General features: G+C 33.3%; 3 protein-coding genes across 5 annotated transcripts; 2 read left to right on the top strand and 1 right to left on the bottom strand.

Moving 5' to 3' along the window:
* Nucleotides 1–8,485: 8,485 nt before the first annotated feature.
* Nucleotides 8,486–19,454, top strand: LOC137824667 (uncharacterized; the record flags this gene model as incomplete). Its single annotated transcript, XM_068630337.1, has 3 exons — nucleotides 8,486–8,630; nucleotides 11,439–11,500; nucleotides 18,417–19,454. Coding segments are annotated over exons 1-3 (1,245 nt in total), but the record flags the coding sequence as incomplete, so codon positions are not given.
* Nucleotides 19,455–32,461: 13,007 nt separating this feature from the next.
* Nucleotides 32,462–50,732, top strand: LOC137824262 (uncharacterized). 3 transcript variants are annotated; one of them, XM_068629820.1, is made up of 9 exons: nucleotides 32,462–32,833; nucleotides 33,438–36,700; nucleotides 36,775–36,852; nucleotides 44,015–44,167; nucleotides 44,621–44,784; nucleotides 44,865–45,012; nucleotides 49,001–49,123; nucleotides 49,214–49,301; nucleotides 50,150–50,732. In XM_068629820.1, the coding sequence occupies exons 2-9, from the start codon at nucleotides 33,872–33,874 to the stop codon at nucleotides 50,347–50,349; spliced, it is 3,783 nt and encodes a 1,260-aa protein (XP_068485921.1). In that variant the 5' UTR covers nucleotides 32,462–32,833; nucleotides 33,438–33,871; the 3' UTR covers nucleotides 50,350–50,732. The 3 variants fall into 3 exon arrangements, 2 of the variants coding, with proteins under 2 accessions (XP_068485921.1, XP_068485922.1); XR_011083229.1 differs by having other exon boundaries at nucleotides 32,486–32,833; nucleotides 44,571–44,784; XM_068629821.1 differs by having other exon boundaries at nucleotides 32,486–32,833; nucleotides 33,433–36,700.
* A 725-nt stretch (nucleotides 50,733–51,457) lies between these two features.
* LOC137824666 (uncharacterized) lies at nucleotides 51,458–58,694 on the bottom strand. Its single transcript, XM_068630336.1, has 3 exons — nucleotides 58,339–58,694; nucleotides 55,264–55,661; nucleotides 51,458–52,032 (listed from the first exon to the last, which is right to left on the bottom strand). The coding sequence occupies exons 1-3, from the start codon at nucleotides 58,692–58,694 to the stop codon at nucleotides 51,458–51,460; spliced, it is 1,329 nt and encodes a 442-aa protein (XP_068486437.1).
* Between the last annotated feature and the right edge of the window lie 13,395 nt (nucleotides 58,695–72,089).

Raw genomic sequence — 72,089 nt, 5'->3', positions numbered from 1 at the left:
TATAGGCAAATTCTTCCTACACCCAATATTTTTGAACCTGCACCCAACATAATTATAAAATTATGAAAATACCATTTATTCTGAAAATGAAAATCTGGAATTGAAAATAATACATTCTAGAAAAGTAGATCCGAAAGAAATTATTGTGTTTTGAAAATAAAAATCTGAAAACAAAAACCAAAATCCCATTCTGGATAAAAAAATCCAGAATTGAAAATAATACATTCTGAAAAAGTAGATCTGAAATAGCTTTTTGTGTCCCAGAAATAAAAATCTGGAATAAAAAATCAAAAGTCATTCAGGATAAGAATATCCACAATACAAAAAATTCGTTATGGAAAATATATCTGGAAACATATTCCAGAAAAGGGAGTCCAATATGTACCCCATTTATTTTAAGGGTATTTTCGTCTTTTCCACTGGAATTTGGTGTAATTGGGTGCAGTAATATGGTGCAGAAAGCAATTGCCTTCTTTATAAAGAAAAATACTCATAAAAGCCCATTCAAAATGGAAAATATTTTAGCCCAGGAAGAAGATTTGACTCATTAACTTTACAAAAATACTTCGTTTTGCATTCCCATAAGGTTTTTATGCACCCATAAATTTCAAGATATCCACTTTATTCTTCTATTCAATGATAATGGTGATTCTTGTAGATACAACCATTTTTGGTTTGTGTTTTGAGAGTTCACGGAGGAGGTGGAGGTGTTAAGTGCTAGATTTTGGCACACCATTTGAGTTAAAGTGAAGATCATTAAGCTTGAAGGTGGCTAGTTATTTGAGTTTAACATTTCTGGTTATTATTTTCTAGTCGTCATAAGATTTTGGTTTGGAGTTATTTCTTGATTGTGCGGTTTGAAAGCTCTTTAATCTTAAAGTGAAAATTGATTACTTATGAATTATGTTACAAATAATGCAATCCAAAATAAAATATTGACTTTTAAATTGTACAATATTAAAACAAAATTAATTTTCGGATAATGAAATTCATAACTCAATTTTGAGCGATATTTTTTTGTTTTTTCACTACACAATTTTTTATTTTAGACAATACTGAACTAGACCACATGTATATAATTTTTGCCTAAACATAAAAAATGCAAAAATTTTACAAATACAATTTAAGGACTACCAAAGACCACATTCATAAACCTATTGATTACTTATACTACATTTTTAAGTGTTTTTAGAATGTGTGGGCTAAACAATAAAATTATGGCCTAAAAGTGGCCACAAGCATATAAATATGACCTAAAAATGAAAAAAATCAACACTTTTACAAATGTGGCTTATGTATCACTATAAATCACGCTTTTCAGGTCATGGGTGTTTAAACCACAATTTTGTTTTCGAAATTGTTGACTTAAGAGTGTGTGTCTATATATATATTCATATGTATACAAAGTAATAATTATCTCCTCCCTTTACTTGAATATTTTTGAAGATTGGTGTGTTGATCTAGTGGTGTTTTCTATCTTTTGAAAATGTTTTGCTTCCAAAAGTGTGTGTACCCATATCATGGTGCTAGAATTGTAGGCCTTAAACAAGAGGGGGGGGGGGGGGGGGGGGAGGGGGGGTGAATTGTTTATAAAAAAATTCGCAAATTTTTAAGGTACAATAAAGGCCAAAAGGAATTAATTAATCAGAAATCTGTTCAGCTAAATTTAAATTCAGTTTTCACAAAAACAACAGAAAATCAACCAATTGTTTTTGCGAAACAATCGGTTATGTATAGTAGCAGTTATAAACTTAAAGTAAAAAACATATTTAAAGAGATGAGGGATAGAGAGATTCAAACAATAAATTTATATTGGTTCACTCTTAGCCAAGAGCTACATCCAATCTCTAGAAAACCTCTAAGTATTCCACTATTCCATCAAAACACCTTGATTACAACACATACACACCAAAGTGGTGATCTTGAACCCTTCAAGAAAACACACCACCTTTGGCAATCACAACACAGAATTCAGAACAACCTCTGAATCTGACACCAACAATTATTACAGAAATACAATTGTTAAGAGAAAAAGAATGATCACACCTGATACAATCACATATTGAAAAGAAGAAAATACAGTGCAATCCTATTCCATCTCTTAGAAAGAATCCAAAGCCTTAAGCAATCTTGGAAAAACTTGATTTGAAAGCAATATTGTGAACCAATAACAACCAGGAGCGTAAAACAGATTATATATACTCCAATCAGTTGTTAAAAATATTTAATGTAGAGCCAAATCAGTTTTAAATCAATTAAAACAGATTGAACTAACTTAACATAATTCTTTTAAGAAAATTCAAAAAACAATCAATTGATTTTTCGAAACATCCGATTGAATTGGTTTGACAACAAAGTCAACCAAAGTCAAACAATTTCAAATCCTTTTAAAAAACCTCTAAATGTAAAACAACCGGTTGAAATGACAATTCTACAGGTTGATTTTTCACTTCTCTTTGAAAACAATTTTTTTTTTTCAAAAGGATTAAAAATCAATAACCTTGGATCAATTCTATGATTGGATTACAAATTCAAACTACCCAAAACCCACACACACAAGCAACAACAAAGCCTTCAACCAATCTTCATGGATTTTGAGACATCAAAGCCTATCTTCAACACATGGTAGTGGTCATATTAATAGTGTGACTTGTAATTATTACACATCTCTCAATTTGAATTGTAGTTTTTGATTTTTTTTTTCAATTGAACTACAATTTCAATGGTTAGTTTGTAAGAAAGAAATCCTTTAGGTAATTGGTAAAATGTAATTCAATAATTTACACATGTAAACCTTTTAACTAAGTAGAATAAAAGAATCTTAATAATCGTATCCCTTGCATTAAATTGGTCATATAATGAAAAATAATTAAAAATCTTTTGTTCTTATCCTTGTAAGAAAGATCCTAAGTTATAGTCTTGTCATCCCATCTAATTATTCTTTAATTTGTCTTATTTATTTTTGTCAAAAGATTATGTTAAGGAAAAATTCAATACCCAATGATTTTGATTAAGTGCTAAAAACAACAAAGCATAAAACATGAATGTGCTTCGTTTGTAAGACACAAAATTTATTTCAAAACAACAGATCATGAAAGGCATAAGCGTTTTATCTATCAAACGATACAACATTATGTAGTTTCATTGTACGTCTCATATGCATAATTGATGCTTAGATGATACACACATAATATACATTAATAGCATACTTCACACACATATCTATATGCTTATTCTATGTTGTAGGGAATGTTTTTCTCTTGTGTTTGACTAAGAAGATTTGTTGTAACACATGTCAAATCAATGATCTCTCGGAAGAAGAGCCAAAACCTGCTATGCTTCACCAACTCCTTAGCGCTGACATTCAAAACTCTAGAAAAGGCAATCTACTTCGTATGAGTTTTCTCTTTACACTATTACAAGGAAAAACACACTACCCAATAAAAGATAAGCATATCCAACTATTAGGATATTGTTAAAAGAAGAAAAGAGCATTTAATGTCAGAACAAATGTTGCATTGAATGCAATTAATTAATCTCCTACGTCAAAGCTCATTAGATGCAAAGAAGATAATCATAGGAGTTTAAAGTTACCCAATGAAAAAAAAAGGTATTGCAATGACTATGTTCTTCAATGCCTATATAAAGCTACCCTTCATGAAGAAGAAGAAGAATGATAACACATTGCAAAGTATTGAAATGTTGCTAACATATCTTGTACCACAAAAAACTTTGTAAGAACACAATTTGTGTTCATTTAGAAAACTAGTATAGAAAACCTCTATCATTGCAATCGTTGGAAGACATAATCCCTTCCTATTGAGCAAAACATGTGATCTATTGACCGTAAAGACAATTTTATTTGTCTAAAGTCAGGAATTACTTTTTGAATGAATACTTGGGTTGAGCTAGTAATGACTTGTTGAAAGAATGACCGACTTAAGTTATGAGTGTCTTGTAGAAAAAAAAATACTTGTTTATATTTTACAGTAGTAGTATGTCTAGTTGAACTTGACCAGTTGGTCAAGAACTGGATATAGTATGCGTTAATAGACGAACTAGTATAAAAATATTGAGTAGTCTTTCTTCCTTTAACCTTTTACATTGCATGTTATTTAGTACATGCTAACTAAAGAAGGCGAATATTTTCAAAGTAAGTGTTCAAAAGTTTATGTTAGATCATCTAACCATTCTGACTAATAAGTATTAGATAATACTTGTGAAAAGCAATGAGAATTTTTAAAACACATTTCATGTATCCTTTCTGGTGTTTCTCCTCTTTCTCATATATTAGTTAAGAGTTTGGACAGTCTTAGTACATCCCAATACTTAGATGAAACAACTTACATGGTTCAGACGATTATTCTTTATGTACTTTGCTTGCAAGTTTACAAATCTTTTGTCCTCTTCATGAATTTTTCACATATGAATTATATTCTTATGTATAATTTGTTTCTTCTAATGTCTCTCCATATTGTGTTAGACAAAGCATTTCACTATAGAATTTATTGGACCAAGAATGTGAGACGTGGTCATAAGGTTTGTTGGCTTTAATGGTACATCGTGGAATAAGAAGAAAAAACTTCATGTTCATTTGATTTTTATCTTCATCAAATGAAGATTCTAATCTCTAGTTTTATTATAGGGAAGACATTAAACGAACCTTTAATTACTAATGGTATATATATGTTGTTAGGCAAATCATTCTTTCATTTGTTGTAATATTGGTTCAACTTACACTTGAAACATATTAAATTTTACCCAAATCATTCGATCAAAATATTATATTATATCCTTACAATGTTAAAAAGTACACAATAAGAGAAAACTGAATTATGTATTAAAAAAATGGTATAATTATCTTATTAGTCCCTACATTTGGGGTCAATATTCAATTTAGTACAATAATTTTAAAAAAAATCAAGGTAGTTCCTTTGTTTTTTAAAAAGTATCCAATTTGGTCATTTTTGTTAACTCCCCACAACAACGTCAAGTGTTGCTAATGTGTCACAAAGAATTGCTGATGTGAACTATGAATTAAGAAACACGTGAGATTAGGTGTTGTGTGAGGTGGCAAGTGGAGGGGTTAGCAGATTAATAAAGTTCAACTTTTGGGGGTGAGGATTTTTTAATTGCAATAAGTGAGTTTAGGCAATTGGGGTTAAAGTTGAACATTGGGGTTAGTGTTTTTTTAATTGCATTTAGTGAGTTTGGGTGATTAGGGTTAAAGTGTAACATTGGTGAAGTGCGATTTGGTGCAATTATGGTGTTTGGTGGTTTGACGTGCAACGATTGTTGATTGTGGTGCAGTTTTGTGTTTGCACCCTAAACCTTTAATGATATATTTTTCCTACCCGTTAGTATGTTTAAGGAAGGAGAACATAGATGCAATATACATAGAAAAGGGAATGGTTGGTTCTAATTGTTGAAAGCTCAAAAAGTTGAAGATAGGAAGAATCTATTCCTATTGATGAAAAAAAAAATCAAAGAGAGAAAAAAAGAAAAATTCATGTTGAAAATCATGAAAAAAGTAGAAAAAAAATGAGGAAAGGTGTGAACTCAAAAGAAAATGGTTATTAGATAACTCATATGTGTCATAATTGGATTGTAGGTATGTTCTTCTTATTTAAGATGTGCATTTTGTTATCTGAAAGACCAATACTTTTTGGAAGCTTAACCTCATTATAACCCTAATAATAACCTTAAGATTCATGATTCTGATATGTTTGTGATATGAAGATAAAATGAAAAATAACTATGATTTCTTATGATTCAGTGAAAATAGAGAGAAACACTTACCTGTGAGCATATGAGAGGAAAATCCTTAATGAATTATCATTTTATTGTTTTGATTTGATCCTGGAAGTTGATTGTATCTATATTTTTCTATATTTGAATTTGGAAGCATCATAAGTTTATAATTTAATCTGTTGTTTAGTGAATTAAGTTGTTTGATATTTAAATTCAAATATATTTATTTACTTTGCTTGATGACAAGCAAGATTCTAAGTTGGGGAGGGTTGATAAGTGCCAAATTTCAGTAATATTTCATATTAAAATATAGACACTTATGAGTATTAATTGGTAAAATAAGTATAAAATAACTCCAATTTATGAATTTATACATTTACATATTTTGTGATTTTTATTTGAATATGAACGATTTATTCCCAACTTTTGTGTTAATTTCAATATTCTAGGAGATAATTGGGCAAAAAAAAAAAATATACAAAGCTGAAAAGAGAAAGTTGGAATGCATCAACACTTACCAAAGCTGCCCAAACGCGCAAAAGAGCCATCTCACCACCAGGGGAGCTCACTCAAGCGAGTTATATCTCGCTTGAGCAAGATAACACCAGTGAAGTTGGGTTGGGCGACGTTTTGATCGCTCAAACGATCTCACTCTCGCTTGAGCGAGAATCCACTTAAGCCTAAGCAATTTAGGTTAAATAGGGGGCTTGAGGTACAACCCTAGTCTGCACGAATGAGAGGAAAACACCATTGAGTGACTTGTAACCCAATTAGAAGAATAAAAGGTGTGAGAAACATTAAAGAAGGTAGTCTGTTAAGGAGAAACATCCTGGATCTTCTTTTCATACTTTCCATGAGTGTAATAGTCATCATGAATGACTAATTCTACTGATAAGTGTCTAATTTCAATAATATTCCATATTAAAATATAGGCACTTATGAGAATTTATTGTTAATTTACATATAAAATAATCCCTAATTTTTTAATTTATACCTTTGAATAAAAGCATTTTATTCCCAAATTTAGTGTTAATTGCAGATTTTTAGGGAGGATTGAAGATTTGGAGTAAAGGAGAATAATTTGAGCTAAATTGAGAAAGCTGGAAGGTCCTAGAATGGAAAAAGATGCAGAGAAAAATTGAGCCTTTTTTATGTGTTATCACTTAGCCCATTAGCGCGACACAAGAAGCGACCTAACCCTAGAAAACTAGGATAAATAGGGGGCTAGAGACTCAACCCTAGGGGTGTCAGATTTAGAGGAAAACACCATAAAGCGAATTGTAACCCAATTGGGAGAATGGAAGGTGCTAGAAGTATGTGTGGCTAATTCTACCTTTTGGGATTATGAGTAATCTGCTCGAACTCTTATGTATTGAGGTGATATCTTATATTAAAATATCCATTTCTTGATTGATTATTGGTATTGTTGTTTTATTTTTAATTTTCCGTGACAAATTGAGAATCTTAAATCTGACTGGAAAGTATTTTTTGAGTTCTGACCTAAACAACAATACTTAACATATTTGAGTGCTAGGAATAAACTTGAAATGTTAATTGCTATTAACGTCTGAGCTTCGTTCTAAGTTGTTCTTATAATTATGCGAGGGATCGATAGTTAGGGGACATTCTTAAGGATTTTATATGCGAGGAATCGATATAAATGATTTTTATATGGACATCGATTTCAATCATAGAACTTAATATTGACATGCTAATCAAAATACACGAGAGTGAGAGAGATGAAACCTAATCCCTATTTTTCCAATTGAAGCAATTAATTCTTTGTTTGTTTTCTTATTGATCAGTGCCAACATAACCAACTCAAAACTCTTTTTATTGTTCTGTTGTTATATTTAGCGAATATTGTACTCGATAATTCACTGTTCCTTGTGGGATCAATATCCATCCTTAGGGACAATTATTACTTTTAACAAACACGGTGCACTTGCCGTAAAAAGTCATCATCTACCCTTTGGGATTGGGAGTAATTTGTTCAAACTCTTATGTATGGAGGTGATATCTTAACATAATATTTTGTTCTTGATTGATGATTGGTATTGCCATTTTGTTAGTAATGTTTATCTGGAAATTAGATTTGACTGGAAAGTACTTATATGCTTCTAACCCAAATGATAATGCTTAACATATTTGAATGCTAAGAATAGATTTGAAATGTTAATTGATATCAATGTCTATTGTAATGATAAGTTATTTTTATAAATATGCGAGGAATCAATATTTAGGAAACACCTTAATAAATTTATATCCGAGGATTCGATATAAATAATTTTTATACGGGCATCAATATCAATCAAAGGACATAATATTATCATGTTAATCAAAATACAAAAGAGTGAGAAAGATGAAATCCAATCCCTATTTTTCAAATTGAAGCAACAAATTATTTTACTTGTTTTTTGATTAATCATTGCCATCACAACAACTTTCAGCACACTTTTATTATTTTGTCTTATATTTAGTGAATATTTTACTTGATTGTTCAACTGTTCCTTGTGGGTTCGATATCCGTCCTTAGGGACACATTATTACTTTTGACAATGCGGTGCACTTGCCGTAAAAAGTCATAAGGTATTCATGTGGAGGTTGTTTAGTGTTGGAAGATAGATTGCAAATTCTGGTTGATGATGGTGGTGTAATAGATATGTTGAAAGTTGCAAATAGATATTTTAAATTTCACTTATTTTTAGTGCATGTTGTATCAGAGACAGAAGTTATGGAGGGTTCAGGTGAGGATGGGGTTGAGGGTAGGGATGATTGTGGTAAGGAAGGTGATGTTGAGGATGATGGTGGTAAGGAAGGTGATGTTGAGGATGATGTTGGTGAGGCTGATGAGGAGGAAGGGGACGGTGAGGATATTGGTGAGCATGATTGTTAGAATATATGGTTTTTAACAATGGGGGGGGGGGGGGAGTGAATTGTTTAAAGGGGTTTTTGAAAACTTTTTCAGGTTTAATGAAATTCTTTGTATAAATCCAGAACAGGAATCAAGTTAGCCAATAACTCAAGCAGTTATGCAACAATACACAAAAAAACAATCAGTTGTTTCTTCGAAACAATCGGTTGTTTATATCAGATAAGCTAAAAACAGAATTAAAATGAGTTCAGGGTAAGAGAGAATCACACAAACAGCTTATACTGGTCCACTCTTAAGCCAAAAGCTACATCCAGTCCCCAGAATACCACTGGGTAATCCACTAAGTAATCAAACCAGATTACAAAACACAAACCACCAAAGTAGTGACCTTGAACCCTTCAAGAAACACACTACCTTTGGCAAACCACACCAAGAGTATTGATCTTGAACACCTCAAGAACACACAGTACTCCTTGGCAACACAACACCAGAAATACAATAGGTTTAGAAAGGATTACACCTAATCACAGTACAATCTGAATTGAATACAATTGCAATTCTATTCCACTCTCTCTTGAAAATCCAAAGCTTGATGTGAATCTTGAAATCTTAGAATCAAATCTGTCAAACTGAATTTCTCAAAGTTGTTTCTTACTTGTTTGAAAACATAAACAAACCATTTATATTTTCCAAAGATTGGTCAACGCATTTAATGAAGAAGCGTATTCAGTTAGAAAACATTTAAAATAGATTCACCATTCAAAACTGAATTTTGTTAGGATTTTCAAAGAAACAATCGATTGAAATCACGAAACAACCGATTGTTTTGGCTTGACAGTTAAGTCAACCAAACACCTTTCAACCTTTTTCAAAAACTCCTAAGAGTAAAACAACCGGTTGATTCGACAAAACAACAGGTTGTTTTTCACTTAGTTGGAAAAACACTTAATTTCAAAGAGGTTTTAATTCACATTAGTTTTAGATTCAACAAAGGAGTGGATCACACTTTATTCTACCTAGATCACACTTTATTCTACCCAGATCCCACCCAAACACAACAACAACACCAGTCTTTCATCAAACACCTTGGATTTGGATTCCTCAAAGCACTTGATCACACTTGATCAACAATGGTGTGGAACCTCGTGGTGAGGTTATTGGTGGTGAGGAAGGTGATGGTGGTAAGGGTATTGGTGAGGTTGTTGCCAAGGAGAAGGAGTGTGATGAGGATGGTGGGCATGTGTCAGAAGATTCTTTTTGGTTAAAAGAAGTTGAATTTATTGAAGGTGAAGTTGAATTTTAGAGTGAGGTTGATAATAATAGAGATAAAGGCGAGGGTGAGACATTTGTTGAGGTTGAAGAGTTGAGGGTTATTGAGAGTAGGCAAAGGTGCAAAATTAAAAGGTAGACAAATAATCCCACAGAAGGTTATGAACCAAATTTTGCAGATGATTTGCAGAATTTGGGTGATGATGATAATGAAAGTGAAGGTACAGTTGTGCATGATAGATGGTTGACAAATAATGATTGAGAATTAGAAGAGTTAGACAACATGGATGAAGTTGAAGATGATGATGAAGATTGTTGGGTTTAAAAGGTCAATTCACCCCCCCTCTTGAACTTTGACACTATTAAACCCAACAATTGGTATCAAGAGCTAGGACTTGTATTTTAATCAAGTTTGTTTGTAATAATGTCTGAGTTTAATGTGCTTTTTGCTGAAGGATCTGCTGTTAATAGACCACCTATGTTCAATGGAATGAATTATGCATTTTGGAAAGTTAGAATGAGAATTTTCATGGAATCTATTGATGCATTAATTTGGGAAGTTGTGGTCCATGGACCTTATGTGCCAATGCAGGTTGTCAAGGATGAAGAAGTGGTAAAGCCAAGATCTGAATGGAATGAGACCGAAAGGAGGAAGGCTCAACATGATCTTGTGGCCAAGAACATCATAACCTCTGCATTAATAATGGATGAGTTCTTCAGGATATCCCAATGTAAGTCAGCTAAGGAGATGTGAGAAGTCTTAGAAGTCACTCATGAGGGTACTGAAGATGTGAAGAGGTCAAGAAAACATTCTCTCATCCAAGAATATGAACTGTTTAGAATGCAACCCGAGGAGAGCATTGCTGATGTGCAGAAAAGGTTCACTCATATTGTGAATCACCTCACTGGTTTGGGAAAAGAATTTGACAGAGAGGAACTCAACATAAAGATATTGAAGTGCCTCGACAGAAGCTGGCAACCAAAGGTGACTGCCATATCGAAAGCCGTGATCTGTCAAAGCTGGGAACTGCTGCACTCTTTGGAAAGCTAATGGAGCATGAGCTAGAGCTCAAGAGACTCAAAGAGCAGGAAACAACAGAGAGAAAACCCAAAGGTCTTGCACTAAAAGCAACTGAACTGAATGAGATCAAGGAGGAAAAAAAAGATGCTGAAGATGATGAAACAATCAATCTTCTTACAAAAAGATTCAGCAAATTCCTGAGGAAGAAGAGCAGAGATAGGAACCAGCAGAAAAGAAGGTATCCTAAACCCAATGATTCAAATTCCTCTAATTATACTTGCTTTGGCTGTGGCAAAACAGGGCATATCAAAACAGATTGTCCAGACAATCAAGCAAAGGACAAATCTGCCAGCAAGAAATTTGAAAGGAACAAGGGAAGAAGAGTTTACATCTCATGGGAGGAAAATGAAGTATCTTCAACCAGCAGCTCTTCAACTGAGAATGAGGAAAACAATCTGTGCTTCAAGATGAAGGATGAGGAGTCAATCTCTGATTCAGTAAGTGATTTTTCTGTGGATTCAGATAACTATGATCAATTGCTTGCTGCTTTCAAGGAAACTCATGATGAAGCAAATAGGCTAGCTGTAATATGCAATAAGCAACAAAAGGTAAATAATGTGTTTGCACCTAAAGTAAAAACACTTGAGGAAGAATTGCATAAAGCCAAAACAGATTTGGTAAGCCTTGAACTAACATGCTTGCATGCCTCTATTAAAACCTGTGAAAACTGCAAAAAATTGGAAAAACAAGTGGAGTAGTTGCTGAAAACCCTTTCCAATTTCACCAAGGGAAGATAAAACCTTGAGTCTCTCCTTGGCTCACAGAATGCTGTTTTCAATAAGAATGGTCTTGGTTATACCCCTGGAAATGTAACATATGCCAAAAAGCTTTCAAGTTTTTTTGTTCCAGCAAAATCAAGTTTTTCAGCTTTTAACAGTGGCAAAAAGGCATCTCATGTAACTTGTTTTTACTGCATGAAATCTAGTCATACATCTAGGTCTTGCATTGCTAGAAAGCATCTTGTTCCTAAGACCTTAGCAAAATGGCTACCAAAGAGAAGGTTTTAATCTGTGCTGGACCCTATACTGAAAAGGGTACCATTTCTATCATTTTTACTCTGTTTTGCAGATGAACAATAAGAAGAATCAATGGTACTTGGATAGTGGTTGCTCCAAGCATATGACTGGAGATCTTACAAAATTTACTAGCTTGAAGCTCAAAGCAGAAGGACATGTAACCTATGGTGATAATAACCGAGGGAGGATTTTGGGCAGAGGCACTGTTGGAACAGGGAACTCAACAACCATTCAGAATGTGCTTTATGTAGAAGGACTCAAGCATAGTCTTCTCAGCATAAGTCAGTTTTGTGACAAAGGATACAAGGTGAACTTTGAGTCAAAAGGCTGATCTCAAGTAATTCATCTAGTAAGGTACTGTTTACTGGTAAGAGAGTGAATAACATATATCTGCTGAATATCATGGAAACTAACTCTTCAAATGAGTGTTTGCTGTCTAGAAGTGATGAGTCTTGGCTGTGGCACAGGAGGTTAGCTCACATACACACAAATCACTTGAATAAACTGAAATCTAAAGATTTAGTTTCTGGTTTACCTAACATTAAATTTCAGGACAACAGGCTTTGTGATGCTTGTGTGAAAGGTAAACAAATCAAATCCTCTTTCAAGTTAAAGGATATTGTCTCTACAAAAAATCCATTGGATGTTTTACATATGGACTTATTTGGACCATCTAGAGTTGCTAGCTTGGTTGGAAATTTGTATGCTTTAGTTCTTGTGGATGAATACTCTAGATTTACATGGACTTTATTTCTTGCACATAAACATGATGCTTACATTGCCTTTAAGAAATTAGCAAAGATTCTGCAAAATGAAAATGGTTGCTGCATTAAATCAATTCGAAGTGATCATGGGGGAGAGTTTCAGAATGCTAGATTTGAGAGGTTCTGTGAGAAGCATGGGATATCACATACCTTTTCAGCCCCTAGAACACCCCAACAAAATGGTGTAGTTGAAAGGAAAAATAGATCATTAGAGGAACTAGCTAGAACTATGTTAAATGAATCTAAGCTTCCTAAGTACTTTTGGGCAGATGCAGTCTATACTGCAGCTTATGTGTTAAATAGAACCTTAATAAGACCTATTCTTAAGAAAACCCCATATGAACTGTATAAGGGCAGAAAACCTAGTGTGAGCCACCTTAGGGTATTTGGGTGTAAATGCTTTGTATTGAATAATGGCAAAGAAAATCTTGGTAAGTTTGATGCTAAATCTGATGAAGGTGTGCACATTGGTTATGCTTTGAATGGTCATGCATATAGAGTCTTCAATAAAAGGTTGCTCATAGTAGAAGAATTAATGCATGTTGTTTTTTATGAAACTGATCGTAGCATATCTAAAACTGCTGCTGATGACCTTGACAGTAATGAATTTAAATCTGTTTTAAATCAAAATGAATCGATTCATTTTGATACTGCTGATACACATGTTATACAAGAATCTACTGCAGCTGCAGGTTTGCCAAAAGAGTGGAAAACCCCAAGAGACTTAACCCTTGATAATGTCATTGGGAACATTGAGAAAGGAGTGTCAACTAGAAAATCCTTGAACAATTTCTGTGAAGCAATGGCCTTTGTATCTCAAGTTGAACCCAAGAATCTGAATGAAGCTCTCAAGGACAACAACTGGATTTTAGCTATGCAGGAGGAACTGAATCAATTTGCTCTTAATGAGGTCTGGACTCTTGTTCCTAGAATACCTGAGATGAATATAATTGGAACAAAATGGGTATTCAGAAACAAAATGGATGAGCACGGGGTGATTACCAGAAATAAGGCTAGGCTAGTAGCTAAAGGGTACAATCAAGAAGAAGGGATAGACTATGATGAGACCTATGCACCAGTGGCTCGGTTAGAAGTTGTTAGATTGCTGCTTGCCTTCTCCTGCATCAAAGGGTTCAAGCTATTTCAAATGGATGTGAAGAGTGCCTTTCTAAATGGTTATATAAATGAAGAGGTATTTGTTTCACAACCACCAGGTTTTGAAGACCTTCAACATCCAGAATACGTGTTCAAACTCAAAAAGGCTCTCTATGGACTCAAGTAAGCTCCTAGGCAATGGTGTGAGAGGCTAAGTGATTTTCTCACCTCTCAAGGCTATGACAGAGGCACATCAGATAAGACCTTGTTCATTAAGAAGAAAGAAGATGACACAATCCTAGTACAAGTATATGTGGATGACATCATTTTTGGATCAAACAATGGAGAATTGTGTGAAGCTTTCGTGAAAGTCATGAAGAGTGAGTTTGAAATGTCAATGATGGGTGAGTTGAACTATTTTCTAGGCTTGCAGGTCAAACAACTCAAGGATGGCATTTTCTTAAGTCAAGCTAAGTATTGCAAGGATCTGCTGAAGAAATTTGAAATGGACAAGTGTAAACCAATCAACACACCCTTCTCAACAAGCTGTCATTTGGATCATGATGAAGCTGGAATTTCTGTTGATGAAACCAAATACAGAGGACTCACAGGATCACTGCTGTATCTCACTGCCAGCAGGCCAGACATAATGTTTGCAGTGTGCATGTGTGCAAGGTTTCAATCTGCTCCTAAAGAATCACACTACAATGCTGCCAAAAGGATTTTGAAGTATTTGCAAGGAACTAAAGAAGTTGGCTTGTGGTATCCAGGTAATATTTCATTAAGTTTAACTGGATATTCTGATTCAGATTTTGCAGGTTGCAAAATTGATAGGAAGAGCACAAGTGGTGATGGAGATCAAGCCCAAGAGAACATGGAGGCCACTCATCAAGCTCAAGAAGAGGTGGAGGCACAAATGGAGGACGCCCATGGAGGTCAAAGTCCACCTCAAAGGATTACAAGAAGCATGTTCAAAGCCTTGGGAGCTAGAGGACATTTATTTTCTCTTTTTGTAGTGTCTTTAGTTGAAGGTGCTTAGAGGGAAACCTTAGAAACCTCTTTTGTTATAGCATCTTTTAGGTTTTAAATAGGACCTTTAGGGGGGTGTATTAGTAGATAGGTGTAGGAGTAAATAAGGAGGTGCCAAAGTGAGAGAAAGGATCACACCTTCCTCATGCCTTGTTTTTGGCGCAAATTCTAGAAGCTTTTTGGGAGGGAGTTTTTTTGAATTTGTGTAGCTTACATTTCAGCACCTTAGGCTATAAATAGAGGTGCTCTCTTTGTAAAATTCAGATTTGAATTTTATCTAAAGAAACTATACTCAAAATTGGAGTGAGCATTTGGAGAGCTTTGAGCTTCTTCTCTAGTCTTATCTTGAAGGACCATGGTTTCCTCAAGTGGCGGCTTCCACACTCATCTAGGAGCATCCATTCTTCTAGTGGCGTGATCATCCAACCATTCCTCCATCTTCATGAGCATTCTCTTCTCCTTCCTTTCTTCTTCTTCAATTTGTTCTTATTGCCTTGAGTTTTGAGTTGTTTTTGTTTCGGTTCCTTTAATTTTCCAGCACCTATTTTCTGTTTAGTTTTTAAATTCTGTTCGGTTCTTTTGTTTTGAAGTTCAATTCTGTTCGGTTTGTTCTTTTCCTTCTCCTTTGTTGATTCAATTTGACAATATTTGGTTCATCCAAATGAGTTTGGGATTTGGTACTTGTTTTGGTGAGTCCTTGATCTTAGAACTATGATCCAACTTCTAAGAAAGTGCCTCTACATTTTCCAGCTCAAGGTGATTCCTCAAAGTGTCAAGAATCTTGTTCTATGTGGCTATTGGAATCACATCATGTGGTATCATGAGTCTTAGGTTCATTCTTCTTTAATTGTTGAGTTGTGTGCACTTTATTTCAAGAGCTCTTTTTAATTTCTTGCAATTTAAGTTTCTGTTTTAGAATTTTAATTGAGTATTCTTGCTGTTTTTCTTTTGCTCCAAGTGTTTGTGGAAAGGTTTATGGCATTCATAATTCTTATGAGTATGGTTGCTCTTTTGGAATGGCATTATCCTTCCTAGAGTTTACCTTAAGCTTCCTTCCACTTGTTACAATTTGTGTTGTGTCTTTTAATTTTTGAATCATGTCAAGTTTTGTCTTAGTCATGTTATTCCATATATGTCATTACTTCTAGTAGTACTTTTATTGTTTTGATTGTTTCTTGCTTTGGTGTCATATAATTTTCTGAATTGATGTTGCTCCTTTGTGCATTTTCTTTTTAGAGTTGAGTTCATACTTGTATTCTAGACCTATACAAGTTCCAATACATCATTTTCTATTATGTCTTTGCTAGTTCATCATTCTGTTTTTTATTCCTATTAGGATTCCTCTGTTTCTGAAAAAAGTGCTTACTGTTTTTCCTTATTGCAACTGATTTACGTACTGTAAAATTCTGAAATTCTGGATTTGAGATATTCAAAGTGTTAGAAAAGAATAGAAAAAAGAATCATTCAAAAATATGAAGTACACAAAAAATGATAAATAAAATAAAAAAAGTGTACATTCCTGCCGAAAAAAATACGGTAATCTGGCAGTGATTTTAAAAAATTTATTTCTCTCAATTGGCTTACTGTTTTTAATTGATTCCAGTGCCATTTTTGAGTTAACATCTTGAAGTTTCTGTGGTATAAATTTCATAATCCAGTTCGCTCTAAAACGTTCCAGTTAAATCAGTGAATATCAAGCACAGTTTGCATAAAAAAAATTTTCCAGTAGCTAATATTTTTGTTTTCTTCATCTACTCTAGTGCTTTTCCTTAGGTATTCTTTTGTGTGCCTACTTTTCTCATTGAGTTCTTTATTTTCTTGATTGTCTTTCATTCTTATTCTTTGAGTTTGTCTTAAATATAGTTTTCCTTTTGCAATTACCTTTCCTTGCTTATACCTTTTTCTTGTTTGTCTTTATTGTTTCTTTGGTTTTGTGGTGGTTTGCTCTTAAGATTGGTGTGCTTGCTTTGACATATTTCATTTGAGGATTCCAAGGCCTCAAGATCAGATTGGTGCAAGAACATTATTTCTTTGAGAGTGATATCTTTTTCAGCCTTAAATTCACTTCGGCAGTTTCAATTGCAAAGCTCACTGTTTTTGCTAATTTTTAACTTGTTTGCTGTTTTGTGTGTTTGCTGTTTTTTTAATTACAAATGGCTGGATCTTCAAGTGATGCATCCTACAAGCAGAATTCTCCTTCCAAAGCTTCCATTCTTGGTGAATTACATGAAGCTCAAAGAACAATTAGAAGGTTGGAGGAAAAAATGCAAAAGATGGAGGTCCAACAAACTAGACCATCTCCTTCTATCCATGATGGACATCATTCTCATAGACCTTCTTCAAGAGCTTCTTCAAATGATGTTGGCCGTGAAGATGAGCATAGGAGAAGGAGACCTCCACCCCAAGTCCATGGACAAAGACATCATCACCAAGGGGAAAGAATTCACTACGGCAATGGCTTCTACCATGATGCAAAGTCCAAGCTTCCTTCGGTCAAACTACCTTGTTTTAATGGTTCTAGTGATCCAAATGTGTATTTAGATTGGGAGGCTAAGTGTGAACAAATTTTTGAGATCCATGAGATCCAAGATGAGCATAAGCTCAAGCTAGCCACCCTAGAGTTTAGTGATTATGCCATGAAATGGTGGCATGGAATTGTAAAGGACATTATCTATCACAAGGGTCCTCCCGTGGACTCTTGGAACTCTTTAAAGGATCATATGCGCGCTAGGTTTGTGCCCCCACATTTTAGGAAAGACCTCATGTTGAGACTCCAACGGTTTCAACAAGGCACGCTAAATGTGGATGAATATTATAAGGAGCTTGAGACGCTTGTGCTTAAAATTGAATTAGAAGAAAGTGAAGAAGCCATGGTTGCTAGGTTTGTGAGTGGTCTTAGGAAGGATATCCAAGACATTGTTGAGTTACAAGAGTATTCATCATTGGGCTCTTTAGTTCATCTTGCAATGAAGGTGGAAGCCCAACTTGCTAAGAAAAACTCTTTTAAAAATGCTTCCAATAATGGATACTACTCCAAGTCTTGGAGAAACAAAACTTCTTTTTCAAAACATCCTTCCAAAGATTCTTCTTTCAAACCCAAGGAATCTAAGCCATCAACATCTAGACCTAAGTCTCCCACTAGAACATCTAACACTAAATGCTTTAAATGTATGGGTTATGGTCATATTGCTGCAAATTGTCCTTCAAAACGAAGTATGTACATGCATGAGGGCATTGTAGTTAGTGAGCATGATTCGGATTCTTCAAAGCATTCATTGCATTCTCATGCATCTAGTGAGGAAGAGAGTGAATGTCCACTTGAAGGGGACTTGTTAGTTGTGAGAAGACTTCTTGGACAAGTTTCACAACCTTTTGATGAAAGTCAAAGGGAAAATATTTTCCATACAAGATGTCTTATTCAAAACAACATTTGTTCCTTGATAGTGGATGGGGGTAGTTGTGCAAATGTGGCTAGTACAAGAGTAGTAGATAAGCTTGGATTGCCTACTATCTCTCATACAAAGCCCTACAAATTACAATGGCTTAGTGAAGTAGGAGAAATAATTGTTAATAAACAAGTCCTCATCCATTTCTCCATTGGAAAATACAAAGATGAGGTATTATGTGATGTTGTGCCCATGGAAGCCACTCATGTTCTTTTGGGAAGGCCTTGGCAATTTGATAGAAAAGTTTTACATGATGGCTTTACCAACAAATTATCTTTTGAATTCCATGGTCACAAGGTTACTTTAAAATCTCTCTCTCCAAGAGAAGTCCATGAGGACCAAGTTATCATGAAGAAAAAGAGGGAGAGTGAAAAAGATAAAAAAGATAAAAAAGATAAGAGTTCTAAGCCTACACTCCTTGTGTCTAGGCGTGACATTGAAAGGGAAATAGTGGCTCATCATCCTCTTTTTTTAGCCATCCCTAGAACTCTTAGCATAGAAACACTTGTTGATAGTCCTCATTGCTTGGAAAATTTGGTAGAAGAGTTCAAAGATGTGTTTCAAGATCCTCCAAATGGACTTCCACCTTTGAGAGGGATTGAGCACCAAATTGATTTGATACCGGGCTCTTCTTTACCAAATCGTCCCGCATATAGGACCAATCCAAGTGAAACCAAGGAAATTCGCCAACAAGTTGAGGCTTTGATTGAAAAAGGGTGGGTGCAAGATAGCATGAGTCCTTGTGCTATGCCTATCATCTTAGTGCCAAAAAAGGATGGCACATGGCGAATGTGTTCGGATTGTAGGGCCATAAATAACATAACCATTAAGTATAGGCATCCCATACCTAGACTAGATGATTTGTTGGATGAATTACATGGTTCAAAAATCTTTTCAAAGATTGATCTTAAAAGCGGCTACAATCAAATCCGTATCAAACCGGGTGATGAATGGAAGACGGCTTTTAAGACCAACTTTGGTTTATATGAGTGGTTAGTTATGCCTTTTGGTTTAACTAATGCACCAAGTACCTTCATGCGCCTCATGCATCATGTTCTTAGACCTTTCATTGGTAAGTTTGTTGTGGTTTACTTTGATGACATTCTCATTTATAGCTTATCTTTGAATGACCATAGGTTGCATGTTAGGCAAGTTTTGGAAACCCTTAGGAAGGAACATTTGTATGCTAACCTTGCTAAATGTATGTTTGCTCTTGATCATATAGAATTCCTAGGGTTTGTTGTGAGTTGTAAAGGGGTCCATGTGGACAAAACCAAGGTGGTGGCCATTCAAAATTGGCCTACACCGAAATCTTTGAATGAGGTCCGAAGTTTTCATGGGCTTGCTTCTTTCTATAGAAGATTTGTCCCAAACTTTGGTACCATTGCCGCACCACTCAATGACATAGTGAAAAAGGATGTGGTCTTTCATTGGGGAGAAGCACAACAAAATGCTTTTGATACTTTGAAAGAAAAATTGACTAATGCTCCCATCTTGGCCCTTCCTAATTTCACTAAGACATTTGAGATTGAGTGTGATGCTTCAAGTATAGGTATTGGGGCTGTTCTCCTTCAAGAGGGCCACCCCATAGCCTATTTTAGTGAGAAATTGAAGGGAAGTCATCTCAACTATTCCACCTATGATAAGGAATTATATGCACTTGTTAGGGCTTTGTTTACTTGGCAACACTATCTTTTTCCCAAAGAGTTTGTGATACATAGTGATCATGAATCTCTTAAATATTTGAAAAGCCAAAACAAACTTAACAAGAGGCATGCTAAGTGGGTGGAATTCATTGAGCAATTTCCTTATGTGATCAAACACAAGCAAGGCAAAATAAATATTGTGGCGGATGCTCTTTCTAGAAGATACACCTTGCTAAATCTTTTAACCTCTCAATATCTTGGTTTTGATCACATTAAGGAACTTTATCATGATGACCTTGATTTTTCTCCCATCTATCAAGAGTGTCTTAAAGGAGGACACAAAGACTTTTTTATTCAAGATGGCTTTCTTTTTAAAGGAAAACGTCTTTGTGTTCCCCAATGCTCTATTAGATTATCTCTTGTTAGAGAAGCTCATGAGGGGGGTTTAATGGGACATTTTGGGGTTGCTAAAACTTTGGATGTGTTGCATGAACATTTCTTTTGGCCTCATATGCATAAACATGTTCATAGTTTGTGTGATAAATGCATAGCTTGCCGCAAAGCTAAGTCTAAAATGCATCCCCATGGTCTTTATACTCCTCTTCCTATCCCTTCAATGCCTTGGGTGGATATATCTATGGATTTCATTTTAGGCTTACCCAAGACATCAAAGGGAAAGGACTCCATTTTTGTGGTAGTGGATCGTTTTTCAAAGATGGCTCACTTTATTCCTTGCCACAAAGTGGATGATGCATGCCACATTGCAAACCTCTTCTTCCAAGAAGTGGTTCGCTTGCATGGGATTCCTAGGTCTATAGTGTCCGATAGAGATCCTAAGTTCTTGAGTCACTTTTGGAAGACCTTGTGGGGCAAGCTTGGAACTAAGCTTTTATTTTCTACCACTTGCCACCCACAAACTGATGGTCAAACCGAGGTGGTGAATAGAACTTTGGGACAACTATTGAGATGCTTTATTTCGGGGAATCCTAGAGTGTGGGAGAATTTACTACCCCATGTTGAGTTTGCATATAACCGAGTAGTAAATTCTACCACCTCCCATTCTCCTTTTGAGGTGGTCTATGGGTTTAATCCCCTAACACCTCTTGATCTTCTTCCTATTCCCCTTCTTGACGATGTCTTGTGCAAAGATGGGGATGAAAAGGCTTCTTTTGTGAAAACTTTGCATAAAGACATCAAGAAGAGAATTGAGAAGAAGGTTGGCAAGTATGCTGAACTTGCCAATAAAAGGAGAAAAACATTGTTGTTTGATGAGGGCGATTGGGTTTGGCTTCACTTGAGGAAGGATCGTTTTCCTACTCAAAGGAAGTCCAAACTAATGCCTCGAGGGGATGGACCTTTCCAAGTCCTCAAGAGGATTAATGACAATGCTTATGAGTTAGATATGCCTGATACATTCTTAGGTAGTCATACTTTTAATGTCAGCGATCTAACTCCTTTTTCTGTAGGTCTCCAGAATTCGTGGTCGAATTCTCTCCAACTCGGGGAGTATGATGGAGATCAAGCCCAAGAGAACATGGAGGCCACTCATCAAGCTCAAGAAGAGGTGGAGGCACAAATGGAGGACGCCCATGGAGGTCAAAGTCCACCTCAAAGGATTACAAGAAGCATGTTCAAAGCCTTGGGAGCTAGAGGACATTTATTTTCTCTTTTTGTAGTGTCTTTAGTTGAAGGTGCTTAGAGGGAAACCTTAGAAACCTCTTTTGTTATAGCATCTTTTAGGTTTTAAATAGGACCTTTAGGGGGGTGTATTAGTAGATAGGTGTAGGAGTAAATAAGGAGGTGCCAAAGTGAGAGAAAGGATCACACCTTCCTCATGCCTTGTTTTTGGCGCAAATTCTAGAAGCTTTTTGGGAGGGAGTTTTTTTGAATTTGTGTAGCTTACATTTCAGCACCTTAGGCTATAAATAGAGGTGCTCTCTTTGTAAAATTCAGATTTGAATTTTATCTAAAGAAACTATACTCAAAATTGGAGTGAGCATTTGGAGAGCTTTGAGCTTCTTCTCTAGTCTTATCTTGAAGGACCATGGTTTCCTCAAGTGGCGGCTTCCACACTCATCTAGGAGCATCCATTCTTCTAGTGGCGTGATCATCCAACCATTCCTCCATCTTCATGAGCATTCTCTTCTCCTTCCTTTCTTCTTCTTCAATTTGTTCTTATTGCCTTGAGTTTTGAGTTGTTTTTGTTTCGGTTCCTTTAATTTTCCAGCACCTATTTTCTGTTTAGTTTTTAAATTCTGTTCGGTTCTTTTGTTTTGAAGTTCAATTCTGTTCGGTTTGTTCTTTTCCTTCTCCTTTGTTGATTCAATTTGACAATATTTGGTTCATCCAAATGAGTTTGGGATTTGGTACTTGTTTTGGTGAGTCCTTGATCTTAGAACTATGATCCAACTTCTAAGAAAGTGCCTCTACATTTTCCAGCTCAAGGTGATTCCTCAAAGTGTCAAGAATCTTGTTCTATGTGGCTATTGGAATCACATCAAGTGGAACCTCTCATTTGCTTGGATCAAGCTTGATCTCATGGCAATGCAAAAAGCAGGCTTGTGTAGCTCTCTCCACTGCTGAAGCAGAATACATTGCAGCAGGGAGTTGTTGTGCTCAAACTATATGGCTAAGACAGCAATTAAATGATTTTGGTATCTTACTTAACCATATACCTCTGTTGTGTGATAATACAAGTGCAATCAACTTAACCAAAAATCCTGTCATGCATTCAAGAACCAAACACATTGAAATTAGGCATCATTTTCTAAGGAAACACATATCTAATGGAACATGTGAGATTAAGTTCATTGGTATTGATTTACAACTTGCTGATCTGTTCACAAAACCATTGGCTAAAGATAGGTTTAATTTTCTGCTTAATGAATTGAGTATTATAAATGTCAATTGTACCTAGCAGTGAAAAATTAAATCTGTTTATTCGTAATTAAATGTGTTTATTTTCTGCACTGATATGCATTGATGACTAGGAAAAAGAAATTTTGATCTTTGACTGCTTGACTGACTTAGTGGGCATTAACCTCTGTACCTTTGACGGTTTTGGTCATGGTTATGTAACCGATTTGATGGTTTGGGTGCTCAATAAAGGTATGAGCATGTGCATCGTGACCCTAAATATTTGCTGTTTTTTTTCAAAGATTCTCTGCACAAATTCAGAGCATAAAATCTTCATGCATATCCACTCATAACTGTCGTATCAACCCATTTATTTTACTATAAATCTGTGTGAATATCTGCTATCCACTTTGGCTACCTATTCTCTGTTCTCACCATTTGAAACAAGAGAAAAATTCTGGTTCAACCATGGCTTCTTCTTCAAGACAAAAACAGAAAAATAAGGGCAAGCAAACCACCTTTCAAGGCGTGTTAGAAGGTTGGTTTGCTGGAAATGAAGAAGGCATCAATGCCTACATTCACGAGACAAGCAGAAAGCAGATTAACATACCCAAAGTGCTGGATTTCAACTGGCTGAAATCTGAAAAACTGGCAGAAACAAGGGCTGTGTTGAAGCACCAGAAATTGAAAAAGCTGCTGGAATTAACCGGTAATGTATATCCTGACTTGGTTAAGGTGTTTTACACTAACCTCACATTGGATGGAAAGAATGTTGTCTCTTATGTGAAAGGAATCAAGATGAAGATCACAAGTGAGGTGTGGAATTTTGTGGCTGGAATAAAGTATGCTGGACTGAAAGTAGGAAAGGGAAACACCAGTGGAATTCAAGAATTCAACAAGCTACAATACTATAAAAGCTGTATGAGGAATCCTACAGAGAGTATAAGCAGGTTCCATGCAGGCATTTGAACCTCACTCCACGCCTTGTTGCCTACATCATAGCATGGCAACTTATCCCAAGAGGTACAAACGATGCTGTTTTACATGAAGAGGATCTAATTCTTCTATATTGCATCATGAACCAGATTAAGGTAAATTGGGTTTTTATTATTAATGAACACATGCTCAAATAAAAAAGGTTGGCTGATTACCGCTTTCCCTATGCTATACTTGTTTCCAAATTGATTGATTACTTTGGTGTTGATGTTACAAATGAGAGAAACGACCCTATCAAAGCTGTAAGTGAGATTGATAATTCAACTCTCACCAAAATGGGATTTCACAAAATTGAGGACAAGTGGGTGGTTCTTAAAGGAAAGGACCCTCAAGCAGAACATGAAGCATCAAACCGCCACAATGAGGATGAGGATGAAGCTGTTCCCATGGAGGATGACTCACCTGCTACCCAATCTGTGCATGAGGAAGTTGCTGCAAATGCCATAGTTGCCTATCAATCTCCAGAATACCGAGGAGAGCCAATGTCTATGTTCGAAAGGCAAGTGTTGTATCGCCTTGATGTAATGACTATAGAACAAAGGGCATACTTTGAAACTACTCAAGCAAGGTTTCAACACCTTGATGATCAGATTGAAGGGGTTCAGGCACAACTTGCAAAGCTTTACTACAAGGATCAGTAGTCTTCTATTTTTTATGCTTTCTTTATCAATTTTCAAATCTCTGTAATGATGAACAATTTGTCTTTATCTTTTGGACTATTATGGTTATGCTTCTAGTTTTTTTTTTCCCTATGATCACATGCTGTTTGATGAATCCAAAGGGGGAGAAAAATAGCTCACCATGCTAGGTGAAGCTAGCTGAAACAGGGAGTTAATTCTGCACCTTAAAACCATTTCTCATGCTATGCAATGTTTCTGTTTTTTTCTGGTTTAGTATGTGGTGCAGTGCAGGTTCTTAAAGCAACAAGAGCTATGGGGATTTGTCTCCATCAAACAGGGGGAGATTGTTGAAGATGGTTGTTGCCCCTTCAAGACATGTGTTTGATGAAGACTTCTATGTACATTTCATGTGTTTTTGCTTTGCTTTAAGTGTGTCTTAGGTAGGGCTTAGAGGTTGTTTAATAGTGGGCTTTTTGCTGAGTAACTCACCTCATAACCACTGGCCATGTGATAAGAACAAGCATAAGATTTCTTAAACTAGTTTTCACATGTTTTACAAAAAACACGTTTACTGCATAAAAATAAATCTGTTCTTTTCTAAATAAACAGATTCTTTTTTAATCTGATGCCTTCCCTAAGTCTTGTGAAAATTAGATTTTGTGCATCATGTATTTTGACTAAGTCTTCCACCTTTCAAAACGACTGGGTGTTGAATAGTTAAGTTGTTTCTGTTTTCGTTTTGAAAAATAAATCTGTTCATCTGTAAATGAATTGATTCATTTTGTCTCTGGTGCCATGTCTAGCTTAAACGTTTTTCAGTTTTATCCCAGCACCAGAATGGTTGACTAAGTCTCCTCTCTTAACAGATTCTCTAACTGCTTTTTGAAAATAAATCTTTTCATTTTATTTTCAATCTGTTCATTTATAACAGTTTTAACTGTTTTTCCAAATTCTGTTATAAGTTGGTTTTCTATAAAATGAAAACTTGTTTCTGAATTTAAACATCGTTCATACATTTGTAAAAACAAATTTTACAGCAGAGAATTAAGAGTTTACAAAGGATTAACATTTGTTCTTCAAAGATTTCGAAAATCACAAAGTGTTTGTTCTTGGTTTGGTTCCAAAAGCTTGGTGTGAGGTGCTGCTACTGTTCTAGCAATCTTGCCTACTGGTTTAAGGCAGATCTTTGTATCCTCAATCAGGTGTAGTCGTTTCACTTTTCATTTCTTGTAATAGTTTGGTTGAACACTCTTCTTGATAGGTTTTCTTGAAGAGTGTGTGTGAGCTGAAATAGGTTTTTTCAGCAAGAGTACCTAAGTTCTTGTAGGTTTCAAGAACAGTGGAAATTGTGTTTGTTTGTATTGTGATTTAGTGAATTTCACCTTGGTTTAGGTGAAGACTGGATGTAGCTCAGTTGAGTGAACCAGTATAACTGCCGTGCGTTCATTCTCTCTCAATCTCTGCAATTAAGTTTCTGCATAATTGATAAAACAGCAAAGAAATAAATCTGTTCAATTAAAAATAAATCTGTTCTTTCTGGGCACGGTTCATATTGTTCTTAATTTCTGGAAAACTGGTTGATTTCAATAAGAACACTTATAATCTGTTAAAAGCCATTAGAACAGGTTGATTGTAATAGATCACTCAATAAACTGTCAAGCCATTAATTGAACCTTAATCACTTGCTTGAAATTGAAGGTTGTTGTTTTGGTGATTCACTGTTTTTCGTTCTAATATCAGTGTGTGAGCATCTGAAAAATATATTTGCAGATCTTGTGATTAACATTGCTGCATAAACCTTTTCAAACACACAAACAGTGCTAAAATAAATTTGTTCATTTCCATATAAATTGATTTATTTTCTGTAAACTGTGTTAAACACTGTTTTTGTGAGAAGCTTTTAAAATGTCAATTCACTCCCCCTCTTGAACTTTGACACTATTATTAAACCCAACAAAGATATCATTAATGGTGGCAAATTGCCATCCTTTGAAATGCCCAAGAACATGGTAGATTTTTCCTGGGATCTAGGTACATACTATATGCAATGAAATATTTGAATCTAGATGCAGTTAACTTCATTTCATATTGGTTCAACAAGGAAACATATGCAGAGGTGTACAACTCAATTTTCTACCCAATCAACTGTGAACAAGTGTGGGAGAAAACTGAAATGTCAGATGTTCTGCCACCTCCCACAAAAAAGATGCATGGAAGACCAAAGAAGAAAAGAAGGTTGGAAGCATGGGAGGTAATGAAGAACAAGACCTAGTTAGGTCAAACTGGATTAAAGAAAAAATGTGGTATCTATCACAAGCTTGGCTACAACAAAAATTCTTGCACTGAAAAACCATCTCAGCCATCTCCATGTGAGGTAGGTCCATCTGACCCAGGGCCATCTAAGCCATGTCCATATGAGGCAGCTCCAACACAACCCGCTCCACTATCTCCCCCTACTTAACCAACAGATTCACAACCACGTCAACCATCTCAAAACATTACAAGGACAACAAGATCAAGTTCAAAATTTGGTAGACCCAACATTAGGCTTAAGTTATAGTCTAGGAGAGGGGGCATTTGGAATCCATGTCCGGTTTCAAATAACAGTGTATTTTAAAAAACAATTATTGTAGGCTCATGTTAATGTAGTTTGGAATAAAATATAGGTTGATGTTCATGTGGCCAATGTGCCTGGTAATTTTTTAAGTACATTGATGTTATCAGGTGGAGAATACACTTCTTATTCACATGCACTAAATACTAGTGTATGGTAATTAATTTTGGTTCATTCCAGATGGCTTTGCTTATTTGATTTATTTCATGGTTTCATTTTATATTATACAACACATTGGCTATCATTAAATTTCATTTTACATTACTTCATCCTGAAATCAAATTCTTTGATTTGCTTAAGTAATTGATTTCATGTTATACTGCACATTTGCTATCATTAAAGTTCATTTTAAATTTCTTTCTACATTTACATAATACTGAAATCAAATTCTGATATTTGCTTCATTAACTAATTTATATTACATAGCACGATTCATATATTTAAAATTCATTTTGCATTAGTTGATACTCAAATCAAAAATCAAATTTCGGGAAAACCTCAAGACATTGAACTAATACATATTACATGAACTCATTCAATCATAATCCCAAAGAAACACATATGTCATGGAATTTTAACAAAATAGACTACATAACAATGTTTATTACAAGAACAAGACACAACCTTACTAACAACATCTTAATCCACTTTCTTGACACCTTCAGACATTTTTCTAAACTACAAATCTTGTTTCTTTGTCTAACAATAATTCCATCTTTGTCATCCCCAATGTCTTCAATGCACCATTTGAAGAAATAACATTCTATGCTTCCGCCACTCCTACTATGTATTGGACAAAATGTTAACCAAAACAATTTGTATCAAATATGCATATTTTTTCATAAAACAGTTCAATACATCTCACCTTATACTTTGGACACCTCCAAAATTGTTTCCCACCATTTTTGATAATTGTTGTTGTTCTCAAAATAGCAAAATTTCCACAATCGCAAATGGGATCAACCAATGTGGTCTTGCTCCCACCATCATGGCTATAATTATACCAGTTCTGCACTCCCATCCAATTATAGTTGCATGATGATGCAGACCTATAGCCAGACATTCATGGACACTCAAGGAAACACCAAAAAATAACGAATCCTCAAAAGCGAACTCCTCCCAGCAACAAATCCACAAAAGTGAACTCCTTCAACAACCTCCAACGGACAACCTAAACTCCAACCACCTCCATTGACAGACCACCCTTCAAAAAAGTTAACAAATGGGAGAAACCCTAACCCCTAATGTTGAATTCTACTAATCTGCCAACCCCTCCACTTGCCACCTCACACAACACCCAACCCCATGTGTCTCTTAATTTATAATCCACATCAACAATTTTTTGTACCACATCAACAACACTTGACGCCATTGGGGGGAAAGTTAATAAAAAAAGCCAATTTGGGTACTTTTTAAAAAACAAAGGGACTAACTTGATTTTTTTTAAATCATTGTAATAAATTGAATATTGACCCCAAATATTGTTTGAAACTCAGTCACTTCTAACTAAACAACCAAGTGTTATTTGGAACTCAACCACTTTTGTCTAGACAATTAGGTATTGTTTGGAATGTAATCACTGTTAGCTTAAACTCTTGGTTACAAGAAGATGTGATCAAACAATCATAAGGTTTCTCACTAAAAGAGATATAATTTCCAAAGATGAATATAATATACAATTCACACTTATACATTTTTACAGAAAACAACAATGTTCATTGAATAAGTTAGGTTTGCAATAATATTTTCTTAAATGTTCATTCCACAGTTGTGTCTTCATAGATGTTACGGATTGCATTAAATGTTTTTCATGTAACATTTAATGCAAACTTTTATTTGAAGAAACATTCTGATACACAAGATAACTTATTAGACTTAGGTCGGATACTTTGATCTCGTCTTGAATTAAAGGTAGGAATGTACATGGTGGATGGACTATGCAAAGATGATAACTTGCCTTTCCTGAAAAGTTAGTCGCAAAAACAACTTTGACACGTTCTTTGCGAGATCTTCTGAAGGTGATATTCTTTGCAAGATCTTCTTGGTTGTCAAACAAGAGAACAATACTGAAAACATAGTGTATACATTTATATATTAAGGTTCTACTCTAAGATGCCAAAATCAATATCTTATTGTCTATCTTAAGTGTTCGCTTTATTAGACAAACATATGTGAGCAAGTGTTATGCGTCTCTCAAGATTTGATATAAAGATATTCATGTTTATATACTTTGTTGTAAGCACATAATCAAAATAAATTCTTTTTGTCTTTCTTGTTTTTTCTCACGCATAACCTAAGTCTTTTGAGGAAGTAAACCAACAAGATTGTTGGAGAGAATCTATGATGAAATAATTCACATCTCTATATACTAAAAAGAGCTTAACCTTTGATAAAACTTCCTTTAAGAAAACAAATTATGGATTGTAGATGGGTTTAGGGTTTAGGTTACAACATTAAGTAGAAAGAAAATGGTATGTTCAAAAGATGCAAGGCAAAATTAGTTCCACAAGGATAAAGGAGGTAGATTTCTTTAAAATCTTTCTCTTGTAGCCAAACTGCCTATTGTGAAGTATCTCTCATATGTTGTTGTTTCCAATAATTGGTTCCTCTACCAGTTGGATGTAGATAATGTTTTTCTTTTTCACGAAAAACTTAAAGAGGAGACTTTCATTAGATCACCTCCTAGGATGACCATTTTTTACTTGAGTCACAAGCTTAAAAAAATTCTATATGGCTTAAATCAACCTAATATTAGGATTCAATGCTCAATTCAAGTCTCTTAACCTTGAATACATTTAAAGCACAATATATTATTCTGTATTTGTTAAGAGAGACAATTTAACTTTTAAAAATCTATTAGATTAGTGTAGCTAAAATTAATAAAGTTAAACAACACTTGATATTTATAAATATCAAGCACCTTGGTAATTTAAATTTCTTCTCAGATTTTGGAGTTGCTAGATCCAAAAGATTTTGGAGTTGATAAATCCAAAGTTATCTCATATGGACTCAAAGAAAGTACTACTTGAAAATCATTTATGAATTCCATTTAAGTGGTTGTAAATCAACAAATTCTTTTCCATTTAAGTGGTTGTAAATCAACAAATTCTTTTGCCAATCCTTCTATAACATTAAGTTCTAATGAAAGAGACATCATAGTTATTCCTTCTTCTTTTAGGATATTCTTTTAGGAAATTGATTGGTATGATGTTGTATTTGACTAACAAAAAATTTGATACAGTTTTTGCTATTCAACAAATTAGTGAGTTTGTTTTTAAACCAAAGGTACCTCACATTCTTTAAGAATTCTAAGATATTTAAAAAAAATCCTAGAAACACAATTGTTCTATTCATTTTATAATGATCATAAGATTAAAAATTCTCATATTCATAACAAACTTATTATTGAATATTATGTATTGTTCGGTAGATTTTTAATCTTATAAAACTTCAAGAAACAATCTTTAGTTTCTAAATATTTGAGAGACTCAATATAAGTCTTAGTTTCACTTGCTTAGGAAGAAAATAAAATATATTAAAATTGATTATTACCTTATTCGGATTAAGTTACAAGGAAATGTTATTCTACTTTCATATATTTTCACAAAAAGTATCCTATTTTTTTTTTTCCAAAAAAATGTGTAATATCCATGACCTAGGTTAAGAAGGGTATTAGGATTATCCTATTTGTGTTTCTCTAGCAAAATTATTTTTAGTTTGTTGGCTTTCAAATATACACTACACGAAAATCATAAAATAGAAATTAATAATTAGTTGTTATAGTGACTAAATTAAAGATCATTTTAATTTTTTTTTAAAATGAGTTTCTATTATTGTTAAATAGTTTCTAAATTGGTATCTAATTAGCTATCAAAGTTCTAACTACCAATAATTTAGATTCTAAATTTGGTAGCAAAAACATTGGTTGCTAATTAGATACCGATCTAGAAACCATTTAACAGTAATATAAACTAATTTAGAAACCAAATTTCTTTTAGTCTCTAAAATGGTATCTAATTTAGTTACTATAGAAACTAATTATTTTTTGTCTCCAAATTTAGTTTCTATTTCATGATTTTTTTTAGTGATAAATTAACTTGGTTAAACAATTAAGTATAAAATTGACTTCGATTTTCATTTTTCTAGTTATGATAAAAAAAGCAATGAAAACAATATTCTTAAATTGATTTATTTTGTCCTCTGCAAGAACTCTTTGTGTTTTAAAATTGAGCAAAATATTTATAAAAGATTTGTTAATTATTTAAAAATAAATTATGAAAGTGACCTTGAAGAGGACAGAAAGAAGCATAAGATGATATAAAACAAGTGTCTCTCACAACATGAGAAGTATTCGATTTGGAGGGAAGCACGTAGTTTCTATTTTTAATTTTTGAGACAGACACTTCATCACTGCACCACACCACACACCGTCTCTCACGCCCATTTCGCTTTCAAAGCTAAATATCCACACATTCATTCTTTTATAATATATTTTATTTAATATAAATATCACTTAATAATTTTCAAATGCATTTTCTGACTTCGTAATTTTTAAAAAAAATATAGTTTTATTCTATATAAAAATCAGAAAAAGTCTATATAAAAAAATTAACTATACATTCAGTTCACTTTTAAAATCCTAACATTGATTTATGTTAATAGTATGTAAATAACTTACTATATAAGATATTTTTTTTATCTATTAACAACAAAAACTAAATAAATATAAATTACTTTACTAAAAAAAGTAAATAAATATGAGTTACTATAGTTAAATCCTTATACATAATTACAACCAAAAACCTTATTCATTATTCACTCTTACTCTTATTAGTAAACATGTTTTTATATTTTTATGTATACATATATAAAACACTCCTAACTTATATAAGATATTAATAAATATACTTAACAATAATTTTTTTTTGCATATATATCATTATGAGTCGAGATTAATAGTATTTTAAATAATTTTTTTAATTTATAAGATGTTTTTTATAAACAAAGTCGTTAAATTTTAAAACAAACATTACAATATTTTTTCAATAGACTTGAAGTAAAATAATATTAAATAACAAAAATTATGATTAAAATTTGTATATTTAAAATTAATATGTGATTATACTTTTATAAAAATTAAAATTACAAATTTACGAAATTAAGAGAAGAAGAAAAAAAAGGTGAGATAATATAAATAGTTTCACTATTTTTACATAATTAAGCTAAATTATGTTAGAAATAAATTTTAAAATAATTATGAAAAAAATAGTAAAATTATTGTTCGTAGTTTTTTAATTGAAAAATAATATAAACCTCTTTTACATTATTATTGTAGCTATTAATTACTCGTAAAATTTTATGCATGAGTTTTTCTATAAAAGTCAGAAAAAAAGTCACCCATATGACATACTGGAAAACAATAAACGAAAAAGAAAATTGGAGAATAATTTGAGTAGAAAAAGTGAAGGGTAGCATGAAAGAGTCTTTTTTGCGTTTCATTTTTTGCTCCTTTGGTATCTTTTTAAAATATTTTATTATTTTCCGATGATTGTTTGTCATTCCAGAAAATTTGAAACAGAAAAAAGGATGTGTCCACGTAGGGACATCGGAACAAGAATATGCAACAAACATAGGGAGAAGAGAGAGAAAAAGAGACTGTGTGTTGTGTGAGATCCAAACTTGCTTTCATGGTTATGGCCACCGTGTGTTCTCGCCGCTTAATTCTCGCCATTTCGCCAATGTTGCTTTTCCCAAGCACAAATTCAACCTTCATGTGTAAGCTACGTTCACCCTTTCCCCCACTTTCAATCTTCTCTCAATTCAATTCAATTATATTCAAATCCGGGATCCAATTTTATTTTATTTTTTTCCTTTTTCTTTCTTCTCTCAATGTTGGCTTCAATTGTGGCACTTGTGGAACATAGAAAATAATGTTTGTTTGAACACAGGGTAGTTTCTTTTTTTGCATTGATTTCTGAATTTTTTTATGAAAACAATAAATCTTTTTTGTTGGGAGCCCATTTTTTTAATCTGGAAAATTATGGTTGATACCCGTGTTGAATTCTCGTACGAACATCTTGAAAATGTTCACTTTTTGTTGCCTTTGGTGTCACCTTTATTAATCAGGATTTTTTTTTATGTTGAGTCCAGTTTTGAAATATGGAAACGATTGGATTTTGATTGATCACCAGTGTTGAGCCCTTGCATGGCGGCTTCTAAAAGTTTTGTTTGTTTTTGCTGCTTGGATGTCAACTTCTTAAATTAGGACAATTTTGTGTTTTGATTGATGGTTTGATTCCCGCCTTCAATTCCTACAACCATGGTTGATAATGTTGTGTTTGTTGCTTCTGATTTGCTTATGTTGCCTTTTGAAGGATAGTTGGTGTTGTGGCTCACAACTTGGTCTGAAAAACTCATCAGTTTGTCATAGACTATTGGCCCTTCTAAAGAGTTGAAGATTGGTTGGTTTGTATATATATGCACAGCGAGACAAACTTAGAAAAAGCGGGTATTTTATGTTTTCTTGTTGATGTATGCATTGATTCTTGTTTAATTGCCAGAAGATGTGATCCTCCTCTCTTCGGTTGTAAGAGACTGTACATGATTTCTTGCTGCTGTTCAGTATCGTAAAATATATCTCCTTTGTTTTTGGTTATCTTTGATATGGTATTTGGCAGTTGAGAATTGATAACTTGGGTGTCAGTAGGAAGAAGGAATCAGACACGAATTTGTTGGTTAGTCAGATGTTTACACTTTTTGGCTTGTTACTATACCGCACCATGAAAATAATTAGTTACGAGAGAAGATGAGTAAATGGCACTAAATAAGACAGGAAGCATGTTAGGTACCAACACTGGTAAGGATCCTAGCGTGTTTCCTCAACATGCCCAACAAGATCTATCTGGTAGTGTTTCAAATACAGGGCGCCATGTGCAAAGTAATATCACTATGCAGGCAGGGGAAGAATTTTCTGGGAATGTTGGTCGTGATGGAATTGCTGCTGGAAGAGTTGTTGTTTCACGAGTTATACCTCGAAATCATGAGAATGTGTTTGGGTTAAATAGAGAGAATGGCAATGTGAGATATGAAGATCTTACTAATATTTTGGGGCTGAGGAGAATGAACTCTGAGAATTCTTCTGACATGTCTGACTTTGTATCTATAAAACAGTCAGTACAGGAGATGGAAAATGGAGCTGCTGAAAACATTTTTAACAAAATTCAAAAGGGTGATGGTATGATGAGGAAGGCTGTTCAAGAACCGGTGGGTGACCAGTCTGGTCTCGCATTTGTATCACCCCTTCATAGATATGAAGCTTCTCAGTCCAATGGATTTTCTGGTTCAGGAGTTATAGATGATTTTCTGTCTGGGAAAATGAAGTTTCTTTGCAGTTTTGGTGGAACAATATTACTACGACCAAGTGATGGGAAACTCAGATATGTAGGGGGAGAGACCCACATCGTATCTATTCCAAAGGATATTTCATGGCAAGAGCTTATGAAGAAGACCTTGGGTATTTGCAATCAACCTCACACAATAAAGTACCAGCTTCCTGGAGAGGATCTCGATGCTCTAATATCCGTTTCCTCTGATGAAGATCTCCAAAATATGAAAGAGGAATACCATGGGCTTGAAAGACATGAACGTTCTCAAAAACTTAGAATTTTTTTAGTTCCTTTGGGTGAATCTGAAGAGACATCAACAGAGGTGAGTGCTGTTCAGCAGAGTGATCCTGATTACCAATATGTTGTTGCTGTAAATGGCATGGGAGACTCTACTAGAACAAACATTGGTGGGCAAAATTTGACAAATGAATCCAGTCAGTTGGGGACAGATTTGAACTTTACTCCAGTTGTCCCAAAAACAACAAATGCTTCTCCTTTGGAGATCAGGGATGGTATTAATGCTTTAAACCCAGACGGGATTTTGAATGATTCCCTGAATTTGCAAAGGCCCTTGTCAATTCCTCCCACTCCAATTCCAGTAACAGGTTCTAACACAGGTTATATACAATTACTCGGTGACCATTCATGTCAGGGAAGTATTGAGAGCAATGCATCATATGCTACTACTCATCTACATCCTGAGTACTCTAATATAAGCCCTGCTGGTTGCATATACCCTCAGCATGTGGCTGCTACTTTGTCAAGTGACACTTATCCTTATCAGCATGGTGATGTTGGTCAGCCCGAGAAGCTCAATGGAGGTCATTTAGACTACAATCCTAGCAAGAAATTAGTGACTCCTGTATATGTTAATCCCAGAGATGAAATTTTTGGTGGAAGGTTCTTGCAAAGGGAAAGGGTCTACTCTGAAATTCCTATTTCATACTTGGATGATGCAATCTGTCGACAGGGTGAATCTTACGGAATTACAGACTCCCCTCATGGGATGCACCATGCCTTTTCTGATCCACAGTTGCTAGATAGTGGAGCAAGATCTGCTTACTGCTCCCGAAATGGATATGGTCAATCTTTCTCCCTGAACCTTGAAAAGGATCAATTATCTTCATTGTTAATCCCAAGTGTATCGCAAGTGAACGCCATGGAGCATCAACATGATTCCATTGTCCATCATCCTCAAATACAAAGTACGACACCAAAAGTGGAGTCAACTGAGGCATACAAAAGGCAAGATTTGGCATCTTCTCCATACTATGAATCCATGGGAATGAATGATCTTATTGACATGGATAACATATTAACTGAAAAAAATAACTTAATTGCTCCAACTGATTTGAGTATACCCAGCTACGAAGCAAAGGATGTTCTGGAAAATTCTATGAAATTAGAAAGGATGAAGTTAATTGAAAAGAATAATTCTATTCACAAGGATAACAAGGTTCATCAGGGGGAATCAACTGTCATTGACAAGGGATTTGTGACTGAGTTGCATCTTTTGGACTCTTTCCCTGCTAATAACTTAAATGCTAATACTAATATGCAAAAGAATAGGGAGCTACCTTCTGAGGGTATTGTACCTGCTCCATCAGACACGATGGGTGTCTCCTTAATTAATATTGGGGAAAAGACCACATTTGATTCTTCGGCTGGTGAACAAGGGTTTGACTTTTCATTGCCCAGAAATTTTGACTTAAATGCTCCAATTTTAAATTCTGAAGTAGGCTCTTGTGAGAAAAGTTCTCGAGGAGACCATAGGTTCAACCTGTCCATTCACCCAGATTCTCTTAAAGCTGCACAAATTCATCTTTCGAACAATCAGATGCCTATAGATTTTCAAGAAAATCCTACAGTAGGCTCTGGAAATTTGTATCCTGCTGCATTTTGTCATGATCTTGGTCCAAGTCTAAACATGCCTATGAATGGCCTTGATAATTCAAGCAATATTATGCCATTTAAAAAGGCACCATCTTTTTTTGATGACTTCATTGTTGACAATGGTCAAATGGTGGATCAGTTTATCCCCAAACACCCTGCCTCTGGAATGTCAAATGTTGAAGATAAAATTTCAGAACAACCAAAAGTTTTAGAAGGCTGTACTGATGTGAATCAAGTGGAGTCGTTAACAGTAGCAAACATGACTCATGTTGTTCATTCATATAGTTCGGGTGATATTGGAAGTGCAGTTGTATCCCCATCTCATACAGAAGCTGGGAGCATCATCCCCGAGTCTGAACCTGAGGTATGAAAAACTGAAATAAGATGTCATTGCTATTTTTTTTATGGCTTCCTGAATCTTGTTTAATTTATTTACAGGATTTTACTGAAGACAAAAATGAATTTCTTTCTGATGCAATGATGGCAGAAATGGAGGCTAGCATTTATGGTTTACAGGTTGACCATCACTGAAAATGTTTGATTTTTTTCTCACAATGACAATGTTTGATTAGGACTTAAATGATTTGAAAAAACTAGCTCCCTTCTGAATTGTTCTCTCATTAAAAATTTATGTTACACTTGAATTTAGAGAATGGGCAAAAAATTAGTGAGTGCACCTCAACTGATGTATTATATATATATATATATATATATATATAAAAGATGGTAACCAGTTTAATACAAAGAAAGGGCTTCTGCCCTCTATCACTTGACACAAAGCGAGATAAATTTGAAAGTTAGCTTTATAAAATGTGTACAACAAATAATAAACAATTATTTAACAATCTCCCTTAAGCTTGTTGTACTGAACTCTAGGCCCTCTTAAAGACTTAGTTAGATTGTATGTAAGCGGGTCATTGGAGTTGATAAATTCAGTGCTAAGTTCCTTAGACAAGAGCTTCTCCCTAACAAAACGATAACCAATCTCTGTGTTTGATTCACTCATGAAATCATGTATTGGAGGAGTTGAAAGAAATAGATGGAATGTATTTATGATGTGTTTTACAAATGTGATTACAGTCTCAATTTATAGATTGTTTACAACCTAATTAAGGAAATAAATAATAGGTAATGAAAGCAAGAAATAATGGGTGATTAAAGCTGTACAAATCAAATCAAATCATTAACAAATTTGTCCTAATAAATAGATAATGAAATTTGCACTTAATTACAGAATAATTCTTCTGATTATGCAACACTCCCCCTCAAGTTGGTGAATGTATATCTATCATTCCCAACTTGCAAGGAAGATCTTTGAAGTGTTTTGTGGGAAGTCCCTTAGTAAACATATCTGTCAATTGGAGTCTTGAAGGGATGTACTCGGTGGCTATAAGACCATTATCCAACTTCTCCTTAATGAAATATCGAACTATCTCTACGTGCTTTGTTCGGTCGTGTTGAACTGGATTGTGTGCAATATTGATGGCAGACTTATTATCACACACCAAACCCATAGGAGCTTCATATTTTATTTTGAGATCATCGAGTATGATCTTCATCATAATAGTTCACAAACCCCTTGAGTCATGGCTCTAAATTCTGCTTATGCACTGGATCTTGCAACTACATTTTGTTTCTTGCTCCTCCATGTCAACAGATTTCCGCCCAAGAACATGCAATAGTCTGTGGTGGATCTCCTATCAACAATTGATCCTTCATAGTCAGCATCAGTATATATTTTCATGGATAAGTTTTCCCCTTTTTTGAATAGTAATCCTTTCCTTAAAGAGGCTTTTAAGTACTGAATAATTCTATTTATTGCTTGCAAGTGTCTTTCTCTTGGATCATGCATGAATTGGCTAACCACACTAATTGCATAAGCTATGTCTGGCCTAGTGTGTGATAGATAAATGAGTTTTACCACAAGTCTTTGATATTGTGTCTTCTCCACCTTTGGATTTTCCTCATCATTCTCAATCCTATGATTTTGCTCTATTGACACTTCTGTGGTCTTGCAACCCAACTTACCAGTCTCTTTGAGGAGATCAAGGATGTATTTTCTTTGAGAAATAAAGATGCCCTGTCTAGAGTAAGGAACCTCTATCCCAAGGAAGTACTTCAACTTCCCAAGATCCTTCATCTCAAATTGAGCAGTCAGTCTCTCCTTCAAAGTTTGTTTTTCAATCTCATCATCACTTGTAATAATCATACCATCTACATAGACCAAAAGTAGAGTGAGTTTACCATTTTGAGAATGTTTTATAAACAGAGTATGGTCACCTTGGCTTTTGTCGGTACCCCAAGATACCATAGCTTGAGTAAACTTTCCAAACCAAGCACGAGGTGATTGTTTAAGACCATATAGGGCCTTCTTAAGTCTGCACATCTTATTCCCTTCATTAACAACACCATAACCAGGTGGAATCTCCATGTATACTTCTTCCTCCAAGCTTCCATGCAAGAAGGCATTTTTAACATTAAATTGATGCATCGCCCAACCAAAGTGTCCTACCAGGGAGAGAATAATCCTAACTGTATTCATTTTTGCCACTGGAGCAAAAGTCTCCTCATAATCGATCCCATAGGTTTGAGTATACCCTTTTGCAACCAACCTTGCTTTATACCGATCCAGTGTGCCATCAGACTTATACTTAACTGTGTATATCTACCTACAACCCACTGCTTTTTTATCTTTTGGTTTCTCTACAATCTCCCAAATCTCATTCTTTTCTAATGCGCTCATTTCTTCATTCATGGCTCGGATCCAGCTCTCATCTTTTAAGGCTTCTTCTACTGAAGTAGGGATTCTGATTGAATCAACAGCTGAAAGAAAACTCTGGTGTTGCATAGAAAGTTTTTCTGTAGACACAAATTGGGATATAGGATATTTTGGCACAAGATCTTTTTTCTTTTCTCAAGGCAATAGGTAAATCATTTAGGTTAGGTTCAAAAACAATATTTAAGGTGTCCTCAAGAGTCTCACGGGTATGGGTTCTTACCTCCGGTTCGGACAATTGAAGTTGTTTGACTAGAACGGGTTCTTGTTGCCTTCGTTGATATTGTTTTCCAAAATATTTGTCCTCATTATTCTTCTCTGGTAATGATGTTGGTGTAGGGTCTTTGTCATCCTCCCTAAAAATGAAATCCTACAACAAAGGAAAAGGTGGCAACTCAAGAACCTCAGCTTCTTGACTACTTTCCCCCTGAAGCTGAGAACTATTAAAGAAAGACTCTGTTTCATGAAAGGTGATATCCTTGGAAACATAGATTTTAGAACTTTGAGGGTGATAACATTTTTTGTACCCCGTTTTGTTGAGGGCATAACCGATGAAGACAAATTTGATGGCGCGAGGATCTAACTTACCCCCGATAAGGACTATGAATATGCACAAAAGTAGGACAACCAAAGATACGATTTTGAAGACTAGTCAACATGGGAATAGAAGGATAGAATGTGGTCATAAGCTGAATAGGAGTAACACACTCTAGAACCCGAGAGGGTAATCTATTAATCAATTAAGTGGCAGTCAGGACTGTTTCCCCAGGAAGATCTAGGGACAGACGTTTGGAAAAGTAAAGCTTCAGTAACCTCAAGGAGATGACGATTTCCTTTCGGGCAGTGGCGGGTGGCGGTCAATGGTGCAAGGTGGTGGCCAATGGAGAAAAGAGAAGGAAAAAAAAAACAGTTACAACAATTAAGGTTGCCCCAAAAAAAAATTTGCAGCAGTGAAGGCTACCCAGAAAAATAATTGCAAAAGATTGCAGAAGCAAAGTCTCCCAGATCAGGAGCTTTGATACCAAGTTGATAGAAATAGATGGAATGTATTTCTGATGTGTTTTACAAATGTGATTACAGTCTCAATTTATAGACTATTTACAATCTAATTAAGGAAAGAAATAATAGGTACTGAAAGCAAGAAATAATGGGTGATAAAAGTTGTACAAATCAAATCACTAACAAATTTGTCCTAATAAATAGAGAAGGAAATATGCACTTAATTACAAAATAATTCTCCTGATTATGCAATAGGAGGCAATATGAAACGCTGCCTAATTATTATAGTACAACTTCATTTGCTTAACTTTACAAAATTTCATCTGTTCAAGAAGTTGCTTAATCCACACAAGTTCATAAGTGGCCAGACCATAAATTTGGTTTAATCCATATTCAACTTCTACACTGGACCAAACAACAACATTTTGTTTCTTGCTCTTTAGAGAGTGAATATTTCCTCTAATGACTATACAATATCATGTGGTCAATCTCCTATCAATGGGACACCCAACCCAATTTGCATCACAATACCCTTAGATTTGAGTACTTCCCTTGTCAACAATCCTTATTTTGGAGCCTTTTGGACATATTTGAAAATACAAATCACAACATTTCAGTTCTTAATTTGAGGATTATGCATGAAATGAGTAACAACTCCAACTGCATAAGAAATGTCTAGTCTTGTAATAGTGAGAATAGTTTTTTCAGCAGCCACATATAGAACTATTATTGGGTTTGCAATTTGCAATCCTATCTCCTCCAAAATATCTAAAGCATATTTTCTTTGTTCAATTACAGTAGTTTCCTCTGACTGAGCCACTTCCATGCTGAAAAAGTATTTCAGATAGCCAAAGTCTTTGGTATACAAATGACTAAATAAGTGCTCTTTTAGTTGAGAAATTCTAGTGGTATAATTTGTTATTATAACTATATCATCAACATAGATCATTAGATAAACACTTTCCATGGGAAGTATGACGATAAAAAGTAGAATGATTTGCTTTGCTTTGTTTCAATCCAAAAATCTGCATAGTACGACTAAATTTATCAAATCAAGCTTGAGATAATTGCTTCAGTCGATGTAATTTACGAACTTGACCATACTCGTGAACAAATAATCCAAGACGTTGCTCCATGTAAACTTCCTTCTCAATGTCACTATGAAGTAAGACTTTTTAATGTGATCAATGATGAATAATAGCCATAGCAAGAAAGAACCAAATTGTGCTGATCTTTGTTACTGGAGAAAAAGTATCACAATGGTAAAGACCATACTTGGTCAAATGTGCTCTAATTCCTTTCACACCCAGTTGCACTACATGTGAGGAAATTTTCATGGATACCTTTTGTAACTCTTTACCTTCTCCCCCATAACTCTCCCACCAAAGAGCTGTAAAATTTATTGAATTATAATGTAATTAAAAATTTATAAATCATATAAGAATGGTAATGAGTAATTTAATTACTGGGTTGTTTCATATTTTTAGTATCTATTTCCCATGTCCATTCCAAAAAGCCCCTTAGCTCCCTTGAACTTTTCAAGTTGTTGATCAATTGCAACTTTGTTCTTGCATTCAAAACCATTCTTTGAAATGTTTCCTATAAACCAACCAACCCCTCACTATCCGGATTGAAATTTTTGTCATATTCATATCTAAGACAATAAAAAATAAGTTGATGAAAACAAAGAACATAGTTCTACTTAGTAGGACAAATTGATGTAATTTAAGATTGAGATAATAGGTTGTTGCATGTAGAGACCTATGTAATTGTAAATTCCACCTAGTATCAATAATTTTCCATATTTTTTTATATCTTGTTTCTTGCTTTTGGAAATTTTTAGCAATTTTCTCTTTAGCTCTATCCATTGCTTCATAAATATATGGCATGACTAGTTTTGCATCACCTTCTACAAGCCTCAATACTTTTACAAGTGGATTCACACATTTTAGGCAATATTGATTGATCTCTCTTAAGAAATGGACTTTAAGTCTAACTCAACCTTACAAAATCTATTTGTAAGATAAGGTTTGCATTTATATACAATGAATTGACCTTATCTTTAGTTGATGTGGGATCAACACACTCCCCTCATGCCGAGACCAACCAACTCATGTGTGCGACTATATATTTATAGGTGGTCCGATAGACAACCTTTAACATTTTGATGAAAAGAGGACTCCTTGTAAGATTAAATGGGAATGCATTACCATAAATGCAGTTGCAAACTTCTTGAATTACATCTATTCTTGTAATATGCATTGATTGTCATTTGGTGGAGATCATTCTTTTCTTTTGCTACTTCTCTTGTAACTTCTGCACAATCAAAGTTGATCTCCTCTTTCTTTTTTTTCTTTACTTCTCAGCAAGTTCAAAACTATTTCCTTCGCCTCATCTAGAAGACTACAACAAGGAATAACATCTTTCTTTATTCCAACAAGATGATGTTTCATCCTTGCTATGTCACCCCAACAAGTATGAGAACAAAATTTACATTTTACTTATAGTTTATTTGTAGGAAGACTTTCACAATACTTCCAAGTAATATCAGAATCCCTTTTTGATTTACCCATTTTTAAAAACCAAGACTACAGTAAACATTTACTCCATTGTTCGCTCCTCCACGCCTCCTGCTATCCTGCTCCTCCCGTAGTTCGCTTCTCAGTCGTTCACTTTTCCACCGTTCTCCATGTCACTGCATTTGGGCCATTAGATGAGAAGAGGGAAATCGTTGTTGGTGGAGAAACAAGTTATTGGTTAAAATAAAATGAAGTTAAACCCAAATGCACTACGCAATTCAAGGCACGATACAGAAGTGATTCGCAATTCATGATTCTGTGATTTTTTGAACGATTTGCACTTGCATCGTGCGATATGGGAGCAAAAATGATTGTTTACATGATTCATAATGTGAGAGAGCAGAATTGTATCATTTCGTACTATTCTTATCATGTATCACATGATACTTACTATTGTGCTTACATTAACTTGAATTTAAAGGATGACAAAAAAATCATCGGGTGTACCTCAACAAATGTACATATATATATATGTATGTATGTATGTATATATGTATGTATGTATGTATATATATATGTATGTATGTATGTATATACATATGTATGTATACATATATATGTATGTATGTATGTATATATATATATATATATATATATGTATGAATGTATACATATACATGTGTGTATTCAATTCAAGGTAGTTTTACAACAAATAATAAACAATTATGTAAATTTATATATGATTTAGTCATCTATGTAGTTTAGTCTTATCTTGCACTATTGTAGAATCATACTTATTTTTTGTGATTTGTTACTTTTCTTTATTATGAAGTTGAAGTGTTGAATTATTGTTGTTTTAAGAGCATTAGGTTATACATGTATGTCATTAATATTTTTTTTAATACTATTTATGTTGGGTAAAGTCACAAGTAAACTCCTTGTGAGTTTACAAGTTGAATCTGAATCGAGTCTACAAAAACTTTGTATGTTTATATACTCTTGAGTTTGACAATCTTGTTTGTAGCCTTTGCTTATTCAGAAAAAAATTATCGTAATTTGTTACAATTATTTTCTATGAACTACTAAAATCAATTGGTTTGATGCCATAATGGTTAGAAGAGAATTAATGAACAACAAATACAATTATATCTAGCCATTATTGATAATCAGGGAGACCAAACTCTCTTGTTTGTTATTTGATAAAATTGAGTTCTACTTCCAAAATTAGCCTGAAGGAAGGGTTTTATTTGTTTATGATGTTTCTCACATTCGAGTTTCATTGACATGTTGTGTTTGTTAGTATATAATTTCTAGTTTTCTAATGCTCTTCTACATTTACATCTTTTGTTATTTTATAACTGATTTCTTATATTATGTAATTCAGATTATAAGGAATGCTGATCTTGAAGAACTTACAGAGTTAGGTTCTGGTACTTATGGAACTGTTTATCATGGAAAATGGCGGGGAACTGATATTGCTATAAAGAGAATTAAAAAGAGTTGCTTTGCAGGAAGGTCTTCCGAACAAGAACGCTTGGTAAGTTTACAGTGCACTTTTTTAACAACTGTTATGTTGAATGACATAAATATTTACATCTCAATCTGCTCGTATGTTTAATGTTACTTCATAATAAAGTGGATGGATTAGTTTAGGATTAAGTCCAAATGCATTTGTACTCTCTCGTCCACCCTCCTTGTTTTTTCTCCCTCACCCTCTCCTTTTTCTCTCTTCATGTATCTATCTTCCTAAATAGATTATGTTGGAAGTTAAATTTTATTGATGTCTCAAATTCAAATGAACAAAACAGAAGTTTTAAAATTTAAACCATAAGGTGAAAACGTGTCTTTACGTACTATTTTCCATTTTTTCTAAAAATTTTAAGATCATTTAAAAATTGTATACTAGCTTCAAAAGTAACTTTGTTCATTTCTGTTGGAAGGAAAAGTCCGCTAAGCACTGGAATCTTACAATATTTCATGGCTTTGATAGGCAAAAGATTTTTGGAGAGAGGCTCAGATCCTTTCAAATCTTCACCATCCCAATGTGGTTGCATTTTATGGAATAGTACCGGATGGGGCTGGAGGAACTTTAGCAACTGTAACAGAATACATGGTTAATGGTTCCCTTAGGCACGTCCTTGTAAAGAACAATAGGTATTATAACTTAGTAACTTTCTTTCAATATAATTTTGAATGTTATTTATGCACGTACCAAATTTCAACTCTTCATGCAGATTACTTGATCGCCGTAAAAAGCTAATAATTGCCATGGATGCAGCTTTTGGTATGGAATATTTGCACTCAAAAAATATTGTCCATTTTGATTTGAAATGTGACAATTTGCTTGTCAATCTAAGGGACCCACAACGACCAATATGCAAGGTAAGAATTCTAGATGTAAAGTTTCAATTTGTTTAATGTTAAGGAACGAGTGTAATAGATTTAATAAAATCCATATGTTAAACTACATTGCAAAGATTGGGTTATACTGATAAAAAATTATGTTAAATACAAAGTAACAAATATCCAAATTACCAAAATGACATGATTGGGTCATCCTACACAATAAATAAATCTTGACATGTTTAAATAGTTTCCAACACTCTTCTACACGAAGGATACAATTCAAATGCACCGTGTATATAACTTCAAACATCTCATGGGCTTAGTGAAAGTATCCACAAGCTAGTCATTTGAATTGATTAATTAAGTGGTGATGTTTTTGGATAAATCTTCTGCAATGAAATGGAAATCGATATCAATGTGTATATGGTCTATTGAGGCCATTGAGGTCGTGTTTTGGATTCATTAGCAAAGGTGACTATAAGAGAAATTTGCTCCTTTAAAAGACGAATCTTTGATTTGTCAATTCTATATGGTTGTGCAATCTTAGTTGACCTAGATTGCATGGCAATAAAGACAAAGTCACATTTGGTAGCGAGATAGGTCATGTATATCTATTCAATTATCCACAATTTGATGTATGAAGCTCATGTATCTTTTGGATCCTATAATAAACCTTCACAAGTCTATTATAAGAGAAAAAAAAAGATTAAATTAAGGACAAATCTAGTTTGTTACATCTATTAGTGTTAGTTGTTTTTTTATCTGATTTCTATTTTAGCATGTTAAGAAAATGTAATTTTCTTTGTACGGTGCCCTAGTTTCACTAGGAGGAGGTTAGGGATTCTGATTGTGTTTAAGTAGGTAAATTTAGTGTAGAAAAGGTAAACTTGTTTACTTTGTTAGTAATTGTTGATACTTGGATAAATAAACAAGTAATTCTATGATTTGTTTCTCAGAAAGGAAGAAGTATTTGTTTATCAAGTTGTAGTTTGCCAATCTTAGAAAGCAACTCTTAACAAATTGGTGTGATCTTTCTTATCCCTTTCCAGTAAGGATAATCAAGTTGGAATATTGGAAAAAGTAGTGAGTAAACACATGATAAAATTGGGATAGTTGAAGACAAATATGGAATATAACAAGAATCTTTTGGCACAAATGAATGAAAAGAAGGCTCATTTGGTTGTTGGAGATAATTCTGTAGTAAACAAGAATAGGAGGGACTTTAAACCTTCCAAGAAACTGAAGCTTGCTATTATTAGCATGGAGGGAAATGTAGTGCATTGGTTCCAAAATTGGAGACAAAAGTCCAAAATCCATCTTGGAAAGAATTTTTCAAAGCATTAATGAGAAGATTTCTAGAATGTGGAAATGGAGCAATATATGAGATGTTAGTCTCCTTATGATAAACGGGAGGAGTAGAGGAATATGTGTAGGAATTTGAGTTATTGGTTGTCAATGGCAAACCGAACTTGAAGGATCAAATATTGGGCTATTTTCTGTAAGACTGTAAAAAGACATTAGAGTTTTTGGTGAGATACATGACCTTGAGGACCTTAGTAGAGCCATGGAAATTGTGTGATGTAGAAGAAGCCATGAAACGAATGCATTGTATGGGAGAACTGCAAGAACATGATGCTAATTTAGGATTCCATTTTCAAGGAAAAGGAGCCATCAGGCCTAGAGCACGGGTGACGAATGTTTCAATCAATAATAGAGCCACAACAGAAGATATTAGGAGTTCATAGGAATCAATTTCTTCGATGGAAAAACCAAAATTTTCAAGAAAAAGTAGAGTAACACGTGTGGGCTAGCATATGGATCTGGGCTCAAGTGTGCTAAAAAGAAATTGGTTGAGGATACGGTGAGCAATGCTGAGAAACTAGCCATGAAAGGAGAAGAGGTAATAATAATGAGAATGCACCATGAACTCTATCTTAAGGCCTTTCCTTAGAAGGTGTGTCCTTGTTTTCTTTTATGATATATTGGTATAGAATAGGGCATGGGGATATCATATGGATCATCTGAGGCATGTGCTGGCTAAATTGACGAAACAGTCTTTCTTTGTTAACTAGAAAAAAGTGCGCTTTTGGAAAAATAAGACCCTCTCTCGTTCCCACCGCCACCTAAGCCTCTAGACCTGAATTTGCATGCAGTAGCCAATGGGTTCCCTCCCTATGATAGAAAATATCACAATACTTTCAGGAAGCGTAGATAAAGATCATGGTGTTGAAGATGAGCCACGAAATCAAGGTTCCATTGTTCCAACCTTGAGGACAAGGTTGTTTTTTAGAAGAGTGTATTGTTAGGATACACAGAGAGGAGGAGTTAGTTAGAATTAGAATAGCCATGAGTTAGTTACTTGATTTGCTAGTTAGATATAAATAAGAAAGAAGGAGAGGGGGAGGGGCAGTGTGTAATATTTTGTAGATTGAGCTTTAACTCTTTGTGAAGGGGAAACCCTTGGAGGAGAGAGTGCTCTCCTATTTCTTGTTCTTTTCAATAAAAACCTTTCTTTTCTTCTCTTTATAATTCTTGGATCCTAACACCTTGTCATTTTCTACTCATGCTAAATTAGTCTATGAGAAAAAAAAATGGATGCCTTTGGTACTAGCTATTCAACATTGGAGGCCACATCTGTTATGTCAGAAATTTACTGTATTTACAGACCAGAAAATTTTATAAATCTATTGGATCAGAAAATAACTATTCCAAACCAACCAAAATTGGCTGGAAAAGTTAATAGGGTATGAATTTGAGATAGTATACAAGGTGGGTGCTTCCAAGTTGCGAATGCCTAGGAGGGATGAGGATAAAGAAATGCAAGTCATATCAAGAGCCATTTGGTTGGACATTACAGTGATTGAAGAAGCGGGTAAGCTAGATTCAGTTTTAGCCAAAATTTTGTGGAGGTTTAAAAAATTATCCAAAGTCACACCTATGCTATATACCCTAGATCAGAACAGTTTGTATTACAAGGGTAGATTGGTTTTATCAGCATCCTCCCCATGGGTTCCTAAATTTCTCCATGAATTTTATACAACTTCCATAGGGGGACATTTATGGACTTTCAGGTATTTACAGAACCCATAGAAGAATGGCATGGTCAATTTTTTTGTGTTGACATGAGGGAAACAATGACAGAGTATATAGTCACCTGTCATGTGTGCCAAAGAAGCAAATATCAAGCTTCATTCACAACAAGGTTAGTACAACCATTACCCATTTCTACAGTCACATGGGAGGAAATCATTATGCATTTTATTGTGGGTCTTCCTAAATCTAAAGGTTTTGATGCAGTGCTGGTAGTTGTGGACAAATTGAGTAAATATGGACATTTCATTTTGCTTAGGCCTTCTATATTGCAAGGTCTATAGTTGAGATTTTTGTTAAGGAAGTCATTAGACTTCATGGGGTGCCAATCTCCATTGTAAGTGACAAAGAACCTACTTTTTCAGGCTAAAAAAAGAAACATAATGAAATTCCTGTCTTGAACAAGAAACATTATTATATTTTTTTTAATGAAAATTAGCTATAAAGTGTTTTAATAAAAGACTGAAAAGGCATATTTTAGAACTGGTAATAGAATCATAAAGCAAGCATTGACATCTGGTTGGTTAGAAATGACTTGGGTGATTTTCAAACCCAAAACCCATTATCCTTCAACCCTTTGCCTCAACGTTTTCACTCCCCACTGTCCCACCCTCTGTCAATTCTAATTGGAGCACTGTAAAGTTATATCAATGGATTGAATAAGATTTGTAGCATATGCTTGAAGAAAAAATGTGGGAACTGGGAAGCAGTATGGAATGAACTTTTCTGTTTGGGAAACTATACCTGCATGGTTCATTTTCTTTGTTTTTACAAGTACATTGGGGTAGGCAAAGGTGCAGAGTAGAAGGCAACTACATTTGCATTGAAGACAAAATATTAGTCTGATCTAATTTAATGGTATTTTATGAAGTTGTCTTATTACATAATATGACATACATTTTCTTTTACAACTTCGTTGATTATTTTTTCCCAGGTTGGAGATTTTGGATTATCAAGAATTAAACGCAATACCCTGGTATCTGGAGGTGTGCGAGGAACCCTTCCATGGATGGCACCAGAGCTATTGAATGGGAATAGCAGTCGGGTTTCTGAGAAGGTAGCTTGAGACTGTTAACATAAAATTTAGTAATATAGAATAATCAATGAGTTTTTGGCAGTCATACAGCTTGTGGAATGACTTTGACAGGTTGACGTTTTTTCATTTGGCATCTCAATGTGGGAGTTATTAACAGGAGAAGAACCTTATGCAGATATGCATTGTGGTGCCATTATTGGTAAGAATCTTGTCAACAATAGTTTATACCTTAAAGGAAAGCTAGATTCTTTTATCAGACATAAGAAATTTTGGAGGAATGGAGCAACATAAAGAAAATTAAAATCTTATTATTGTAGGAGGTTGCATTATTTTCTGTTCTATTTTATCTTAAAGGGATGTTAATCTGGGATGTGCACAGTAACAAATAAGGTCATTAACTGAAGTACTATAGTTGTGAATCTGTCTTTGTTGATTAGCATATTGGTATGACTAATGCCATGTTGCTGATGTGACTCCAGTTTTTGTATTCTGTCTGGTCGCATTTCTTTAATTTTTCTTATGTTAGTTTAATAGACTTGTACGGTTAGAATGCAGATATTGCTTCATCCAGTTATCAGTAAACTAGAGTATATACAGGGCATAAACTATGTTTCTTTTAATATTCAACCAATATTAGTATTTTCTGAATTTTCTTTTGACTTCGATGTTCTTCATAGTTGTTTGAAATTCACCGTTAACATACATTTGGTTCCAGGATATGATACAATATAGGAACAAGAAAAATTTATATGATGGAATAAGAACAGAATAAACTTTAATCTTTTTCAATATTTAATATACACACCAGACAACATTAATGTATGATGATGTCATATTTGACACGGGGCAGATAGTTATAGTTATTGGTGGTGGTGGTGGTTGTGAAGAATGGTCATGGTAAATTTATATTACATTTTATTCTTGATATTATAGATGTCAGGGATGTATTGTCAAATCTTCTTATGGCCCTCTGTTGCATGTCTTAATGCCACTGGAAGAATATCAACAACTTTATAACTTTCATTATTGGGTGACATGTTCCTTCAGGGGGTATTGTAAAGAACACTCTTAGACCTCCTGTGCCTGATCGATGCGATTCTGAATGGAGAAAGCTTATGGAAGAGTGTTGGTCACCTGAGCCCGAAAACCGGCCATCATTCACAGAGATAACCAGCAGGTTAAGATCTATGTCTGTAGTCCTTCAACCAAAAGGGAATGGTCAGGCATATCAGTTAAGACCCTCCTGAATGAAAGAAGGCACATTTTCTGCAGTTATGTTTGCTGGTGCAGGATTTTCATTGTACAGTACTGTGCTTAAAGAAGTAGTCAAAATTGGGTTGACATGCTTCCAGTGTTATCACAACATTTACCTATTGTTTCATGTGATTTTTATTAGCTACGATTTCTTCATTTGTTCATTCTTTTTTTGTAAAAATCTAAGGTTAAGATCATGTCATAGTAGTTACTTAGATATATGGAATTTTGTACTTAGTGCATGGCTGAACATTTTGCAGAAGATATATAAAAACAGGAAAGAAAAGGTGTCCTAGTGTGTATACAGCCAACAGTGCTTGTAATATTTGTTTTGATTGCTGATGTGAGAATGTATGTTACTCTCCTTAGACTTTTACTTCCTGCACCCCACCACATATTCATATATCAATATAGTCTCTTACACTATCTTGTATTGTAAATTATAAAAATATATAATCTCATTAAAATATAAAAACATTAAAACTTTAAAAAGAAAAATATCAATTCTTACAAAAAATTTACAAAAGAGAAATTATATAAGTGTCTTATTTTCTGTTGTGAAAAAAAGGATATATGGTCAATCTTTCTCGAACATAAATAACATTTTTCTTTTCTAAAAGTTAAATAATTAATAAATATTTTTATTTTAATTATTTAAAGAGTAAAACAAATATTTAATTTTTTAATTAATTAATTATGAAAGATTGACTGATGATCCTATTTCTACACGTAATCTAGAACGACAAAAAAGTCTTATTGGTCATTAAAATTATAGGTGTTTATATATATATATATATATATATATATATATATATATATTAAGTTACAATAGATTAGCAACTTATTATATTTAAAATAGTAATTATTTTACATTTTTTTAATAAAAGAGGAGTTTCAAGATGTTTTTCCACTAATCCTATCAAAAGTGCTTTGGCAAGAAATTTACAACTATTAAATTAAGTACAAACACAAAAGTAATGAATAATAAAACCGTTTAAAGGGAATTTGAATTTGAATTCAACTTTGATGAAATAGTTACTAACTAAAAGTACATTGAAGATAATATAATAAAATTTCAAACTTAGAGATAGATTTTTTTAACTAAAGATTTTCTCTCTCTTGTTTTTCTTGAAGTATCCATTTTTTTTGGATGATTTTCCAAGTGAGCTCAAAAGATTCATTAATTCTTCTAACAATTTTGTGAATCTCACTTCTTGGAGGATACCCTAATAGATAAGAGAACATAATCTTTATATCACTTGCAAACTCATCAACTTTTGAATACTTCAAACTTTTTAATTTTGACTCAATCTCTGACAAACTTGTTATCTTTTCATTTTTCGTACTCTTGTTCTTATTGAGATCAATCTTCTTGAAAATCCACGCATCTTTTCCCACCATCAAACGCTTCATCATTACCCAGCATTGCATCCTTTTACAACGATCCATTATCATTGCGAGTTCAACTTCTAATTTCTTCTCTTTTAACCTTTTCAAACTTTTCTTCTTATCACATTGCTTGACCGTTGATGGATCTTTCACGTTAATCCATATTGCTTCCGCATAATATCCCTTTTTATTCTTCAACTCACATACTCCTTCACATTTTTTTGGACGTGAAGAATAAATCTTTATAACGAGCTTTTTCCGAGGTTGTTTTGATTCTCCAATTGTTTCTGAAAGAATGAACACAGAAAGCTATAAGGATGAGTTAGACTTAAAACTCACTTCTTAATAAGTTATGACTCAACATATAATATTATTATATAGAAAAAATGTTATCATTAATTATTTTAATTTTTAGTAATTATCTTAAAAAAAAGAATTGGTTTTAGAATGCAAGATATGCTTACAAAATCATTCATGGAATTCAATATCATCGAATTAGAGGAAATAATATTTAAAACTGTGTATTGTCAGTATTAACAGAAAAATAAAACATATTTACATATTATATATCTCAATTTACTTAAAAAATCATATTAATTACTTATCTTAAATATTTAAATCTAATATAATTAGATAGGATGATAGTAAACTAAATCTATTAAATCATTCATCATATATAATCTAATTTAACTAGATATTGTAATAATTAGTTAAATTATATTCAAACAATTATTTTATCTAATCAAATTAAGTTTAAATAGATATGAAAATAAAAATTAATTAAATGGTATTCAATTAATGATCTAATATAACAAAATCCAGTTTAATTAGATACAGTTTCTAATTATCTTATTAAATAATGTGAATATAATAATATATGTAACTAATTATATCATCTAATGAAATCATATTTAAGAAATCGATTAATTAATTATCTTTCTGATCAAAATTAGTTTTATTAGTGATATTCAATTAAGTTATATTTAAAATATTGTTTTATCTAATAAAATCTAATTTAATTAGATATAGTGATAACTAATTACGTTTTATTTAACCATTGCTATCTTATGAATTTAGTTAAATTATATTTAATTTATTCATGTCTTCTGATAAACAATTTGTGTCTAATTTTATAGGTTTACACAAGACTAACAGCTTTCAATAATATTATAATTTTTTAAATTTTTTCTTAAAATTGTTTTAACTTTTTAAATATATATATATATATATATATATATATTCAATTTTTTATCAATAAAAAATAAAATAAATTAAAATAAACGTTTAACGGTTGCTTCAACCCGTACAAAAAAATTAAAACATAAAAGTCCAATAGAAATAGTCTTTCTTCTCTAGTTAATTTTCTTATCATTTTCTTTTAACCAAAATTTGTTCTCATTTATTTTGTGTGGTGAAATTTTAGTGCACATAAACTTTAGCTTCGTTATATTCTAGAGTCAATAAAAAAAATACAAATTGTAGAAATTTTATTTAATGTAGGTGATACTATTTTTATTCTTTTAGTATACTTTCGCTTATGTTCTCTTATATTTTACTTGGACGAGGAAGTGAATTTGAGAGAGTAGTTTTATAAAAAAAAAAGTGAGGTTATTTATGGAAATGAAGGAAAAGTTTATAAAAATTTGAGAGAGATGTGATAAGTATAATTAAAATTTTAATTTTTTAATTGATAATTTAAAAAAATTAATGTAAAAATAATTTTAAAATGTAAACAAAATTTAAAGAAATTTTAAATTAAATTCAATAAAGTATTATAAATTTTAATATATAAAAATTTATACTTTAAAATGATAATCAATTAATTTAAATTTTAATATCAAATAAAATAATTACTTATGTTAAATATTGAAATAAAATATAATTAGATAGGATGATAGTAAAATAAATCTATTAAAGCATTCATCATATATAACCTAATTTAACTAGATATTGTAGTAATTAGTTAAATCATATTCAAGCAATTATTTTATCTAATCAAGTTAAGTTTAAATAGATATGAAAATAAAAATTAATTAAATGGTATTCAATTAATGATCCAGTATAATAAAATCCAGTTTAATTAGATATAGTAATATTTAACTAATTATCTTGTTAAATAATGTGAATATAATAATATATGTAACTAGTTATATTATCTGATGAAATCTAATTCAAAAAAATAGATTAATTAATTATCTTTCTAATCAAAATTAGTTTTATTAGTGATATTTAATTATGTTATATTTAAAATATTATTTTATCATAAAATCTAATTTAATTAGATATAATGATTACTAATTACGTTATATTTAACCATTGTTATCTTATGAATTTAATTTAATTATATTTAATTTATTCATATCTTCTGATAAACAATTTGTGTTTAATTTTATAGGCTTACACAAGAATAACTGATTTCAATAATAATGTGACTTTTTTTAATTTTTCTTAAAATTGTTTTAACTTTTTAAATATATATATTTATGATAAGGAAGAACTCATTTAATAATTTTTTTTTCAATAAAGAATAAAATAAAATAATTCCAAAAGAATCTTTGTTCTCTTATTGATTTTCTCACTACAAGAAAAAGTGTTTTTAGAAACTAAATTTTTGGTTTCTAAAATGATAAAATTAGTCACTAACTTAATTAGAAACTAATTTAGAAACTAATAGTCTTAAGTGGCTAAAATCATGGTCGCTAATTTTAGATATAATTTAGATTCTAATTTAGAAACCAATTTAGTGACCATTAAATAAAAACCAATTTAGTGATCAAATATGTAGAAACTAATTTAGTGACCAAATATGTAGAAACTAATTTAGTGACCAAATATATAGAAACTAATTTAGTGACCAATTATATAAAAACCAAATTAACAACCAATTTTATTTAAACCAATTTAGTGACCAAAATATAAAGAAACTCATTTAGTGACCAAATATATAAATACCAAAAAATGGTCAATATTGGTCTCTAAATAATATAATTTATTATAAAATATTATTTTATTATTATTTATTTATTTATTTATTTATCAAGTATAAAATCAATACATTTGATGTATCAAGTATTAAAATTTACACAACTGCACCTACTATCATACTCACTCTTACTTTATCACCCTCTACCAACTATGGTTTTAGTTCCTAGCAGTGAAGCAAAAAAGATTGACATAGTTGGGATAAAACGGCATAAAAAAACAGAATAAAAGGACTTCAAAGCTCATGACAGTGACACATATTATAATCCTGCAGCAACAACTATGTTGTCATTGAAAATGATTCAAACAAGTTCATTAATTTTACGCAATGTAGAAGCTAAGAGTTGCTTCCAATCATTATAAATGATTCAAACAAGGCGCTTGAAAAGTAAAAAGCTTAATCTATCATTTTTTTGTGTGAACTTTATTCCATGAAGAGCCTCTATATAATCATCTACCTGTCAAAAAATATAAAATAAAATTTATTAGGAAGATTGAAATTTAAAAAAATATATAGAATAGTGTAACAAAATTACCTTGATAAGGACTGAGTGGTTGACTGGGTGCTTGTGTTTCATCCTCATCTTGAGTTTCCTCAAAACTTGGTGGCATTGATTGATTAATGTTATCCATCCATTGTCGAATCATTGCATTGTTTTTCTCAAAAAGTTGCTCAATATTTAAAATTTTGATTTGAAGCTCATCTCTTTCTTTCTTAACAAATTCCATATCTCTTTTAAGTTCATCAAGCTCTTGACTTTGTATCCACCCATTTGAGGAAGAAGATGAACCAAGGTAGTAAGGCCTACCTCCAATAAAAGTAGATTCCATTCCAAGACCATATATCCCCCTATTCTTGGTTCCAACTACATCACACCAGACATCTAACTCATTTGGGGGGGAATTCCTTGAGCAGATGCACTTTGTGTTAAGTCTTCAAATTTACGTGTAAATTATGTCTGTTAACATCAATAGAATATTGATCAAGAAAACAAACATATATTATTATGTATGATGTGGAATATACAAATCTGTATGATGTAGAAAATCCTTCAATGATTGATCAATTTGATATGAATATGCAAAATGTGTATGATGTAAAATATCCTTCTATGATTGATCATTTTGATACTATTTTGTAGATGAACTCAGAAGAAAAAAAATTCTAGAACCAAATCCAAGTCATTCAGCAAGCTATAGCAGCAAAAGAAATTCAGTTTGTGAAATTGCAGCATGCAATGCAAGAAAAAGCAAAAAAGACTTGTCAAGAATCTGCCAAGAAAGAGGACAAGTAATTGTTCATAAAGCCTAATTAATTATAATTCCAAGCACGTTTCAAAATGTGTTTCTTTATTATCATTCTTTTCATATATATATATATATATATATATATATATATATATATATATATATATATATATATATATATATATAGTTCCCAGAAGTCCTAGGACAAGGAGATTATGCAGTTAGAGAGAGAGAGAGAGAAAATAATAAAAATTAGAAAATGAACTGACAAAGCTCACGGACAAGTACACTTCCAACCAGTCACAAGAGAACCATTTATCTTAAATGAATGGCTGCTAAGTAACATTATTAATGAATACCAATACAGAAAAGTGTCTAAAGCCAGAATCATTCACATATTTTCTAACCTTTCAATGACTGATCAATTTGATATGAATATGCAAAATGTGTATGATATAAAAAAATCCTTCTATGACTGATCATTTTGATACTATTTTGTACATGAACTCAAAAGACAAAAAATTCCAGGACCAAATCCAAGTCATTCAGCAAGTTGTAGCAGCAAAAGAAATTCAGTTTGTGAAATTGCAGCAGGCAATGCAAGAAAAAACAAAAAAGACCTGTCAAGAATCTGCCAAGAAAGAGGACAAGTAATTGTTTATAGAGCCTAATTGTTTATAATTCCAAGCACGTTTCAAAATGTGTTTCTTTATTATCATTCTTTTAATATATATATATATATATATATATATATATATATATATATATATATATAGTTCCCAGAAGTCCTCGGACAAGGAGATTATGCAGTTAGAGTCTGAGAGAGAGAAAATAATAAAAATTAGAAAATGAACTGACGCAGCTCATGGACAAGTACACTTCCAACTAGTCACAAGAGAACCATTTATCTTAAATGAATGGCTGCTAAGTAACATTATTGATGAATACCAATACAGAAAAGTGTCTAAAGCCAGAATCATTCACATATTTTCTAACCTTTCAATGATTGATCAATTTGATATGAATATGAAAATGTGTATGATATAAAAAAATCATTATATGACTGATCATTTTGATACTATTTTGTAGATGAACTCAAAAGACAAAAAAATTCCAGGACCAAATCTAAGTCATTCAGCAAGCTGTAGCAGCAAAAGAAATTTAGTTTGTGAAATTGCAGCAGGCAATGCAAGATAAAGCAAAAAAGACTTGTCAAGAATCTACCAAGAAAGAGGACAAGTAATTGTTCATAGAGCCTAATTGTTTATAATTCCAAGGAACGTATGCATGCAACAAAAAACTATAACATGTTTTTTTTTATTTGGTGAGTGTTGCAGGAGGACACATAAACCCGACTGTGACTTTTGGGTGTTCTGTTTTGTTACACAGTGTGTATAAACGTCGGCTAGACTATTGCATATTGTATTTAAAAGATAATCTTAACATTGAAAAGATCTACAGTTTGTATTTAAACACACAACAATAATAAACTAACAATAACCTTAACATTGAAAATGAAAAAACAAAAAATATAACAGAACTAAAATAAAAGGTAATAGTTCATTACATTTACTTGTTCTGATTTTTTATCCACCCAAGAGTTGTCTTTACGTCGTTGGTGCGTGTGACGAAACAATTCCATTATAGTTGGAGGAATTCCATTCATCTTTGTCTAAAAAATAAAATAAATTTCACACACTTTCCATATTATATATATATATATATTGAGATGTTATAAAAAGAAAATAGTTAGAAAAACAAATTACCATATTATATTTATGCTGATATGTGCTAATAGAGCCACATGTGTGACGAGACCCTCCAAAACCTCCACAGCCAAATACTTTATTTATTTTTGCGATCGTGCTTTTCTTTTGGAATTCTTCAGATGCCCATTGCTGACATAATGTATCCCATGTACTATCTCCAATCCAGTTTGGCTTAATCTTTCTTTGTCTAGCCTTATTTAGATTATTTTTCATGGTTACAGCACCTCGCATTTCAAAATTCTTTCTTGCCCACCTATGATATGGTGGACAAATCGAAAACTTCTTCTGCATTATAAAGAAACAAAGTTAATTATATGTAAGACTAACATAGATAATAAAATTAAACTAGATAATTAAACAAAGGAAATTATATGAAATCAACCAAAAACTCTCTAAACCACAAGTCCCTTGTTCTAATTGGTATCTTCTTTCACGATAGCCATGAATCAGTATAATGACTTTTGAGGATATCTCCAATTCCATTAGCTGCAGGGCGTGAAGGTAAGAATTTGCAAAATGTAAATTATCATTATTCCACAATTTATTATTAATTTAGTTGTCCTAAGAGTAATGATAACATTGATATATATATACCCTTGCCCATCAAGATTTAAAACTGACTTGACATAATTGCCATGTGAATTTGATGCAGCAAAAGTTTCATTTGATGTAGAATTAGTTTCATCTGGTGTTGAATTAGTTTCATTTGATGTTGAATTAGCAGCAAACTGAGATGTTTTGGATGATTGATCAACATTTGATTTTGAACTTGAATTTAATGCTCCTTGTGCCAAAGGTTGAGTTGCAAACTTAGATGTTCTGAATGATGAATCAATGGATGAGAAAGCAATTGGTCGAGAAGCACAAGTAATTTGTGAAGGACGTCTTGAACGTTGTTTGGTCGAATGTTCACAAAAAGTAACTTCTTTACCATGATTTTTGTTTGACATCTGCAATAATAATAAAACAAATTAAAAATTTGTTGAAATCAATAAAACATAATAAAAAATTAGAAAAAAATATAACACAAATACAAATGAAACCTCACCTTTACACTATCATAAAAAAAGTGATTTACTCATCACTATCATCACTATTACCATTAAAGTAATCATCAAGTCTATATTGATGTAAGATTTCACTATTACCATTAAAGTAATCATCAAGTCTATATTGATGTAAGATTTCATCATCTTCAGAATCATACTCAAATTCACTTTCAAAAAAAATTTCTTCTTCCTTTTCTTCCTCTTCTTCCTCTTCTATTTGCTTACTTTCTTTTGAGTTCTCAACAACTCTCATGTCTACTTCATCTATTTCCTCATAATCGTCTTCATCCACCAAATGACCAAGTAGCTCCTCATTTGTTGTGATATTAACGTTAGTTGTTGACTCTTGATAAGCAACCTCTAATGTATATCGATCATCAACTGTACATCTTGGTTTGGTTTTAATAACCACCCACCAATCAACCTTTTCTTTTATTTTTTCTGGATAAGGTCCATAATATACTTGAATTGCATTTGTTGCAAATATGAAAGGATCAAAATTTGAATATCTTCTTTGACGATGAACCTCCACAATGTCATATTGGGGTTGAACTTTTATACCATGATTAATGGTATTATCAAACCACTCACAGTTAATTACCACTAATTGTTTGGTTGGTTCTCCTGAGTATTCTACTTGCATAATCTCTTTGATAATACCATAATAGTATTTTTTTCATTATCATCCTTCACACAAACTCCACAGTTGATTGTTTTCTTACCAATACTCCATTCTTTCGTGTGAAACTTGAAACCATTGACAAAATATATGGGCCAAGTATGAACCTTTTTTTTTGGGGACCCATGTCAAGTGATGCAAATGTTGATTTTGTACTAAGTTATTTCTATCATGAACCTATAAATAACAATCCCAAAATCATTATTTTTCATAATTAATAAAACTATTCAGAAGAAAAGTGTATAATAATTACATATGTTTGAAACCAAAATGGAAATTCAGATGCAATTCTCCCATCAATATCAATTCTACTTATATTTGGAATAGATGCTTCCAAATATTGCACAAAGTGTCTGTCATTGTATACATTCTTATATACATTAAAACTATTAACAAAATAAATAAATGAGATATAAAATTAAAATACTTACTCAATATATGGCTGAACTTCCTCACAATTAAGCAGGACATGCAAATGCAAAGTAGCTAACTCTTTCTCATTCAAATAATGACTTTTACAAGTTCCTGTTGGACGACCAACATGATTGAAAACTGATAAAGTTTTTTGGCTCGTGTCATTTTGACCTCCAAAATCATTTCGACCAACTTTAGTTCGCATTGATTGGACATGTGACTCAAAATAATATGAACAAAAATGAGAAGTCTCCAAGCTTAAGTATGCCTCACAAATAGATCCCTTTACATGGGATTTCTTTTTAACCATTCGTTTCAACTAATTCAAGTACCTATACAAAATCATAATGTTAACTACTAAACTTATAACTAACATATAAAATTGTGTACATTAAATGAAGTAAACAATTACCTCTCAAATGGATACATCTAGCGATATTGAACCGGACCTCCCACTCTAGGTTCATAAGGTAGGTGAATAGGCAAATGCTCCAAGGAATTGAAAAATTCAGGAGGAAATATTTGTTCCAACTTAAGGTCGTAATGATGATTTTTTTTCCATTAATAACAAATCATCCACTCTCAAAATTGTTGAGCACAAATCCTTAAAAAACTTACTTAATTCAGCTATAGGATTCCACACCTGATGGGGAAGTGCACGCAAAGCAATAGGTAATAACATCTCCATTAACACATGGCAATCGTGACTTTTCATTCCAAACAACTTCCTCTGATTTAGGTTTACACATCTACGCAAATTTGAGGCATACCCATCTGGCATTTTCAACTCACTAATCCATTTGTAAACAATATTTTTTTGTTCATTGGACAAAACAAACTTTGCTTTAGGCTTTAAGACTTTTCCACTAGGTTGAACTTGTAGTTCTAGTTCTCTTCTCTTACAATTAGGGGTGGCAAAGCGGGCCAGCCCGCCCCGCATTGGCTCGCAAAACTGCGAGGCGGGTTGGCCCGCCCTGCAAAGTTATTGCGGGTTAGAATTCTTGACCCGCCTCGCATAAGAGCTGGCCCGCAGGTTTGCGGGCCAGCCCACGTTCTTTTTTTTTAAAAAATTAAATATATATATTTTTTTTACATTTAGTTCTTAAAAAATTGTCAAATTAAACCTATATATTTGTTACTATCAAACCTAAATGTTTTTTCTTCCTTTTCAAACATAGTGAAACATCAAAACATTAAGATAAATATCAAATATCATTATTCTCCCACTTCCAAAACATTAAAAATACCTAATTCCAAAACATTAAACATAAACATTAATTCAAAAATATTAAACATAAACATTATTGTCGCGATTGTATTGTGTTTCTTTCTTTGAAATTTTGTGAAAACCTAATTGCGTTGTCCAGTTGCTACTAAGTGCCAAAAAAAATTTTCTTGCGGGTTAGCGGGCCAGCCCGCCCCGTCCCGCTGCTGGCCCGCGCGGGCTGCGGGCTAATGCGGGTTAGTGGGTTGAAAAGGTTAGTCTGCCCCGCATTTTTTACCAGCGGGCCGCGGGCCGACCCGCACGGCCTGCCCCGCTTTGCCATCCCTACTTACAATATTCCTTCAAGTCCATTCTCGCTTTAACATTATCTTTGGTCTTATTTTTTATATCCATCACCGTGTTGAAGACATTATCAAACACATTTTTCTCTACATGCATTACATCAATATTATGTCTTATCAAATTGGTTTTCCAAAAAGGCAACTCCCAAAAGATGCTTTGTTTTGTCCAATTATGAGACCCACCATGTTCATCACAAATACAAGGACTAACTTCAGTTGTTTTTGGGAAAAAAACAAACTTGTTCCCACAATTCATTCTCAGTAAAAAATTTTGGAGGTTGAGACTTTTTGATTCGATTTTTATAAAATGCATCCTTATTTCTTCTAAATTAATGGTCCATAGGCAAAAATTGACGATGAGAATCAAACCAAGAAATTTTCCCACCTCTTTTCAATCTAAAAGCCTTTGATTGGTTCATACAGTATGAACATGCTAATCTCCCTGATGTACTCCAACCCGACAACATTCCATATGCAGGAAAATCATTAATAGTCCACATTAATGTAGCTTTCATCATAAAATTTTGTTTTCTTGAAATATCATATGTCAACACTCCATTCCATAATTGTTTTAACTCATCAATCAATGGTTGCAAATACACATCAATTTTACCTTTTGGACTATGTGGCCCAGGGATAATTAATGTCAAAAACATAAAAGGAGTAGTCATGCATAATTCTGGAGGAAGATTGTAAGGAGTGATAATTACCGACCAACAAGAATAAGGTGGAGTCGAATTATTAAAAGGTGAAAAACCATCAGAACATAAAGCTAACCTTACATTTCTTGGTTCAGATGCAAATTCAGGATACATTTTATCAAAATGTATCTAAGCTTCACCATCAGATGGATGACACAACACTCCAGGTTCTCGTCTATTTTCATGATGCCACCTCATATGTGGAGCAGAACTCATGGAGGCATATAATCTCTTAAGCCTATGAATGAGAGGTAAATAATGCATTCTTTTAACAGGAACCTCTTTGTATTTATCTCTACCAACACCTCGTATCTGAAAACGTGGTTTGTGACAAAATCTACATTCTTTTAACTTCATTTCTTCATCAGGGTAAAATAACATACAACCATCAACACAACAATCAATTTTTGTGTGCAGTTAAACCAAGTTTTGAGACTAGTTTTTGGGTCCTATAGAAATCTTTAGGAATAAGATTACCAATAGGATGTGTCTCTTTCATAAGGGCTAATGTTTGATCACAAGATCTTTGAGACATGTTCCCCTCTGATTTAATTGTCAAAAATCTAACAGCAAAAGATAATTCAGTGTGATTATTACATCCGGGCCATAATGGTTTTCGGGCTGCATCTAATAGTTCATAAAACTTTTGGGCTTCTATGTTTGGAGTCTCATTCATAATTGGAGAGTCATCCATTTCTTGATCATGATCTATTTCATACTATAGACCAGCAACATCATAAACCATGCTCTCAAATCTATTGAGGTGTCCTTTCTCTGTACTGAAAATCTCAGGACTGGTATCTATCCATATGTTTGGGTCACTCTCTCCATGACATGTCCAATACCAATATTCAGGAATGAATCCTTTCTTATAAAGATGAACTTTAACTTCTTCAAAATAGATGAACTTTAGATTTTTTCACTTAGAACAAGGGCACCTTATTTTTCCATTTGACAAATTTGTTTCTTCACATGCACATGACACAAATTCATCTACTCCTTTTAAAAATGCATCTTTATATCCACTTCAATCAGACATAAATCTATCATACATCCAACTTCGATTTTGACGAATATCCATAATCTGTCGTATAACACAATGCATTATTCAACTATAAAAGAAAGTCTTATAATCTGTCATTGTTTAATTTATTTGAGAACAATAAAATATTCCATAAACTATGAACATACAATGACTAAAATAAAAAATTTCTAACCTTTTTTCGCTTGAAGAAAACTTGCAGCCCCATAGGTGTGCCTCGGACTAAAAGAAAAAGATGTTTATCATCAAGGTAGAAAAAAACTTGTACTAATGTAGAAAAAAATAATACTAAGAACAAACTTGTATTGATTCTATGGTGTCTATCATCAAGGTAGTTCTCAAACAAAACAAAGCTCATAGTAGCAGCTGTTTTGTAATTTGCTAGAACAAGACAACATAGATGTATCTAGGGAAATTTTCTCAAAAAGCTTATGGGAAACTTAAAGGGAGGTATAAAGCAGTAACAGTAATACATCAAAACCAATTGACCACCAAAAACAGAATTTAGAAAAACTAATCATTGAAGGACATGCAGATTGAAGTACAACAAATTAATTATTAAAACATGTGGATTCATGCTGAATTGCATCATCTGTGTTAAAACTTAAAAAATACAAAGATAATACTATGATTGGAATTTAATAAAATAAATTCTTTTTAATAACAAGGAACAGGATAAAATATAAACATGATTGTCTTAAAATGATTGGGTTGTGAATAACTTAAGCTGCTTAAGGGCTAGTTAACTATATTGACTCATACAAAAATAGTACCGTGAGCATAGAGATTTACCAAAAACTCAGAGGAAACAAACAAAGTACTTACTCTCTAATTTTTTACTTCAAGGTCTTCATTCAATATTATATGTAATAGTCCTATAGGTCTGGAACTAGACCACATTCAATCTCGTGAATTAAATAATGCTAGAAGATACTCACAAGGTGGCGTCAAAGATTGGAATAGAAACATCATATGTATTGTTTATAGAATCAAAAAGTGCGTGCAAGATTATAAGGTCAATTTCATACAAATATATCTTATTAATGTGTTCAGGATGCATAAATTTAAGTGATTGAGAATTTTGTGAATAAATTAATGGATTGATTTGGATTTTATACCACACAGGGAATACTCTATTTTTAAAAAACTAACATTATTATCTTATAAGGTATCTATACATAAATTAAAAGAATTATCAGTTGATAGTTGAGATAAGGAAAAACATCCTACTCTCCTGCAATGAAACAAAGCTTAGCCAGATTCCTAAAATGTATATAGAATATGTTCATTGTAATGAAAAAACATTGAAAATAAAAGATTCAAAATCAAATTTGATATCTCCTTAAAATTAAAAAAAAAAATACAGAGCAAGAATGGAGCACGAATTGAAACTTACAATAGAGCGAGAATAAAGCCTCCTTCAGAGTAGAGAAGCGTCGTTTTCGCGGAGCGTGTTACCGTCGCAGGGTGTGCTTTCATTGCGCGTTCTCGTCGTAGGGTTGCCGTCGCGCGTTCCCGTCGCATCGCAGGGTTGTCGTCACGTGTTTCCGTCATGTCGCAGGGTTGTCGTCACGTGTTCCGGCCGGGAACGTTGCCGTCGCAGGGTACAGTTCCAATTGCGAGTGTGTTATTGTTAGATGAGAGTGAAATTCAAACCCTACAGCCCTGCAGCCTATTCTCTCAATAGAACTGGCCGCCACAAAGTTTAATGTAGCGATTTTACGCTACCCGCCGCAACACCCGCCACTTTAAACATAGTGTAAGTAGTGACGGTTTTTATATGTAAGTAATGTCAGTTATAACTGTCGTAATTTACATTCATTGAAGATTCAGACACCATAATATACGTAAGTAGTGTTAGTTATAACTATCGTAATTTACATTCATTGGAGAAGATTCTGGCGCAATAATATACGTAAGTAGTGACGTTTTTAACTGATGTAATTTTAATTATGAATAAATAAAATTTAACCACCACTAGTACAAAATTTGAAAACAACGACCATTTATTTAGTGCGGCTTTGCGTTTAAACGCATTTGTAAAAAACGCGGTGGCATTTTTGTAATTAAATTGATTTACAAATGCGGTTCTAGGGTAAGACCGCATTTGTAAATCAATTAAAATGAATTACAACTGCGGTCATAGTAAAGACCGCATTTAATGCGGTCTTTACTATGACCGCAGTTGTAATTCATTTTAATTGATTTACAAATGCGGTCTTACCCTAGAACCGCATTTGTAAATCAATTTTACCCTAAAAATAGAAGCGCGCCACTGGTTTTCACTTTCACTTTCGTCTTCTCTGCTCTTCGTTTCAACGTTCTCAGCTCTCTCCGCTTTGCATTGTAAGTTTCAGCTCTCTCTGCTTCAACGTTTGTTTTCGTTTTCGTTTTTGTCATTGTCATTATTCACTTCCTTGGCATTGTCATTTCGTTTCCTTACTCGTTTTCTGCATATAGGTGGTTACTGTTCTATTGGTTCGCTGGTTTTTTCTGCTCCGCCACCGCCACTGCTTCCGCCACCGCCACTGCTTCCGCCACCGCCTTCGCCTACGCCTTCGTCTTCGTCTCCGATCACCATCAACCTAAAGGTTGGTGTTGTATTTATTTAATATTTTGAATTTATATTTAAAATTTTGAATTCATATTTAATATTTTGAATTTTTATTTTTCTGTATTATAATATATATTTAATTAATAACTAATACAACTTGGAATGTATAACTAATAACTAATAATTTATATATTTGTGTGTATTTTGAATTTTTGTATTATATAATTTCTATTTTCTTAAATTTATATTATATATAAATTCTATTTTTGTTTTTTATTTTTTATCTTTAATTTTGATTTAGTAATTTTTTATTTTTATCTTTAAATTTTATTTAATAATTTTTTATTTTTTATCTATAATTTTTATTTAATAATTTTTTTTATAGTATATATAATAAATAACAAATAACAAATAACTAGAATATGAACATACAACACTAATTCTGCATGTAATTATTTTTATTTTTTGCACTTTCTCTTTGCATATCTTTCTTTTTTTCCCTGGCATCATTTATTTTTTATAATTGTCACTTTAAACTACTTTTACTTAAATAAAAATGAATATGATATTAATCTTTATGGAATTATAATTCTATAGTGTATTAAACTTTGTTCTAGAATTTTAATTTTAGAAGTGACATATTTAGTTAGTTGTTAATTACATTTTAATAAAAGTTTTATGTTATGTTAGTTATTGTTACTTTTAGAATAGAAATATCGTGTTTGGATTGAGTCCGGGGGTGTTCGACCCTCGGCAAATGTGTGAGATTGAAGAGAATACTAATTATTAGAAAATCCTAACTATATTCCAGAATATATAATGGATCGAAGTTGGATTAATGTTGTTCGTATAAGTGATGAGTACGAAAGGGGAGTAGAGGAATTTATACAATTTGCGCAGCGTAACGCGATTATTAGTGGTCATGATGGAGCAAAGATCAGGTGTCCGTGCGTTAACTGTTTGAATGGAAGGATACTGGATGTGAATATCATGAGGGAACACCTGCTATGTGATGGGTTTCTTCGATCTTATACAACTTGGACATGGCATGGTGAATTATTAAATTTACCACGTGTTTCCGTAACTGAAGAATATGTGGGTTCTACCATGGATGAAGCAGTACACGATGATGAAGATGATGATCGATTGGAGGACATGATTCGTGATGTGGGAGCTAAGTGTTTTGCAAAAGCGCATGGATATGAAAGTATGTCAAAAGATGCAGAGACTCCTTTGTATCCTGGATCAACTAACTTCACACGGTTGTCGGCGGTGTTAAGATTGATGAATTTGAAGGCAATAAACGGATGGACTGATAAAAGCTTCACGGAATTGCTCCAGCTGTTGAAGGATATGCTTCCAGAGAGAAATAGTCTACCTAATCGTAATTACGAGGCAAAAAAGATTCTTTGTCCAATGGGTATGGAGTACAAAAAGATACATGCATGTCCTAATGATTGTATATTATACCGGAAAGATTTTGAATATTGTAAATGTTTACGTGGTGTGAATATTGTAAACAAATCTCGATCAGAAGTCTTGCAAGCACATTTGTACATATTGAATAACACAGATGAAGTTGTACCTTACATAGAAGCTCATAAAGCCATTGTGAAGGCAAATAACCCAAGACAAGCAGAGAAATGGGTCTTGATGGAACATAATAGAACTTTCATGCCTTGGTTTAAAGATGAGGTGTTCAAGGATTCAACGGCATCAGAGACCTTGACTTGGTTGGCTGCTGGATTGAAGTTTGATGTCATTTCATGTACAGCGTACGAAGTGAATAATTGTATATTTTACACGAAGTCCCTGGATGAAAAGAGTACAGTTCAAAATTCTGGTGTTACTCTTGAAGCCGAGTCAATGCAGTTTTCGACTTCGAAAGATACAAATCCAGTACTTGGATCAATGGCATACTATGGGTTTATAGAAGAGATATGGGAGATTGACTACACTAAGTTTTCCGTTCCAGTTTTTAAGTGTAAATGGGTTGATAATAAAAGTGGGGTTAAAATTGATGAATCAGGATTCACACTAGTGGACTTTCGAAAGATAGGGTATCGAGATGAGCCATTTATAATGGTTCAACAAGCATCTCAGGTTTTCTATGTGAAAGATCCTACGTCAGAACATTGGTATGTCGTTTTACACGGGAATAAACAAGGGGAAGCCATAGATGATATTGAATATGGTGAAACTCGTTCATTCACACCAATGATAACTAATAAAGATGACGATGTACTTGATGATGTACATGCAACCCGTAAAGACCATAGTGAAGGAATTTACATATAAACATTCAACCCACATGCAACATGTAAATAAACATTTAGAATTTTTTGTATTATTTTTATATGATTTTAATTCGATGCACATTAACTAATGTTTGTTACCTAATTTTTTTAACAGAGACATGAATGACGACCAAACTCCAGACAGACCTCGATCTGGACGAGGCAGTAGAGGACCTACTAGATTGAAGCGTCTTGCATTGAGACGTGCTGCTGGTGAGAAGACACATGTTGACATTGACGTCAACACTGGAGTGGCTTTTGGTCCTAAGGCAGATGAGTTTATGAGCTATCTTGGAGTTGTTTCTCGTGAGAGGCTCTCCATTTTGATTAATTCATGGGATGAGGTTTCAAAGGTTGATCGGAACATGCTATGGGAGGATGTTCTGGTAAGCTTTACATTATTATTGTTATCATATAATGCTTTTTAATAAATTTGATGATGTTATTTTCTAGGCAAACTTTGACATTCCTGATGTGGAACCGCTTCGATCAAAGATATTATCCAATATCGCACTTAAATTTCGTACCTTTAAGTCAAGACTGACTTCGAGATACATTTTTGGCGACCTTAAAGACGAAAATCCATGTTTAAAGTACCAACATATTGATGAAGAGACATGGCGTCTTTTTAGAGAAAGCCGTGAAAATGAGGCTTGGATGGTAAGTGAAGTAACTTTTTTGTTTATATAACATTAATAAGTTTATCTTATTTACTTCAGTTTGTTTATTTCAATTATGACAGGATCGTCGGAAGAAAGCTCAAGAGATAGCTTTGAAGAATCTTACCCCGCACGTTATGTCTCGTTCGGGGTATAGAAAACTTGAGCAAACACTGATGGTGGAAAAGGAGAAATCTCAACAGGGGACGTATTCTGAGAATGTGGAAACAGGGGTCACTTCTCCTCCACCACCTTTTCGCCATGAAAAATGGAAGAGGGCCCGAATTAAAAAGTCGGGTGCACCAAGTTCTGAGCAATCCGGGGTTATAATCGAAAAAATTGTAAGTTATTTTTGTTATTTTCAATTTTTTTAAAGCATTAATTATATTAATGATTGAAAATATGATTTTTGTGTACTCTTGCAGGATTCCTTGGAATCCGACGGTACATTTGTTGCTAAAGGTCGTCACGATATCCTGGTTGAAGCAATTGGACGACCTGAACACTCTGGTCGTGTTCGTGCCGCTGGACAAGGGGTCGGAATTAAACTTTATTTTGGAGTTTCAGAACGACAGTCATCCTCCTCCTCCAAGAAGGAAACTCAAATGAAGACTAAGTTACGTGAAGAAATAATGGAGGAGATGAGAAAGGAGACTGATTTGATGTGGCTGAAGATGAAAAAGGAGAATGATCGAATGCGACAAGAGTTTCTATCGCAACAAGTTTGTGCTGAGCCGATTGAACCCCTTGTTAGTCCCACTCCCAAGAGCACAAAGGGGAGTTGTGCGGCTCCTCCAACATCAGGGGATGATATCAATGGGCAGACAGAGGATTATGAGCTACTGGTAGTGGGCGGCAAACTTCCTCGGGTGGTGGCACTTGGAAAAGTCTATAAAAACGCCACCACCTTACATAACGTTCCTCTCTCCCCTGATGTGGCGAAGGTAACAGTTGAAAAAGTACGATTTCCTGATGCTCGTGTTCCACTACCTTCAGATGAGGTAACCACTGTGGCCGATGCATTTCAGACATTCGTTGCCTGGCCCAGAGAGCTCATTCGATCTATGCCCGAACCTCATGTAATAATTTCGTTTCATTATATTATTTTTTATTTATATTTATATATTACATATAATTTAATACAAATGTTGTTTATCTTGTAGGAACCTTTTCAGCCACCAAGTCCGAAAAAGAAGCGTGAGGTTCCAGTTGACGATCCTATGGCTTCCCTACGTCTCATTGCTAGTCAGATTGGCAATGATCCTTTTCCAGTTCCGTGGGATAATACATTTTTTCAAATCAACACTGAACTGCCACTGATGATTTACAACACAGATTTATCAGAATTTATATCTGGGAAACAGGAGCTCAATATAAGTATAATTCAATTTTTTATGATGTAAGTATCTTTACCTATTATTCAATTTACTTTATGTTAAATTATTATTGATTATGCTTTAACTAAAAACTTGTAGGTTTTTGCATAGAGTCTGTATCACTGAGGGGAAGGAAAATATGTATGGATTCGTAGATCCTGCATATACTAATCCCGTTGGACCAAACTCAACTGAGACTCAAGCATACATCACTAACATCCTGGAAAAAGAGGGAAAACAAATTTATTTATGCCCTTACATTAATGAGTAAGTTTAATTATATGTCATCAATTATTATTATTTCATGTTTTAAATATTTACTAACTCTTTTCAATGATCATATAGGCATCATTGGCAGTTACTTGTCTTATCAATGGTTGATAAGACTGCTGTGTGGTTCTGTTCCCTACACAAGAAGATGCCCACAAAATTTAAGGATATCATTGATACGTAAGTATAGTATAAACTTAACTTTGTATATGTTACTAATTAACCATCTACTAACGAGGTTTTTTGTATTAACCAGTTCATGGCGTGGATATAACATCCTAAAAGGTCGATCCAGTTCAAATAATTTGAACTACATAAGAGTAAAGGTTTGTAATTTTTTTCTTTCTCTATTATCATTGTTTATCAATATACTAACATATTACTTTTTATTGAATTATATAGTGTAATAAACAACCAGGAAGCTATGAGTGTGGCTATTACATTATGCAATGGATGATTACCATTATAAGACTAGGTGTTAAAAATGGTTGGAAGGAGGTATATGTTAAATCATTTTTATAATTCTTGAACATATATATATCTAGAAACTAATTTATGTTAACTTTGCAATGCAGTTATTCACAGAAGAAACACCAATGAGTGAGGAAGGCATTTCATATGTTAGAGATTCTTGGTCCACATACTTCATTAATTTTTATAACTCTAGCATAAGTAAACAATATTAGTGGTTTTATTATATGTAATTTGATCACTTGTAAATGTACATTTTGATGATTTCAATTGGTTACTACATTTTTGTATTTGTCTGGCTGGGTTTAATCATTATGCAGGTTATTTAAATATATGGTTTCTGCACAAAACAGGATGTACCAAAAAAAAAAAGCACTATTTACAAATGCGGTCATTTACCAAGACCGCATTTGTAAATGTGAATTCGCTATTTACAAATGCGGTCTTGGTAAATGACCGCATTTGTAAATAGTGATTTATGAATGCGGTTTTTACCAAGACCGCATTCATAAATCCTAAACCCCAAACCCACTCCCTAATTCAGAATAATATACAAATGCGGTTACCTAAAATGACCGCATTTGTAAATGTGATTTATGAATGCGGTCATAGGACCGCATTTGTAAATTTCAGATTTACAAATGCGTGTTGATCAAATGCGGTTCTATGACCGCATTTGTAAATTTAAAATAGCCGCATTTGTTTAACTTATCTGCACTAGTGCACCATTTTTTTATAATCTTTTTTATAAAATTTAACCACCACTTTTTCATAATAAAATAAAATAATGTATAAAGTTATAATCATCCATTCATTTCATTGAAAATTAAAGCACAAATAACAATGTTCAAAAGTTTATATGTAATTGAAAATTAAAACACATAAAAAGTTCATACATCCCTAATCAAGTTTAAAATTACAACACAAATCCCTAATCAGTTTTGCTTCCAACACTTGATCCTATTACTGATTAGGTGATGGAGCACCACTCCTCGTATCTGATGCCTGAAAAAAATAATTTGAAGTTAACTTTTATAATTATAAAATAAAAGACACCAATAAATATTTAAATATATACATACCTCATTGATGGATGCATGAACCAAATTAGCTGTCGTTGCAGCAAAATATTCTGAAACATCTTTTCTCGAAGCAATATATAGACTTAAGTATACTAATACATCATTGATGTTCTTGATGATCAATATATAATTAACATTAGCTCATCAATATTTTCCTGGATAAAAATAATGATAAATATTCTGAA

This window comes from Phaseolus vulgaris, chromosome 8 (assembly GCF_000499845.2).
Source record: "Phaseolus vulgaris cultivar G19833 chromosome 8, P. vulgaris v2.0, whole genome shotgun sequence".
Taxonomy (NCBI): domain Eukaryota; kingdom Viridiplantae; phylum Streptophyta; class Magnoliopsida; order Fabales; family Fabaceae; genus Phaseolus; species Phaseolus vulgaris.
Note: the sequence above shows the minus strand (reverse complement) of the source record. Positions and strands in the feature narration are given on the sequence as shown.

What these genes read in the sequence shown, in the direction of transcription:
- LOC137824262 (XM_068629820.1), top strand. Translation starts at nt 33,872, where the DNA reads ATGGCACTAAATAAGACAGGAAGCATGTTAGGTACCAACACTGGTAAG. An exon ending in CTAGCATTTATGGTTTACAG is followed by an intron (nt 36,853 to 44,014) that starts GTTGACCATCAC and finishes TATGTAATTCAG; the next exon opens with ATTATAAGGAATGCTGATCT. An exon ending in GCAGTCGGGTTTCTGAGAAG is followed by an intron (nt 49,124 to 49,213) that starts GTAGCTTGAGAC and finishes TGACTTTGACAG; the next exon opens with GTTGACGTTTTTTCATTTGG.
- LOC137824666 (XM_068630336.1), bottom strand. Translation starts at nt 58,694, where the DNA reads ATGTCAAACAAAAATCATGGTAAAGAAGTTACTTTTTGTGAACATTCG. An exon ending in TTAAATCTTGATGGGCAAGG is followed by an intron (nt 55,662 to 58,338) that starts GTATATATATAT and finishes GTAAATTTGAAG; the next exon opens with ACTTAACACAAAGTGCATCT. An exon ending in ACCACTCAGTCCTTATCAAG is followed by an intron (nt 52,033 to 55,263) that starts GTAATTTTGTTA and finishes TCATTCTTTCAG; the next exon opens with AAACAATTGGAGAATCAAAA.